The sequence below is a fragment of the Canis lupus genome, chromosome 17 (assembly GCF_048164855.1).
Source record: "Canis lupus baileyi chromosome 17, mCanLup2.hap1, whole genome shotgun sequence".
Lineage (NCBI taxonomy): Eukaryota > Metazoa > Chordata > Mammalia > Carnivora > Canidae > Canis > Canis lupus.
The window spans coordinates 23,524,443-23,596,531 of NC_132854.1; the positions used below are offsets into that span (position 1 = coordinate 23,524,443).

Sequence of the window (72,089 nt, forward strand, 5' to 3'; positions counted from 1 at the left end):
CATTAAACAAATATAACCTATAATCATTTGGTTATTAGGTGTTAGTTTTTATTAGAATTTTATTACTGTTGGTATATTATTAGTATGTATTAATTATTATACATCACAATGCTCTATGTCTTATTACAATACAAAGATTATAAATAATACTGCCCTTATTTTCTTAAACAGACAATATACATACATAGTAAGATATGGGATATGTAGATTATTGAAATATGTCACAAGGAAGCCTCAATTATTTCAGAAGAGAGATTGTAGATTAATATAGGTAAAATGTATACAGTGAAATAAAAAATATAGTTATATTAACAAAAATATCTATATCTTCATGTATGCATATAAATAAGGCATAAATGCATTTTTGTACATTGAATATAGATTCTGAGGGAATATCTCTGGGTGTCTATGTGAACTATTTATAACTCAAAAGCTCATTCTCCTCTATGTTACATTCTACTTTTTAAAATGCTATATAAATCTTTTATTTTTTTATTTTTTAAATTTTTATTTATTTATGATAGTCACAGAGAGAGAGAGAGAGAGAGAGAGAGGCAGAGACACAGGCAGAGGGAGAAGCAGGCTCCATGCACCGGGAGCCTGACGTGGGATTCGATCCCGGGTCTCCAGGATCGCGCCCTGGGCCAAAGGCAGGCGCCAAACCTCTGCGCCACCCAGGGATCCCTAAAATGCTATATATTGAAATGTAACATTGCTTAATTGTTTTGAGGTTTTCAGTAAAATTCCTGCTAACAAGAAAAGCCAACATTATTCAGTGAAATCTGACACTAATGATTTATTTACTTTCTTGTTTGATATTAATACTTCAATGATGAGACTAATAGTTCAGTAACTGTCTTTTAATATTAACTCTGTTGTTATCAAGTAAAAATAATGCAAAATAAAATAAATAATTAAGGAGTCACTTGTTGAACTATTCACTTATATTTCTCAACAAACGTGTTACATTGTCAATTAGTTTCTTTCTTTATAGACCATAGATCCAATTGTAACAAAAACAATTATTTCTTTCCAAATGACTGTAAAATTTGGTGTTTAAATTCCTGTATCAACTAATCAACCCTAGATTGGTAAAGATAACTACTTTCATCTACAATGCGTAGATCATCTCCATGTAGATGATTTCAAAGTGTAATTAAATAAATATACATATGTGCATGGTATGCATGGTCATAATATGCACAGCTTTATATTATTGGAAAAATACATTGAACTAAATAAAACTGACATGTTTTGTAAAAATGGGTATCACTAATATGAGATTGAAACAATTTGAATAAGTTTGTATCCCTCATTACACAGCAATAGATGATAGGGATAGGCTGTGATTTCCTAATTGTGACTAGCAATAGAAAGACAACCAGAAATTTTACATCTGTAGGTGAACCACCAAGCTGATCATCTTATAATGTTTATTTGATTCAGTGGTATTTACCTAGCATTATTGTTAATCATCTGTTAACAAAGTGACCAGTCACACACATTATGTAATAATAACTGCCAAACAATATTTGGAAAGGTCCAGAGGCTCATTTTCTTAAAAATTTTCAATCGTGATCTTTAGCATTAAATTTTTGTTATATGGGCAAAAAAATAAAAATTATATATATAATATAAATATATTATTTATATATAGATATATATCATATATAATAACTTTATTTTTATATACAATATATGTTTTAAAATTTTATAATATATATATTCCTAAGAATGAGTGTTCTAAGATTAAAGGATAATGAGAACATACAAAGAAAATATTCAACTTCAATAACTATTTATTTGAAAGTTTCCTATATGCAGCTCACTCTATAGTACTATAGAAAAAAAATAGGAAGTAGATAATAACCTCCCCTAGGGGAGTTTTTGCAATCAAAGTAACTCATAGTCTACCATTATTACACTGGACCCTGTTTCTTTCAGACTGCTCATTATTCACTAAAAAACATTCATCAACATGTTTTAGTTTTTTTTTTAGATAATTTTTTAAAAAGTCTTCTTAGTTTTCCATTTGAAGTAGATAATATTATGAAATCATAAATATGATTTATAGGAAGACAGAGCTTATAATCCAAGCTTCCAGGAGAAAGTTTTTGTTTTGTTTTCTTCAGGTTTGCCAAGTTAAATAATGGTATCATTATTTCAATGATACCATTTCAAATTAAAACAGGAAGTATAATTGTAAAAGCTCTCTTAGAATAAGGCAATTCCATTATTAGTTTTATACCTTTTGCTATCAGATCAGATTGAGCATGAAGGAAACTTAAGATTTAAATAACAAATTAATATTTTTATTAAAGATTCAATGCAAAAGGCAAGTTTACTAAAATCATTTATGTGTGATTTATAAAATATATCATATAAAGTCCTCTCTAATACACACAGACTTTTTACTTTAAGTTTGGTATTTAAATTTCTCTATCAACTAATTAATCTTTTTTTTTTTTTTCAACTAATTAATCTTATGTTGGTAAAATTTTTACTTTCATTTCACCATGTGGAGATCATCTCCATACAGATGACCTTAAAGCATGACCTTATGATGGTTACATGACTATGATATTTATCTTACTAAAATAATGCATTGAACTAAATAAAACTTACATATCTGGAAAACTGGTTAAATATCACAAATATAAGCCTAAACAAATTTAAAATAATTTTGCATCCCTCAGTGAAGTCATTATTCATGATGAATACATGCAAATGTCTTTCTCATGTACAGAGATGTTCTTGCTAAAAAGGTGAGTGATTTTTTATTTTTCTTTATACGAAGGTCATGTTTCTTTTGTTGAATTGCATGTTATTGTCAGAAGATAAAGTATCCATAATTATTGTATCCTGATTCTAACAGAACCAAAAAATGGTAATGGTGGTAAAGTGATGCAAGTTTCTTTCCCAGTGAAACATGAAAGAGAGTTCTAAGTTCAATATTTGAGAAGCAAATTCAAAGGTTACTGTATAGCGTAGCATCGTGGAAGATAAAAGGCTTCTTTGATTGCTATCTTCTATGAATAGAATTTATGTAAATAAGTCCAGTTATATATTTAAGTAGACGTTACCTCATTATTTTTTTTTAAGATTTTGTAAAATTTTATTATTAGAGTTATTACTTTTTTATACAATGAAGAGGACAAGAATACAAAATAACAAATATTTGAGTGGGATTTAATCTCTGGGATTGTTAGTGGATTTAAATGTTCTTATTTCTTTTGAGTTTCCTTTAGAGTTTTATAGTGAAACATACATGTTTTCAAAAGTATATACAATTTCAAAGAAGACCTTTCACTTGAAATAAGAAACAGAAAACATGTCTTTGTTAATATTTGTAAAACTAATGCCCAAACTTTCTACATTTCTGTAAATTTAGATGTTATTTGCAAATATCTGTAACATTAAATTTTAATAGCATTTTAATGAATTTCAGTGTGATTCTGTGATAGTACAGAGCCCATAGGAATGCTATTTCCCAAGAATTTTTCTTGAGTATTTTTTGAATAATTATATACATACTTTAAAAGTGACACTAATGTAGGGTTATTTTGTGTTTAAATGTTTCCTAAAAGAATGAAATCATCAATGAAGATTTAAAATCCATCTATAGTTTAATCCATAAAAAGTGACTAAGGGTTATAGTTTCTACCTTCAGAATATGTAAATATGCCTCAGTCTACACTACAAATGGTACAAAGACCTTTCTCTTCAAGCCTTCCAGATTCTTGTGTTAAGTCAATCTGACATGTTTTCATTTTACTATTTAAAGGTGGCACTGAAAAATGTGGGCAGATGCTCTGATGTAGAACTAGTCCTCTACAGCACGAATCAATCTCTTTCATTGTTATTATTTTTTCTTTCTTCTTTCCAATGCTAATGTTGGTCTTTATCCCACATGCATTATTAGTCTAGTTAATTTAATAAAACATTCTTCCATCTGGTCTTTGTCACCATTACATATATACAATATATGTAATATATTGTATTACAAGATTACAACCCCATCCCCCACCCACCATCCATGTCAGCCCAAAAGAGCGGGCATTCTCCTGAGTCCTGGTATCCTAACTGTGCACTGTGCTGCTCTAAAATGACTGACAGAGGTCAGTTTATTTCTTCTGACTGCTTGGTATTCTTCATTGTAATTAGAATACTTTCATGTTTGCCCTTGAAGATGGACATTCTAAAAAGTAGTTAAAAGTCACAATAAGACATAATATAGAGTATGTGATTCCAAATAATTACTGATTTTTTTTAACAGTTTTCAATATAGAGTCACTGGGGGGTAAATTATCTACAAACAGTATCACAACCTAATATTTATTATGATCACTTAATGATTTATTATCAAAACTTGGAGAAAGCTACGCAGGGCAAATATTTTTCCATGCCACACTCGGGAACTAAAAAATACTGTTAAATTAAGCGTTGTCTGGCAATCAATGACATGTTCTGCCATAAGTATTTTGGAAAGAATGGCAGAATTACTGACTTAGTGAAATAACTGAGGAATTACAGTTACAAAATATAGAGAACAGTGGATTGAGCTATAATCATTTTGAGTGTACCGTTACATATTTTACTATTGTGTTTAAGATAAAGCTGAGTAATTCCTTACAGTACCACTCCTTTGAACTAAAAGTTACAGAATGCTTCTTAAAACAAGCCTTTACCTAAGCCATTCTTTGTGTTCCCACTCAAAACCTAGAGAAAAAGTAAACAATAATAATTATTAAAAAGGCTCATTAGTTACTGCTCTCCCTTACCACTGAATTAACCAGTAATTTATGCATGAGAACAACATGTCATATATAGGCAAAGGATTCAGGATAAGTAACTTGATATATGTGCTAGGTGCATGTTATGGATAAAATAGACACATCCTCAAATTGGAGGAAATGAAGGAAATCTGTGTCAATCCATAGGGAATTTAGTTCTATTTGTCCATATGTCTGTTTGAACCACTTGCCCTCCACAGACTTCCAGAACATTTCTCCCGTGGCCTTGCTTTCAAAACCAAAAGGAATGCATTTGGAGAATTATGTTTACAGTACTGGAAGGGAAGTTATTCTATTTCCTTGTTTTCCCTTTGATTCTAAATCAATTTTGTCACCACTGAGCTAAATCATTAGATTGATCTAAGTTAATGTAACCTGGCTGTCAGCTAGCAGCAAATTGTGCCTGAGATTAATTCCTGGCCTTGATTTTCTCTCATTTCCTTTAGTCTCTGATTCCTTACCTTTCTAATCTTTCCCTAACCCCTTATCTGTATCATTATCTCTATGTCATCTTAAAACACACAATGTCATTAAAATAAATGAGGACCTTAGTGAATGAAAGAATATAATATAAAGGGATGTGAAAATATTAAAAACTGCTCGAAAATCCATATCTTTAAAGCAATTATTCCACACTATGGATATGAAAACTTTATGAATTTGAGCGCATAACTGGAGACAATCATTAAATAATAATCCAATTGGATATTATCCCATTCTAATGATTTAACCTACATAAAGTCTCTTTTTTAAAAGTAGCTTTTTCTTCCTGGAATGATCATATTATACAGGTAGCCTCTAGAACCTATAATCAAAGTTGTTTCTAAACAGAATATTTCAAAATGAATAAATAATAGCATCTAGTATATTCGTTTTGGATGTGAAAAAGTTTGGGTACTTATAATACAAGTAAAGAGAAATGATTTTTTTAAACACAGGCATTTTGGGAAATAAGGAATCTGACAGTTGAATGTTTTATTAGTGATGATTCAGAAACTTTTGAGAGTCGAAGAAACAAGTAGCTTTTTAAATAGAAACTTTTTGGGAAACAATGCTCTCTCCAGCTAGTACCATAAAAACTAGGATATTGTAATTTCTACATACTCATTCAACTTGTTTCATTTTACCTGAAAAGACATAATTTCAGATTTTTGAGAGTGTTTGATTAAGGACAATCATCCATAATAAATCTTGAATATGTTTTAAAGTAATCATATTGCCACTCCAAATAAATATTATCTTAACTGCAAAAGAACCTTATCTCTATCTCATTACTGAACTTTAGCTGTAGGGAAAGAAATAATGAAGTATATGACTTAGAGTCTCTGGCATGAGGCTTTTCAAAAAATATAAATGGTGAATATGAAAATGCAAACATTGCAGGAAAGTAGTTCATGTTAACATTTTAAAAATTAGTGCACCATTTCAACTACAAATACCAGTAAAAACAGAAAAAAAAAAAAAAACAACTAAACCTGAAGCAACTACTCTATAGGCAGCATGCTTGCAGTTTTTCAGCACACTTGTGCCTACAGTACAGTACTGTGCTAGCTGAGAATATAACATATTGTGTTATTTAGTTTGCTATCCAATACAAAATATTATACAACATTTAGAACAGTGCATAATTATTGACATCAAAATTTACTTGCACTCTCTTTGGTATTAAAAGGGAGTGGAAAGGCCTTTTGCAGAAAGAGGAGGAGTTGAACGGTCCCAAGGTGGAGCTGTCTCTTGTGTTAAATGACACTGGCTGAGTAAAGCTCTCTGCTAGGGAAGGGCTTAAAGGCTGAGTCAAAAGCCAAGAAGTCTCTTTATTTACGCCTACCTCCCAGCCCTTGGCAATCTGACTAATAACAAACTGAGCTAACAAGAAAGACTAGAAAGGGAGGAAAGAAAACACTGCTGCAGCTTGGATCTACAACCAAGAAAGCAAGAGTGATCAATGCAGCTCTGTGAAACATCTTGTTTATTTACTGCTTTCAGCAGCTTGCAAATGGTTAACTATATGCAAAAAAGTCAGCATAGCTGTGAAGTATGCCGTGAATTTTAATTGCGGAGAAAAGGCAACTGCTTCAGGATGATCTAGTATGCACTCTGCCTGAAATATTTTCAATGAAATGCTCAGCATTTAGTCTTTGAGCAGAGCTTTTCAACTTTATGAAGCAATGGGACCTGCCAAAAAGTGACATTTGAGAAGAAAGTACGTAGTGGTTGGTGTTTTCTTTTTTAATAAAGAATCTGAATTTACTTTGAACATCTCTTCCAGCTGTGCATTACAGATAACGTCAGGAAGAGTCTCTGCTTTACAGGTAAGATGAATGTTTCCAGGCTTTTCTAATATCTATCTTTGCATTATCTTAAAGTGATTGAATTTGTATGTTTGTCCTTTTAAAAAAAATAACTTTGCATTAAAAGCTATCCAGTTTCATTCTTACTCATTGGCACAACTAATGCTGTAGCAGATGCCTGTTTTCTCTGAGCAGGAGACAGTCCAACAGCTGGCTGTACAGAAGAATAAATAAGATGCCACTATTTCTTGCATAGCATGCAGTTTGTTATTGGAAACTAAATAATGTGTGCTTTCTGAAGGGAAGATGACTTCCAAACACCATTATCGAATTTAAAATATAGGCAGTATATTAAGATTCTTGGTATTTTGTATGCCACTTTTATTATTTCCTGACTTGAAAATATGTTTTCTGAATACATGTAAATGGAGATTTTTGACCTCTTTAATATTGGATCAGGTGTTATCAATACAGGACCGGTCTTCAAATTCTAGTCTAATTTCTAGTCTTTTCTTCTGAAAAGACTAGAAACTGTTCCCTAGAACATTTTGAGGAACAGGAAATGAATAGAAGATTAAAAAAATAACTAGAGACTGTCATCTGGAAGTTATTTACTATTTTCTGAAGATGCTGTGTCTGGTGAAGTGAATAATATTCTTTCTTGGTAATCTATGAGGAAGTACTTTAGTGTTTGTGGAAGCTAATCCACAAGTTGAGGAGTTCAACTATAAACTGTTGGATTCTAAGCATAGACTCAGCTTTTCGAAATCAATTTCCCTATGGAAACATTTAGACTGCTAACTTTCTTCTGTATAGAAAGGCTACACTGTTCTATTTCTTCCGTTGTCTTTTGCCAATCAGAAACTTTATGCTATACATGTTTTCAATGCAACAATGTATTTTCATGGGATGATTTATTTTTCATGATTAATGATTGGGTTTAGGGATATTCTATCTGAATGTGAATTTTAAGTAGATTCAAAATTATTTTCACAATCCATTAAAAAAATAAATAAAAGCAGATACCATTTGGTAAAGTTGAGGAGTTTTGAGATATGGTGTTTATTTACCCTTAAATTCAATTTATGCAAAATTAAGATACACTAAAGGAAAGAAATGCAATTAAATATAATGAAGTTATGTGTATTTATCTAGTCACTGCCGTCACCTCAGAATTAGAAAAAAAAATGCTCTTTCAGATACATGTTTTAAATTTTTAGGGATTTGGAATATTTGATATGGTTAATCTGAACTGTCATTTTTTATTTACCAAATTAGAGGTACCTTCAAATGTTTTAGTGTAGTACAGTTTGTTTTTAAGTTCATTGTTTGTGACTTTAAGACTTATAATAATAAGGGAGATCTACTGCTTAATTATGTGATGACATTTAGTGCCCTAAAGCCTGTTTCAAGTCCTTGTTAGAAAGTCATTTGCTAGAATTTTATAGGAGGCATTGTTTATTCTTTCATAATAGCCAGAAATGTGTTTTAAAGCTCAGTTTTTCTTCTTTAGGTTTATGATACTGATGTTATTCATAACAGAATTTAAAAGCATCAGGAAATATCCTACCTTTAGAAATTCAGCATAGAGTATGACAAGTGAAATTTTAACAGGTACTTTTAACCATATATATCTAATACTATCAAGCTTATACATACTTCCCTGGACAGCATAGTTAAAACTGACCTCCTTAGTAATCTGCTTTCTTACATGGTCAGAGACTTATTTTCCCAAGGTTTTTAATTAGATAATAAAATTGATAAGTATCTTGAGCCAAACTCAAAGCAGGTTAAAACACCGACACATTTATTAGATGTCATATTGTGACATCCAGTTCAAAAATATAAATAAATAAAAGAAATGCATTATGTAGGCACACATGCATAGATATATACATGCATGTAGTTTTTTATAACTTTTTCTAACATTTTTGTATCCCCTTCTGTTTTCTTGGCTTCTGGCTAAAACCATGTATTTGTCTTATACTGTAATCCTCTAGCCCTAGATTTACCAACTTTTTGGTTAAAAAAAAAAATCAAGGTCTTTGCAAATATACACCTTTCCATCAAATCAAGGTATCTATGGTCCAATTATTAAAATGCAGTTTATTTGGCAAATGTGAACACCACTGATAATACAATATTTTAAATTCTCCTTTAACTAAATTTTATCACAGTGCAAGTTAAAGATAAACCAAAACATGCTTGCCATAGTACTAGAAAATGATAAAAGAAAATATAGATGCAGCATGGTATTCATATTTTCAAAGTGATTAATATTTTTTTTCTTTTTAGAGGAAACCCTCTTATTTTATAATCACCAGGTTTATCTCTTTCCTGCTTCTGCCCACTAAAGTGCATTGCTGTTGCATTTTTGTTTTACAGAATCAAATTTCATCACATGACAACATGAAGCTGTGGATTCATCTCTTATATTCATCTCTTTTTGCCTGTATATCTTCACAGTCCCAATCTCCAATGTCCTCAGCCAGAGGTTCTTGTGATTCTCTTTGCAATTGTGAGGAAAAAGATGGCACAATGCTAATAAACTGTGAAGAGAAAGGTATCAAGAAGTTATCCCAAATAAGTGTGCCGCCATCACGACCTTTCCACCTAAGTTTATTAAATAATGGTTTGACAATGCTTCACACAAATGACTTTTCTGGGCTTACTAATGCCATCTCATTACACCTTGGATTTAACAACATTGCAGATATTGAGACTGGTGCATTTAATGGCCTTGGCCTTCTTAAGCAACTTCACATCAATCACAATTCTTTAGAAATTCTTAAAGAGGATACCTTCCATGGACTGGAAAACCTAGAATTCCTACAAGCAGACAACAACTTCATTACAGTGATTGAACCAAGTGCCTTTAGCAAGCTCAACAGACTTAAAGTGTTAATTTTAAATGACAATGCTATTGAGAGTCTTCCTCCAAACATATTTCGATTTGTTCCTTTAACCCATCTAGATCTTCGTGGAAATCAGTTGCAAACATTGCCTTACGTTGGTTTCTTAGAACACATTGGCCGGATATTGGATCTCCAGTTGGAGGACAATAAGTGGACCTGTAATTGTGACTTATTAGAGCTAAAAATTTGGTTGGAAAACATGCCTCCACAGTCCGTAATTGGTGATATCGTATGCAACAGCCCTCCGTTTTTCAAAGGAAGTATACTAAGCAGACTGAAAAAGGAATCAATTTGCCCCACTCCACCAGTGTATGAAGAACACGAGGATCCATCAGGATCATTACATCTGGCAGCAACGTCTTCAATCAGTGATAGTCGCATGTCAACCAAGTCCACATCCCTTTTGAGACCAGCCACCAAAGCACCAGTCTTGATACCCTATATTACAAAGCCATTCACTCAACTTCCAGGACCCTACTGTCCTATTCCTTGTAATTGCAAAGTACTATCCCCATCAGGACTTCTGGTACACTGTCAAGAGCGCAATATTGAAAGCTTATCAGATCTGAAACCTCCTCCACAAAATCCTAGAAAGCTTGTTCTAGCAGGGAATATTATTCATACATTAATGAAGTCTGATCTAGTGGAATACTTCACTTTGGAAATGCTTCACCTGGGAAACAATCGTATTGAGGTTCTTGAGGAAGGATCATTTATAAATCTAACAAGATTGCAAAAGCTCTATCTGAACGGTAACCATCTGACCAAGTTAAGCAGAGGCATGTTTCTTGGTCTCCACAATCTTGAGTACTTATATCTTGAATACAATGCAGTTAAGGAAATATTACCAGGAACCTTTAACCCAATGCCTAAACTTAAAGTCCTCTATTTAAATAACAACCTCCTACAAGTTTTACCACCACATATCTTTTCAGGGGTTTCTCTAACAAGGATAAACCTTAAAACGAACCAGTTTACCCATCTCCCTGTCAGTAATATCTTGGATGACCTTGATTTATTGACTCAGATCGACCTTGAGGACAATCCCTGGGATTGCTCCTGTGACTTGGTTGGATTGCAACAATGGCTACAAAAATTGAGTAAGAATACAGTAACAGATGACATCCTCTGCACTTCTCCAGAGCACCTAGACAAAAAGGAATTAAAAGCACTAACTAGTGAACTTCTTTGCCCAGGTTTAGTCAATAATCCATCCCTGCCAACTCAAGCTAGTTACATAATTGTCAGCGCTCCTACAACCACAACTACAGCTGATACTATTTTAAGATCACTTACTGATGCTGTACCACTATCTGTGCTAATACTAGGACTGCTGATTGTATTCATAACCATTGTGTTCTGTGCCGCAGGGATAGTGGTTCTTGTTCTCCACCGCAGGAGACGATACAAAAAGAAACAAACAGATGAGCAGATGAGAGACAACAGTCCAGTCCATCTTCAATACAGTATGTATGGCCATAAAACAACTCACCACACTACTGAAAGACCGACAGCATCACTGTATGAGCAGCATATGGTGAGTCCCATGGTTCATGTCTATAGAAGTCCATCCTTTGGCCCAAAGCATTTGGAAGAGGAAGAAGAAAGGAATGAGAAAGATGGAAGTGAGACAAAACATCTCCAAAGAAGTCTTTTAGAACGGGAAAATCATTCACCACTCACGGGGTCAAATATGAAATACAAAACCACAGACCAATCAACTGAATTTTTATCCTTTCAGGATGCTAGTTCATTATATAGGAACATTTTGGAGAAAGAAAGAGAACTTCAGCAACTAGGAATTACAGAATACCTAAGGAAGAACATTGCTCAACTGCAGCCTGATATGGAGGTACATTATCCTGGAGCCCATGAAGAGTTAAAATTAATGGAGACACTAATGTACTCAAGGCCAAGGAAGGTATTAGTGGAACAGACTAAAAATGAGTATTTTGAGCTTAAAGCTAACCTACATGCTGAACCTGACTACTTAGAAGTCCTGGAGCAGCAAACATAGATGGAGAGATTGAGGGCTTTTGCAGAAATGCTGTGATTCTGTCTTAAGTCCAATCTTGTAAATAAGTGCCTTACATGAGTGTGTCATCAATCAGAACTAAAGCACAGCAGTAATACTATTGGGAAAAAAAGAAGAAAAAGAAACTCAGGGATCATTGGGAGAAGCCATTGCATTGTCTTCAGGCAATTTTGCCTGCCCCCAGTAAAATAAATCCTTGCATGTAAATCATCCAAGGATTACAGTGATATTTCTTGGTATACTTAAAAGTGTTTCAGAAAAGTCCTCTTGCACATCTAAAAGGGTTGAATATTTAAGCAACCGTTATTTCCTTGAATTACTTTACCAGTGGATGAAATAGAATTGGGCTTTGTCACTTAAAAGTTATACCTGTATATGTAGTTATAATATATAAGGAGTATATTGTTTATATAATCAGTATATACCACAAAAATGTACATTGTCAGATACACCTAATTTTCTTGTGATAAAGGCAAAAGGAACTGGAACTTCAAAATTATGACTAGTAATAGTAAAGAAAAAATAGGAGGTTGAACTATGTAGGCCATGAGTGGCCCAAAACTTTGAACATTTGAGGGTTAGAAAAATGTCACTGCTATGCTTTCTGAATTTAAAAATAAGGATGATTAATAGTTCAGGTGGATGAATAAGCAAACTTTTTTGGTTTTTCTGCATATTTTGTGTGGACAATCTTATTGTCAATGCTGCTGTGAATTAAGGTATGTCATTTGTGCTCAAAGTTTGATTCTTATTCTTGGGATGTTTTAAAAATGCTACTGATACTCAACTGTAAATATGATTAGTGCATAAATTAAGTTTGGTTTCTTTCATAGCATTAATCCTTTATAAATTTGAATGACCATGATAGAAATATGTTTCTTGTGGCAAGTAATAATTCACAGGTATAAAACAAATAGGAAAAATTGTGTTTTTAAAAATTTGTATTGATGTAAACTGATAGTTGCCATAAATTAGTAGCAAAAGTCACGTCTAAGGGTAAGTGGTTAAGTTGTCTCAAGAGTGGGACAATGTAGCTTTATTTTACAAGAAAGTATAGCTAGATTTCTATGAACTATTTATTCTGTACAGTTTTGTATATTTTTGGTTCACAAAGGTAATTATTCTTGGGTGCCTTTCAAGAAAATTAAAAATACTGCTCACTACAATAAAAATAAAGTGAAAACTCTCTTTTTAAATGAACTTTCTTCAATTAGTCTGATCTCTAATTCAATCAAGTCAGAATTAACATACACACGCATGCACTCATGTACATGCCTGAGGAGATTTCTGTTTTTTTTTTTTTTTTAAGATATATTTATTTATTCATGAGAGACACAGAGAGGGGCAGAGACACAGGCAGAGGGAGAAGCAGGCTCCATGCAGGGAGCCCGACGTGGGACTCGATCCCAGGTCTCCAGGATCATGCCCAGGCCAAAGGTGGCACTAAACTGCTGAGCCACCCAGGCTGCCCTCTGTTTGCTATCCATACAGAAGCATCTTGTTAACCATCTGTAAAAAGGCCACTGAGTGTCTGGGTATGATTGACAGGGAGCCAGACTTAAGTCTGGCAAGTAGTCCTCCCTTTCCCCCAAATCATTTTCCCACGCAATACAAATGAAAGTGATTTATTTTTCTTCTTTCTAATTATACAATCAATGATACGGCAGATTTTCACAAGGCAAAATGGAATTAATCAAGGTGATCTTGTTCTGTTTTCTGAACACCATGAAGATACTTGGACAGAGTTAGGAAGGAACATAGTTTCAAGTTAGACAGGACTTTCTTTAATTTGCTTACTACTATTTTAGTGAGTCCTGAATGTTCTACTAAATGTTTTGGTTTCCACGCAACTGTGCAATACTAGCAAATCATACATGACGTTCTGGATTTTGAATAAGAAGGCTTTCTGTTTAAAAACAGTAAGGGGTCTGTGTTGCTTGATATGAGGATGAATTATGTGTCTATTATGAAGTCATATCACTAAGTTTTCTTTTAAATAATTTTATATATTAATAGAAAATAATCAATAATTATGTATTAAAAGGTTGAGAACCTTAATTTCTCCATTAATGCCCAAGATTGGAAAGAACAAAGATGAGAATTCCTTTTAAAGTTACACTTACTAAGGGGAAATCTGTGTGCACATGGGTTGCTATATATATTTCATCCACTAAAAATTAGCACGATAATAAGTAATAAATACTACAAAGCATGTTTTTAAAAGTTACATTCTAAAGAGAAGAATAAAAGAAGACCAAATTTCATGTTATTGCACTTCTGTTCACTAGGGTGTCTGCCTATATTTTCTGAATCCAATCAAGTGTATAGAGGTATTAGAAGGACTTAAGAAATCCCCATGCCTGGAGGACCCTTGGAATAGATCCATGAATGCAGACAGAGACATGTCCTCAGGAACACTCTTCTCCTTTGGGTGGAGGAATTTTTTTTTAAATCTTTATTTATTGTTAGAGACATATCCTCAGGAACGTTCTTCTCTTTTGGGTGGGGGATTAAAAAAAATCCTTATTCATTATTAATTGTCTAAAGTAATAGTATTCACTCTCCAATTTATATCAAGATGGAAGAGAGTTGTTTATGAAGTCATGTAAATATATTCTCCAAATTAAATATAACTGCAAAACTAAAAACCCTATGGGAATCTGGATATAACTTATAATGATGTAGACATCATTATGGTTTTCTAAAGTGTAGCAAATTTTAAAGGCTGAAATATTTCATTCATGATGGGACCTTCCGGAGCAATTTGCTTCCCTATTGGAAGGAGTTGAGAGTTGAAAAAGCTGTTGATAAAAAAAAAAAAAAAAAAAAAAAAAAAAAAAGCTGTTGATGGTCTTTAATTCTTAATAGGTCTTGTGACCTGTGATAATCACTCAGAACTTTGATGATTTTACCTTCATTTTCTATTTCTTCTCACTCCCACTAACAATAAATTTTATTATAGTCTTTGATTATTTACTTAAGTGGACAATATGGTTTCTTTCTTCCACTAATTATTAGATTCAAAGTCCCAAGTCTGAATTCAGTACCCCCAACCTTATTCTGATGTACCTCACGAGGCACTCTAACAAGTAAACAAACTTACAGTTATTCTAATTTTTCTTGATTTATATAGAAGTTGTATTTTGCTCATTGCATATCAGGGCAAGTTCTGATTCATGTCTGAGTCTTGAATTTTTGTAGTATAGTGATACTATGTATAATCATACCAGGTCAGTCTTTGTTATTTATTCATTTTTTTAAAGATTTATTTATTTATTTATTTGTTTTAGAGAGAAACAGCACGAGTGGGAGGGTAAGAGGGAGAAAAAGAGAGAATCTGCAGACTCCAAGGTGAGCCTGGAGCCCAATGTAGGGCTTGATCTCATGACTCTGAGATCATGCCCCTCAGATCATGACCTGAGCCAAAACCAAAAGCCAGATGCTCAACGGACTGTGCCACTCAGGCACCCCCAGATCAAGAGTTTTTAGTTCTGTCATCAGTTAAACATAGATTGTATTAATCTGTATTTGACAAATCAATTGTCATTAAATTATCATGAAAAGGCTTACTGTAAATATATCAAAGTGTTCTTCAGATAATCTTCCATTGATCTCCATACTATGATGGACATTTTACAATACATATAAGAAAGGATTGTATGAATGATGCTGGTTTTCCTTCTTGAATCAACCTCTCATATCATGAAAGAAGAAAACTTATTCTTGCTGCTCAAATAGTAAGTAAATTGAAGTACCAACTAAACAGCCTTTAAGCTGCCTTGATGCTTTCACCCAATTAATTTAAAGGGCTTAGGCTTTGATCTGAAATTGGAAAATGTGATATATGAGTATCCCCTTGTCATTAGAATGCAACTTTTAAAAATATAAGTAATAAAATGAGAGAGAGTCTTTGTATACATGTAATTTATTTTGAATTTTCCCTTTTTTAAGTGATTTTGTATTTTTATTTTTCCATGATAACTTATATATAACCAAAGTATTTTAAAAGAAAATGTATGCTAGTAACCTGTAGAACTGTTTGACAATAAGCACTTTTTAAAATATAAACAGAGGGATCCCTGGATGGAGCAGCAGTTTGGCACCTGCCTTTGGCCCAGGGCGCGATCCTGGAGACCCAGGATCGAATCCCACGTCAGGCTCCGGGTGCATGGAGCCTGCTTCTCCCTCTGCCTATGTCTCTGCCTCTCTTTCTCTCTCTCTCTCTCTCTCTGTATGACTATCATAAACAAAATTAAAAAAAATTTAAAATATAAACAGACACAAACAAATAAATATCTAAAGAAAGCTCACCAAATTCCCCATATATAAAACTTTCTACATAATTATCATTGGAGACTATACTCTATATGAAAAGAAAATTATCCATGTGCATAAAGTGCTATTTGGGAAGAGAAGTTTAGATCTTCCAGTAATTTAGAAATGTTTTTATGATGAATTTAAGGATTCCTCTCTATTCTTTTCCCTGAACATTTTTATGATACAGTCATGAATGGCTGCAGTTTTCTTCTTGAGAAGATGTGGTATTATAAAAGCTTGTTCTTGATAGGGAAGGAGACAATTACAAGTCTGTCTCAGGAGGAATGATCCTATGTATCTGGGCACACATGCCAGAATGACCTCATTGATAAGGGATGGATAAGTGATTAAAATATAATATTCCTTTCTGCATTTTCAATTCCATACATCCTGAAACATATATTTTCCCAAATATTCCCTGAGGTTTATTACCATGACAATGTCTCAGATTAAAAGTTGTATACACTGGTATATTCTTGAATTATAATAAGAGTTCTATTATTAAAACTATGTTGTTTAACAAATTTCTGTATTATATGGAAATAAGTGCCAGTATCTGTTTTACAGAACACAATCAGATTTTAAAGATGAATTTATGGTTGATTATATACACATTTATTCTTATGTATATATAACGTAGAAGAGATGGCCAGATGTAGAATTCTCTTCTAGCTGCTTTGAAAGCATAATAAAATAGACAAGTACTCTTCTGTTAGTAAACGTCTTTCAGCAGATTAGTGAATGAAGAATAGAAACAACTCAAAATAACAAATCGCCCACACACAAAACACATTCATGTATTTCCAATAAAATAATTTAAAATTATACACTTTTTAAATAAAGTACTTTTGTCCCATTATTTTATTTTTTATATTTTTAAAGAGTTTATTTATTTATTCATAAGAGACACACACATACACACAGAGGCAGAGACACGGGCAGAGGGAGAAGCAGGCTCCATGCAGGGAGCCCGATGCGGGACTCGATCCCAGGTCTCCAGGATCAGGCCCTGATGCTCAACTGCTGAGCCACCGAGGTGTCCCTGTCCCATAATTTTAAACATAGAAAGCAGAAGACCTGACCTTCCATAAAAAAAAAAAAAATATTGCCTCCTACTTGTCTTAGTTTCCAACAGTTAGAAAATTGGTTATCTGCAAATAAGTAATATATTTTGACTTACTCATTTAGTATAAAATCTCTGGTCCTTTAATTGTCATGTCATCATAGTTGGTGTTTTAGTTGGAATTGAACAGATGCACCAGACAAAATAAACCATTTTTTTTGCCCAAATTAATGGACTCAGAAATTCAGTGTTACCAGTTTGAAATCACCATTAATGAATGGTTATTAAATACATTTTCATTTCATTAATTGGTGGTATGAGCAATCCCCTGTTACTCTATTTTATGATTCATATCTGTCATAAGTTAATATAGCAATACATGGTAGAATAAGAAAGTTAATAATAGAGTTCAGAGAAGTCATGATTCTAGAAGAATAAGATCAGTTTAAATGGTACCTATGACTCATCAATTTTCATAGATACACTTTGTATGTATATAAGTTCATAGATACATAGATTTTCATAGATACACTTTGGGCCTATTCTTAGCATTCTGAAGTACTTTGCCTTAGAAAATACATATTTGAGGAACACATTGTATTATGATACAGCAAACACAATTATCAGTTATTAGCACATTATAAACTAGAGTTTATCTATTCTAATTTTTAAAATTTTTATAAATAAAGAAGTTAAAAGATTTTTCTTGCATTATATAACTAGTAAGATTAACAACATCAGAATTATAATCCTGTTTTGTTGTTATTGTTATTTTATTGTGTTTTGTTTTATTATCAGGGCAATGGTCTTCACCAAACTGCCTTTCATAACTATGAATATTTATAGGCCATATGGAGATCCAAAAAATGTATCTTTGCTTCTATATTTAGGTAGGACACTCTTTTTCTTTTTTTTTTTAAGATTTTATTTATTTATTCATGAAAGACACAGAGAGAGAGAGAGAAAGAGAGAGAGAGAGAGGCAGAGACATAGGCAGAGGGAGAAGCAGGCTCCATGCAGGAAGCCCGATGTGGGACTCGATCCCAGGACTCCAGGATCACACCCTGGGCAGAAGGCAGGCGTTAAACCACTGAGCCACCCAGGCATCCCAGGAAACCCTTCCCTTTTTCTAAACCTTTTATTGAAAGAAAAATCAGATATTTCAGTAACTTTAGACATATTGCATAACTGTAGATTGTTGAAGATGATATATAAGCACATTATAGGTACAGCTAGAAAAATGCTAAATGACTTAGTATATTGAACAACAAATACACATGGCAGCTGAAACTCGTAGTTTTTTTTCAAATTCAGAATAATTAATTACTATTTATCAATAATCTATATTTTAAAAAAAGTTAAGAATTTAATTTCTATTTCATAGTATCAAACATTGACTAAGACATAATTCTTGTGATATATTGTATTAACTAAAAGCTTCATATATAAACACATAATTTAAATGTTGTTACAATTATCTTACACATAGAAATTATGGTATTAGATAGTTTTATTACTCCACTTTTAAGACCTCTTCCTGAAATGACTTCATCCCTTTGGTAAGCTTTATAATGTGAGGATTTTCTTATTATTTATTTATGTATTTATTTATGTATTTATGTATGTATGTATGTATTTATTTATCTTTTCTTTTTAAATAAACTCTACTCTTAGTGTATTTTTTAGGTTCACTGCAAAATTGATCAGAATATAGAGTTTTGGGAATCCCCGGGTGGCTCAGAGGTTTAGCGCCTGGCTTCGGCCCAGGGCATGATCCTGGAGTCCTGGGATCGAGTCCCACATCAGGCTCCCTGCATGGAGTCTGCATTTCCCTCTGCCTGTGTCTCTGCCTCTCTCTCTCTCTCTCTCTCTCTCTCTTTCTCTCTCTGTATCTCTCATGAATAAATAAATAAAATCTCAAAAAAAAAAGGAATATAGAGTTTCCACATATCTCCTGGCCCTATAGAAGCCCAGCCTCACCCCTCCACTATCAACATTCCCTACTAGAGTGGCACAGTTTTTGCAATTGATGAATCTGTATTATTTCATAATTATTATCCAAACTCCATAGTTAACATTAGAATTCACTGTGGATGCTTGCATTCTATAAGTTTTGATAAATGCATAATGAAATGTATCCACCGTTATTGTAACATGATAGTTATATCATAGTGCATATTTTCACTCCTCTATAAATCTTCTGCTTTGTTTACTTCTTTCCCCCCTGAACAATCACTGATCTTTTTACTTTTGCCTCTTTTAGAAAGTCATAGAATTGAAATCATGCAGTATGCAGCCTTTCCAGATTAGCTTCTTTCATTTAGTAATATGCATTTACGTTTTCTCCATGGCTTTTCATAGCTTGATACCTTATTTCTTTTGAGTGCTGAATTATATTCCACTGTCTGGATGTACCACAGTTTATTTATCCATTTGCCTGTTTATTTATCCATTTGGACAATTATGAATAAAGCTGCTATAAACATATGCATGATTGGTTTTTATATGGATATAAGTTTTTTCCTTATTTGGGTAACTACCAAATAGCACAGTTGCTGGATCATATAATAAGACCTGTTTAGTTTTGTAACAAATTGCTAAATTGTCTTCCAAAGTGACTGTACCATTTTGCATTCTCATTAGAAGAGTTTTATTTCCCAGGCCTCCACTCCCCCACCCTAGGATTTGGTGTGGTGAATGCTCAGGTTTTGGCCATTCCAGGAGGTGTGTATTGGTATCTCATTGTTGTTTTAATTTGCATTTCCCTGATGACATATGATGTAAAGCATGTTTTCAAATATAATAATTTTTGTCATCTTTGTATCTTCTTTGGTGGAGAGTCTGTGAAGCTCATTGGTCTGTTTTTAATCAGGTTGTTTCTTCATTGTTGACTTTTAAGAGTTTGCTGTATATTTCAGATAGCAGACCTTCATCAGATATGGTTTTGTTGCAAATATTTCTCGTACTCTGTGGCTTGTCTTTTCATTCTATTGATAGTATATTTTACAGAACAAAAATTTTTAATTTTAATGAAATCCAGCTAACCAATTTTTTAATAGATCATGCCTTTGATGGTGTCTATAAAGTCATCATCATATTTCAGGTCCCCTGATTTTGTCTTATGTTATCTTCCAGCAGTTTTACATTTTTTGAGTTTTATATTTAGGCCAAAATACATCTTGAGTTAATTTTTATGAAAGGTATAATGTCTGAATCTAGATTCTTTTTTTTTTTGGCATATGGATGTCCATTTGTTGAAAAGATAATATGATGGATTTTAAAGCCACGTACAATTTAAAAAGTTTATTTACAATATAATTCATGTGGGTCTTTATATTTAATATCTGAATAGCATTAATGCTATGCATTATTGCACATCTGAGAGAGCATAACGTTTAAGAAAGAAAAATGTCAAGTTATAAAGATTATTATCATTAGGTCTGAATTACCCAAAGCTATGGGAGTGTTGACTATGAATGTAAAACTAAGCTTAACTGGGCTTTTCTTTTTCAAAAGGTGATAGCATGTCATTTGAATGAGTTAAATATAACATTGTTCACTTTTGTAAACATCATACTCTTTCATCATGTTTATCATATTGTTTTAATTTTGAAGAGGTTTAACTTCTACTCATGTCTTAAACTTATCAATACAAACAGGAATCTTTGATCTTTGAGAGGGCTGAAGTCTCCATATCTTTGTTTACACTTTATTTAATTTAATTTCAAAAAGAAGTATTGGGAAACATGTATTTCAGAAACTGGTGAATCACTTCAATAAAGATTCTTCACATTCACATTTTCAGCATTATATTAATGAAATATATGGGAACACAGGAATAAATTTGCCTAATTTTAAAAAATTTGGCTAATGTAAGTAATTAAGAATAAATAGTAACGGTTGCTTTGTTATGAAAAGCTTGGTTTTAATTTATAAAATCTATTTCCTAATTCTTTTGGATTTTTAACTCAACTACCTGTTTTCTTTTTCTGCAAGAACACAACCATAAGCCTACTTACTCTAGGCAATGCTCATACACTCTCATTAACATGTAGGTCATGTTTTCTCAACCTACCCCATATCATGCTGTCACAGCTTTATTCTCTTTTCCATGTTGTGTATTGGTAGCCAAAGGCATGCAAATCATGCATAACATACTTGCTGGTTATAAGAGTATGTAGGTCAAACTCCACCTCCACAGCCCTCCCACATACACTGTGAAAATAGGTTCTCTGCCAGTTTTAAAGTCTTTCATTCATCATCTTCCTTTCAAGATGTCGGAACACAAAAATTTACCTATACAATCTCCCATGGCAGTTTCAGGAATCCTCATGAAACAATTCTTAAGTGGTATTAAAATTTAAAAAATGGAATACAGTTTATAAAGATCAATTTGTAAAAGGTTATAACTAAAAGATGAAAAGAAGGAGGTTGAAAGATTGAGTAAAGATGGCCATTTGCTTCCTGCCTTCTTGTATTCCTGGTCCTTTTCCATGCCTGATGCTTCTTTTCCCTTGACCATCATGTAATCATTAACCTCCTGTAGCCAAATGGTTGTGAGAGCTCCACAAGGAATCATGTTCTGCCATCCCTTGGACCATGCATTTTACGCTTTTATTTTTCTCTCTAAATGTAATGACATTCCTCTTTGAATTATTGCTGTCATCCCCAAACTGAACCAAATCAAATCAAAACAAAACAAGTTCTCTCATTTATACTCACACCAAGATGTGAGCATTTTAGGAGACTTAGCAATTGACAATCATATGAAGCTTTAATACAGGGAACTTCAGATACAACAATAGAGCAGTCATTTCAAGAGTGTAAAGAAGATACTTTGGAAAGAGCAAGCCATAGGCTATTTATAGTCATATCATAAATTGAATCCCCAGATCTTACTTGACACAATTATTTAAAAGATAAGTTTGTTTAGGATAACTCAATTAAGAAACATATGCTTTATACAGCCACAATGATAATAAAGAATTATGGGTTACTGAATTTTGAAAACTTTCTGAAGCCCACTCTTGTATTTTAGTGTTTTATCCAATTTTTAACTCTGGTACTATTTCTTGCTCACATCAATAATGCCGAAGTTCCTCTCTATAAAATGTGCCTGGATCATTGATAATACATTTAATCCAATTCAATATTCCTAAACTGGTAAATAATTATAAAATGATATATCTAGCAATTTAAGCGAATGGCTACTCCAAGGACATCAAGTCTAGTACCCATTCAAGTCAATAATTTCTCTCCACAAAACTATGATAATGTGATAATAGAACATCAGCTTCAGGGTCAGAATGATATGAGTTCCAATATGATCTCCATGATCTATTATGTGACGTTGAGACACTTATTTAACCTATGTGAGTCAAAGATTTCCTTAAAGGGAATAATAACTTACTTTTCAGAGTTGATTTTATGGTTTATTACTATATTTAAAATAAATCCTCTGCTTGTACATTTTCAGGAAAGTTAGAAAACCGTTGTACTTGTTAAAAACTGTTAACTTGTTAAAAACCGTTGTACTTTTTTTAAAAAAGAAATAAATAAAAAGAATAATAGTGTTCCATTAATTTTAAAATTTTTGAAGACTCATTGAGGCACTCTATGTAAATGGGATTTGAAATAATTCAGTGACATGTAAATATTCAACTCCCATTGAGAATTTACTAGCTCTAATTGTTAGGAAGTCCTATTTATTTTCAACTCCAATATTCTTCCCTGACACATCTCTTAACTTTATTTTCCACATAAAAGAAGATAATTTTTTCTTTTTTTATCTGTTCCCATAGTACTCTTAACCTAGGATCATTTGCATAATGTCCTTTGTCATAATACCCTTTATAGTCTTTATAGTAAAAGTGACAGGTTTTTGTTATTGTTATTTGTTTTTACCACATCCACAAACTGGCTTCAATATTGAAAATACATTTCTTTATAAAGCACATAGTTATTTTTTCTTAAAAATTTATGTGGAATTAAAATTTAAAAATAAAGTTGGGAAGGCAAGTTGAAAGAAAAAATATAAAAAACTGTAATTGTTATATCTTTTCTATCCATAAGGATAAGGCAACATAATTTCTTAGCTTATCATCTTTAAATTAGTGTGTATGATTTTTCTTTTAAGTAAAATTTTGTATCTTTTTGTTTCAGCTGGATTCAAATGATAAATATATTTCTTTGTGATGCATCTCTTTTGTATATATATTCAGATGGAAACCAGACAAAACACTCACAGTGTGGAAGGAATATGAGAAATATATGATAGTAAGATGAGAATAATATGAGAAAAAAGTCTTTCTTCAGTAATGCTACACTCAATGAATTAGGAAGGTGTTTGCTCTATAATAGAAAGAATACCTGCACTGTAGATGCTAAAGTGCTATGTGCCATTGCTGCAATTAAAAAAAGAAAAATAACCCTGGAAATAACTGATTTCTAAAGAAAAGAATATGATTCTCTTGCTAGCTCACATATTGTGTTACATAATCATGGAATACAGAATCCAACAAAATAGGGAAAGTAAAATCTTACTCTTAGTACTTCTTGGAATGACATTAAAAAATGAAGCATCTAGCAATAAAGTGCATGCATATATGTGTTAATGTATAAAATATGTAAAATAATCTCAGAATAAAGTTTCAAAATTATATTTATGCAGCTCACAGGTCCAAAACACATTACTACTGATGCCTAGAGGATTCATGATGAGGTAATGTCCAAATCCATATCTTATAACATATCCGGATGTGATTAGACTTCAGTTTTACTACAGGATCATAGTTCACCAAACAATTTCCTATTGCTTTTGTTAAACTTAACACTGCCTTTTCTGTATTCCTACTACCCTTCTCTGTAGAATTCAGATTAAAGGACACTCTATATTTGAGTTTCCTTAACTGATTTTTTTCCTTCTACTTTTTTTTTTTTTTTTTAACCCTGGAGGAATTGAAATCCACAGGAAACTAATTACAAATGAACTTGACCTTTTCACTTAAAAAATTAACTTCTCTGATAATCAGTCTTTTGGCTTTGAAATTTAGTAAAATAATAATGCAATGACACATAATTGTGTAATTAGTATTAAGTTCAAAGGAAACATGAATTGATCTAGGGCTAGCTAGTGTTTCATCTCAGGGTAGTTAATTCTCTCAAAAGAATTTTTTTGTTATCATTCTGTCTAGTGCATGAGTCACGCATGCAGCAATAAAACATCAAATAGAATAAAAATAAAAGCATTTAATTTTTGGAGCTCTCAAATTTTTTTGAAGACTCAACCTTCTGTGACTTGATGATAAGAAGTATGAAGTTATTGCTGATATATGAAAATGTGTGAGGATCTTATTTGTAGATCTCCTTCAAAGAACAATTATTGGTTAGAAAGATTAAATGAATAAATCAGTGTCTTGGCTGGGAAGAATGATATATACGTAATTCACAGAAGTGGCAGGTTCTTAAGGATACTTAATTTTGAAGTCTTTATGACCATGCTGATTAGAGACAGGAAATTTAAACATCTGAGACAAAAATCAGAAAAATGATAGAGTATATTGCTTAAATTACACAGAAGGTCTCAAGAAAGATTAAGATGAGTGTCAGGACTTCTTCCACTTGATTCCATGAAATTTTTCTATTATTTTTTTTAAATCATCATTTATTGCCAAAATTTTAAATTTAACTGTGGTTTAAATAGTGTAACATATGGAGTTCCACAAATTGATTGTAAGTGATCTTCAGTATAACGGAACTTCCAATCTTTCATTATTTTGACAAATAACATTGTTGGATTAAGTGAATCTATTCCCTCCAATTTAATTTTAGTTCATAGCATCAGTTTTATAAAAAAGGACACAATCAAAAAAAAAATAAAAATAAAAAAGGACACAATCTTAGCTGCTAATAAAATGGCCATTGACTGTTTTATGTTTTATCTTCTTAGTTTTCCTCTTATCTGGAGTTGAATATGCTATAAAGATTAAAAACAAAGCAAACTTTGGCAAGATAATAGGAATAGGTATTTGTTATTATTACCATGTATATTCTACATGAAAAAAATAATTTTTGAACAAGGGAATTATGTGTATCCTCAGGGAATGTTTGATTACCTCATTATCTACAAATTTTATCTCAGAAAATGTATTGTGGTAAGAACATTTAACATGACATCTACCCTTACAAAGAGATTTTTAAATGTATAATACGATATTGTCAACCATAAGCAAAATGTTGCACAGCAGATTCCTAAATTTTTTTTCTTTCTTGAATAATTGAAACTTTATGCTTATTGATCAGCAACTCCCCAATTGCTCTGGTGACCACAGTTCTACTCTCTGCTTTGTTGAGTTTGACAATTTTACATACTTCTCTTAAATGGAATCATACAACATTTTTCCTTCTGTGACTGGCTTTTTGTGCTATCCTCAAGTTTCTACTATGTTCTAGAATATTGCAGAATTCCTTATTTTTTAAGGCTGAATAATTTTATTGTGTGTCTATAGCACATTTTCTTTATCCATTCATCTTTCATCAATAATTAAATTGTTTCTAGATCTTGATCATTATGGATAGTACTGAAATGAACATGGGAGTGCTAATATCTCTTTAAGTTCTTAATATTAATTATTTTGGATAAGTACTCAGAAGTTGGATTGCTGAATCATATGGTAGTTTTATTTATTTATTTATTTATCTATTTATTTATTTATTTATTTATTTATTTATTTATTTATTTATTTTTGAGGAGCCTGAATACCAGTGGTGGGAAAACTGGATATTCACATGCAAAGGAATAACATTGAACCTTATCCCATACAAGAAAATCAACTCTCATGGATTAAAGACATTAATATAAAGTTCGAAAACTGTAAAATCTCCTAAAAGAACACATAAGAGAAAAGCTATATGACATTGGTCTTGGAAATGATTTTATAGATAAATGACACCAAAAACACAGGCAACTAAATAAAAAATAGACAAGTGGGTATCCAACAAACTAAAAAAGCTTTTTACAAAGCAAAGGGCAAAAAATCAACAGAATGAAAGGCAATCTATAAAATGTGAGAAAATATTTGCAAATCATACACTTGAAAAGTGGTTAATTTAAAAAATATAAGAAACTCCTATAACTCAATTGCAAATACTTTATCATCCAATTAAAAATGGGCTAAATACTAGAGTAGACATTTCACCAAAGAGACATACAATGGCCAACATCCATAAAAAGGTGCTCACTAATTGTCAGGGAAATGCAAATCATGAACCACAATGAAGTATTACCTCAAACATCTTAAGACACTTATTATATTTATAAAAAAATTAGAAATGTAATGAAGATGTTGAGAAACTGGAACACTTTTACACTATTAGTGAAAAGGCAAAATAGTGCAACCATTTCAGAAAACAAAACTACATTTTACTAAGTAATTTCAGTACCATGGTGGTGATGATTTAATACAATAGCAGAAGATATAGTTGCCTATAAATGAATTCTTTTTTCCCTAAATTAATATTGTATGCAGATGGTGACTTACTGTCTTGCAACTTAAAACAAAATTATCTATATTGGGTCAATTTATTAGGGATGGGGTGTCACAATAGATTGAATTTAAAGAAAATAAATTAGATTCTGATCACATATTACAGCATCATTTTCCCATGTTTATGACATTAAAGATTCTGATTTATTAGTATATTATCTTCAGATCATTATAGATTGCTAAAGATCATAGAAGAAAGTGAATATGCACTCATTCTATTCTTCTTGAAGGTGCTAGCTATATCCATGATGTGCTTTGTTTACAAACTATTTTGGAGAGATTACAAAATGACCTAAGCATATAGTAAAAAAACTTGTAAGAGAGCGACTGGATGGTTCAGTTGTTAAATCTCTGCCTTTGGCTCAGGTCATGATCCCAGGGTCCCAGGATCCTGGTAGAGAGCTCCACATTGGGCTCCCTGCTCAGCAGAGAGCTTGCTTCTTCCTCTCCCTCTGCCACTCCCCTTACTTGTTCTCTCTCTCTCTCATTCTGTCAAATAAATAAATAAAATCTTTAAAAAAAAAAAAGAGAGAGAGAGACTAGTATAATTGAAGCTCTTTTTAAATGTTTGATTCAGATTGGACAAAGTAAACAAAGATGTCAATGGACAAAGGCATTGTCCATAAAACTAAATTTTATGCTGGGACCCCTGGGTGGCTCAGTGGTTGGGCGCCTGCCTTCAACTCAGGTCCTGATCCCGGCATCCAGGATCAAGTCCCCCATCGGGCTCCCTGTGAGGAGCCTGCTTCTCCCTCTGCCTGTGTCTCTACCTCTCTCTCTCAGTCTGTGTCTCTCAAGAATAAATAAATAAATAAAATCTTAAAAAAAAAAGAGTTTTATGCTGTAATTCAGTTTTCTGTAATTGCTGTTGGCACACCTGCCCTCTGTGGAAAGATGTGAAACCTAAGAAACACGAAAAATAATTTCAGACATTGTTAAAGCCACTATTCACTAACATATTGATATTGGTTGTAGTGACATGTCATAAGATTATTGATAAGATATTTTGGAGACAAAAGCTGAGCAATAGCAATGAGTTGGGGAAAAAAAACAGAAAAAAGGAAAAAAGGGGACTTTTTTCCAATTATCTACAAGAAGTCAATAGTAAATTTGATAAATAATTTCAGCCACAAATAGTTAAGCTTTACATGTAAAATAGAATTAATTTACTGTATTCTAATAAATTATAAAAATATTAATACAATACATAATTGCCTTGCTATTGAATTATGAAAAATAATTATATTTTTTCTTGGTTTGTTACGTAATTATTCTGTACTGGAAGGATATTAAAGTCCTAAAATCAACAATATAATGACATTTTCATGTATCTTTGCTAAATTTGTCTTCTTAGTGTATAAACTTCTAACTTTAAATTATCTGTTTTATGATGAATTTGCTTTGAGAATACTTTAGAATATTTTCATTTTCTATGTGGGTCCAAATACTAAGTGATAAATTATAGCAGACATTTAAAACATATACTTAGTCAACAAATTTTCCTTTGAAGAATAAAATTGGGTTTAGTTTTGTTTTTTTCAATCAAGTTTTTAAATAATCATCTGGTTATTTAGAGAAACATCCTAAGTAAATGTCATATGTTCTCAGGAAGAAAACAAACAAACAAACACAAAGCAAAACAAAACAAAACAACCTTGATAAAGTCATCTGGATTAAAATAGATATTTGAAAGACTGTTTTTCAAATGTTCCAGTTAGTGAATGCAGAAAGAAACTAAGAAGTGTTGTATATAATAAATATTATTATTATTTTGTCCTCACTGAGCATAATGATTTTTTCTGCAATTGATTAGTTTCCTACTGAAGTTATTTCAATTCTTTATTTAAATATCCCATAATAAAAGCATTACATTCACTGAAAATTCTTGATATTATAAATTGTAAGGTTACATTCATATTGTTATAAATTAATAGTGCTGACATGGATCTCAGGTTATCATTATCACTCTTGAAGGGTGATAATGGCTATACAAAGAAGCAGAGATACCTTCTGGTTTTTAAATTAAATTTTTGTAGCAGCAGCTTCTTGTCTGTGAATCGTGTTCTTCTCATAGGAGGTCTATTTTCAAGATTTATTTGACTTAACTCTAAGTTGATTTAAGTTTCATGTACTTGGGTGTTAATGGTTTCTAGTTTTCTTGCTAACTAAACTGACAATTCATATCTAGCCCCAGCAGCACAATTAAGAGTCTTTAAATATAAGTGGTCCCTTATGTTTCAAATAGATCAAATATACCTGTGATGCTGGCAGCTGTTAACAAGACTATTAAATAAAATTTAATGACATTTCTAAATTACTTGTAATTTCATCAGTGATATAGATTAGTATAATTTTTAATTTCTCAATTTAAAAACTCTAAAATCTATGCCTTTAAAATAATGGTAAAGAATGAGGTGGAAGTAAAGAAAAGAGGCAAACCAGAAAACAGACTCTTAACTATAGAGAATAAACTGAAGGTTGCTGGAGGTAGGTAGGTAGTGTATGGGTTAAATGGGTGGTGGTTATTAAGGAGGACACTTCTTGTGATGAGCCCCGAGTGTTGTATGTAAGTGATGAATCACTAAATTCTGCACCTGAAACTAATATTACACTGTGTTAACAAACTGAATTTAATTGAAAACTTGAAACCAAAATAAAATGAAATAACATATTTAAAATTCAAAAATAATTTTAAAAATAATTGCAAAAAGTTTCTTTAAACTTTTAAAACATTATATACATTTATATTAAACATTTCAATAATTAAATAAATATATTGCCTTTTGATTTGGACACTGTAAGTCTATATAAACAAATCCTTCAATAGTCTGCTACAATCTCTTAAATAACCCCAACAAGAAATTTCTGGAGTTAGACTTTTTTTTCAAAAAATGTTATTTCTGGTGTTCTCTAAGCTCTTTTGTGTAATATGACATTGGCCTTCTGATTGCTTAATTTATATCACTCTTGTTTCTACACAACATTTACAATGACCTTTTCAAAAATTTCCTTTGACAACTGTGGTTCCAAAGGTTAATTATTTTACATTTTTTTTCAAGATGCAATGAATCAAACTGAACAAAACCCCTCCTCCTTCTCCAGTCTGACCAAATGTCTTGATCTATAACCCTCAGACATTCTACACATGATGATCTCTCTGCCAGGAATGACTCTTCTCTTTGAGTGGACAATATGAACTCATTTGTTAGTTCTAAGCTCAGCCTTGCCTGCTGTTACATCCTGGAAAAACTATTGGGTGTTTATACTCAACATTATATATCCTTTTCAAATACTTACCACACTTAACAAATTTATACTTATTCATGCATTTACTGAGTGAAGCCTTTCTCCCCCAGATTATGAGCTCCACAGAATCAGATCATTTCTTTCACTGTTCACCATTTTATTTCCAAAGCCAGAACATATTATGGCACATACTAGACACTGGATGGATGTGTTTAGAATGAATGAACAAATAAAATTTTTAATTTTCATGAAGCAGTTTTCATTAGGCGTAGAAACCTGGCAAAAATGGTGTCCAAATTCCAAAATAAAAAAAAAAAACAAAATCTTTATTTTCATATTTATGGAAAGCCAACTTTGGAACATAACTATGACCAAGATGAACTCATGTCTCTTATATACTGGATGGATAACTCTGGGCAATGGGTTATTAGTTAAAATCTTCAGCTACCTTATCTCTAAAACTGGAATAATAAACATGCTCACTGTTGGGTAGGAGGCTATGAGTGTTTAATGAGTAATGTATGTAAGTACTTAGCATCATGTCTGCTGTCTAGAGCTTAATAGACAAAATCTACTATTATTATTATTATCAGTGCTCATTGAGGGTCAATCATATGCTAGCTACCATGACATGTGGATAATAGTGATCTCTTGCCATGATATTCTTTAATGAGTAGTTGAATAGGAATGGATTTTAAAGAAAAATAGTATAAGAACATTTCTTTGGGAAAAGAAAAAAGTATCTATTAATTTATTATGAAAAGCCAGCAAAAAATTCAATGAATAAGCAACACATATGGTTTCCTCTAAGAGAGTAAAAAGATATTTTATCACATGGTAAGAAAGTCAGGATATCTTAGATAGAAAATTGTGCGCAACAGGGATCCCTGGGTGGCGCAGCGGTTTGGCGCCTGCCTTTGGCCCAGGGCGTGATCCTGGAGACCCGGGATCGAATCCCACGTCGGGCTCCCGGTGCATGGAGCCTGCTTCTCCCTCTGCCTGTGTCTCTGCCTCTCTCTCTCTCTCTCTGTGACTATCATAAATAAATAAAAGTTAAAAAAAAATTGTGCGCAACAAAAAGCAGTGTTAAGCGATCTGAGTCCGAATGTCACTATGCCGTTCTAAGTAATGTAGATTTTATGATTAAGCACTTAGCATGTTCTAAATCCTCTTCCTATTATCCTAGAAATGTGGTCAGTACAAATGTCAACACAATTTTATAAAGCAATAATTAGCTGGGTTCCATGAAATAGAGAGTGAGTAAACCTAAGTCCCAGTTCACTATCATTTTCACACAACCTAAAGATATTACTTTGTTAAAGGTATTAGTTTTGCTAAAGGTGTTGGTTTTCCACTGTTGCTCAACAAGTTATCTAAAAACTTAGAAGCTTAAAACATTAATTAGGTATTACTCATTTTTTCTGTGAATCAGGAATTCAAAAGCAGCTCTGGCTCATGGTCTCTCATTAGGTTGCCCTCAAAGTATGGACTTTGAAGGTCTGCCTGTGACTGGATGATTTGCTTCCTACATAGCTCACCCTGTGAGTGTTGGCAGGAAGCCTCAGTTCTTTGCAGTATGTCTCTCTCCATGGCAATAGCAGAGGGTCCTCATGCCACAGTGGCTGGCTTCCCCAGAAAAAATGGCCCTAGACAGAAAGGTGTAAACCACAATGTCTTTTATAATGTAGCCTTGGAAACCACAGATTGTTACTTCCTCAATACACTACTGGTTACACAAGCCAGCGCCATGGAGTGGAATGTGGGAATAAAACACAGAAGGGTATCAAAATTAGGAAGCAATGATCAAGGTGAGTCACCACAGTCTTGGGTCATTTAGTAGTTACAGTCAAATGCAATTACTAATATAATTCTGTGCACTTTGAATTGTATTCTACTAAAATTAACTTATGAAATTGATACTATGAATTATTTTTTTTAAGATTTTATTTATTTATTCATGAGAGACACACAGAGAGAGAGAGAGAGAGAGAGAGAGAGAGAGGCAGAGACTCAGGTAGAGAGAGAAGCAGGCTCCATGCAGGGACCCTGATGTGGGACTCAATCCTGGGACCCCAGTACAATGCCCTGGGCCAAAGGCAGGCACTAAACCACTGAGCCATCCAGGGATCCCCATCTCTGAATTATTTTAACATAAGGACAATTATTTTGACATAAACACTTAAACATCTTTATTTGTATTCATATTTGATTAGTTTGTACTCATATTTGTACTCATATTGCACTCATACTGTCTTACATTCTCAGTAACTCATTCTACTCTACACAATCCACCTAGAATTATATTCAACATTATAAGTCAAACATTTTCACCTTATCTTTGCAAAAAAGAAAATACCCTTGATAGCTTTCCACTATCAAAAACCTACTCATGTATTATTAACTGTTATCCATATAACTGAACTTGATAATACAAACTGGTACAGAGGGTCCAAACTTTGTATTACACAAATCTCAATGCCTTCACATAATACACTATTAGAATATGCCTGTTGAAAGTCATATGATCCTTCATAACTCACTCAGAATAGCGATCAATTGAATCTGAGGGTAGATTAATATTTCCCACTAAAAACATTCTAACTGGTTTAGAAATAATTATCTGGCAAGTACAGTATAAGTATAATAGTGAATGAGATTGCCAGCTTTCCCACTCAGCCTAGCTGGCTAGATTCTTTTTTATTTTTTCTTCTCACTCAATATTTCAGGAAGCCAAAATTCAAACTGACTTCATTTCTTCCCAAAAAGTAGTCTGAATATAACCACAACAAAGACAACAAAATTATGGCTGATCATCGAACCTCAAAAAAAAAAAAAATCCCACTTAGTTGCTCATCACCTTGTCTACAGGGTGTTTATTTCCATGTTGATCTGAGATATTCTGCTGCTGTATACCAACTGCTTGAATTAAGGGTTTCACACTTCCAGGGGAAAAAAAGTGTAGGTTACACTTGTTCTTACTGACGTTTTCTATGCAATTTTCTTCAAAAAGCATTTCATCAATACAAAGCTATTGCAAAGTAACAATATATATCTCAGATTTAGGCACCTCTTTAGGATTCATAAATATTATAATGCATGCTTCTGGCTGCAGGCATATGTGTTTAATGGGCCAGTTTCTTTGAGCTAGTGGTCCGCTCTAATATTCTGATGCCACAAGATGTGAAGCATCTGTTACTATTCATCAGTGGCTAAGAGGATTTATGGCTTTTCATTAATCACCTGGAAGAGAGACTATTTATTCACTTAAATGGCAGCTCTTCTGTTATTACAAGCACTGCAGAGAGAAAGCACAATTTCAAGAGAGTGAAGCATAAAGGCCAATAAATGACTGACAAATAAGAAACATAAATGAAAGCATGTACTATCACATCCCAGGAGGCCTCCCAGATTTTTGCTTTTTGTAATCACTTCTTAACATAATGAAATAGGATATTCTCATAAGACAGTGATATATTCACTGTTTTACCTTCAACTTTCATTTTCAAAGAACCACTACATATGTAACTCTTTAAAGTGTTTTCAGCTTTAAAAAAAAATAAATTTTCGGTTAAAAAAAAAAAGAGATATCATGGAAGCTCTGCCCTTGAACTTAACAGCATGGCAGATGAACTTCTAACTACTTCCTTTTCATTTAGCAGTGTGATCAATTTTTTGAGAGGATGTAGACACCCATCCACATAGTTTAAATGGTAGCTTAATTTTAACACATTTTAAATATCCAAAAATAATGAACTAACAATGAAATGGAGAAATAATGATAATAACATTTGTTATCTTATAAAAAATTCTCCCAAGTGGGATTTTTTTCAGGAATGTACAGCTTGTTAAACACTCAGAAATTAATTAAGATAACCCATCACATCAAGAGGCTAAAGAAGAAAAAATGATATGATCTTATCAATAGGTACAAAAAAATCTTTTGACAAAATATATATCCATTAACTATAAATACTCTTAAAAGACTAGGAATGGGGGAATATATTTATCTTGATAAAAAAAAACAACAACTAAAAAACCTATAGCTCACCATCACCCTTTATTCCCTAAAGGAAATAAATAAAACTATATTTGTTCACAGTCAATATGAATTATTTAGAAAATCCCAAATAAGAGAAAACAAAAACAAAAATAAAACAAACAAAAAACCCTTCTGGAACTAAGTAGCAATTATAGCAAGTTTGCAGGTTATAAGTATAAGATATGAAAACTAATATCCATGTGTAAGGATATATACAAGCAATGAAGAATAAGAATTTGAAATTATAGACACAAAATTATTTACATTAGCACAAAAAAAACAGAAGAAAAAAGGAGGAAAGAAAGAAGAAAGAAAGAAAGAAAGAAAGAAAGAAGAAAGAAAGAAAGAAGGAAAGAAAGAAAGAAAGAAAGAAAGAAAAGAAAAAAGAAAGAGACCTAAGCATAAAAGTAATAAAATATATGCAATGTCTATATTAGAAAAATGAAAAATTCTGATGAAAGAAATCAATGGGGCAGCCCTGGTGGCTCAGCGGTTTAGTGCTGCCTTCAGCCCAGGGTGTGATCCTGGAGACCCAGGATGGAGTCCCACATCAGGCTCCCTGCATGGAGCCTGCTTCTTTCTCTCTGCCTATATCTGTGCCTCTCTCTCTCTCTCTCTCTCTCTCTCTCTCTCTCTGTGCCCCTCATTAATAAATAAATAAAATCTTGAAAAAAAAAAGAAATCGTGATCTAAATAAATGTAGAGCTGGCTCAAGTTCATGGATAAGAAAATCCAATATTAAAATATCACTTATTCTATACTTGATCTATAGATCCAATGCAACCCTTGTAAAAATTCCAATATGCTATTTTTGGATAATTAAATGATTCTAAGGTATAGGGAATATCAAAGATACAAAATAGCTACCAAAATATTAAAGAAAAAATACTAAAATTAAAGTAGCAAGAATTGGATACTACTTCAGGAATTAATATAAACCTACAATAATCAAAACAGTGTGTTATTGGTGAAAGAATTAGCAAATAGATAAATAGAGGAGAATAAAGAACCCATAAATAGACTCACCTAAATACAGTCAACTGATTTTTGACAGAGAAGCAAAGGCAACTCCTTGAAGAAATGATAATCCTTTCACAAATGGCCTTGGAATAGTAGACATCCAAATGTGAAACAATATCTAGATACAGACTTTACACTTTTCAGAGAAACTATCTATAAATGTATTATAGGCATAAATGTGAAATACAAAACTATAAAACTTCCAGAAGAAAATGTAGAAGAAAACTTCAATGATCTTCGATGTATTGATGACTTTTCAGATGAAACACAGAGAAAGCAAACCATGAAAGAAAAAAATTAAGCTGAACTTCATTAAAATTTAAAATCTGCTCTACAGAAGGTTCTTGTTCAGAGAATGAAAAGAGGAGTCACAGACTGGGAGAAAATTTTTGCAAAACATGCATCAGATGAAAGACAGGTGTTCAAAATATGCAAGCAAATCTTAAAGCTGCACAATAAAAAATAAACAATGAAAAAGGAGTAAAGTCCTCAATAAACAACTCACCAAAATAGATATATAGATGACAGTAAACATATGAAAAAAAATATTCAACGTCTGATGTCATTAGGAAATTGTAAATTAAAACAACATTGAAATACCACTATAAATCTATTAGAATGGCTGAAATATCAAACACCCCAAATGCCGGTGAATACGTAGAACAATAGAAACTCTTGTTCATTGCAAATGGGAAGGAAAAATGGTAGAGCCAGTTTGGCAGTTTCATATGAAGCTAAACATAGGTTTGTTATTTCATCCAGCAATCATGCTCCTTGATATTTATTCAAATAAAGTGACAATTTATGTCCATATAAAAACCTGCTCATCATGTGTAGCAGCTCTATTCACAATAAACAGACATAAAGCTTCTGAAAAAAAAAGTAAATACCTTTTCCATCTAAAAGAGCATAACCAAAATGACAGATAAAGAACTTAAAATATAAACAATATAATGCTAAGCATATATTTGCATTCTTTGTTGAAAGAGGTATAAAGTAGGAGGGATCAACTGTCTCCATTTCTGAACTGACAAAAGTTAGAAACTATCAAATGTTCTTAAATAGATGAATGGATAAACAAAGTAATTATTCAACAATAAAGAAAAAAATGATCAAGTCACAAAAGACATGGAAGAAGCTTAAATGCGTATTACTGAGTGAAAGAAGTGTGTCTGAAAAGTCTACGTACTGTATATTCCAACTGTATGACATTCCCGAAAAGGCAAGAGTATGACAGTAGTCACCAGTAGTTCAGGGGAAGTAATCAATAATACCGTGAAAGCTTTCTGTATTTCATTGTAATGATGGATACATGACAATGCATTGTCCAAACCAAAAAGTTGTACAATACAAAAAAGTGAATCCTAATATAAACTAGACTTTAATTAAAATTATGTATCACTATTAGTTTGTCAGTTGTAACAAATATACCACACTATTGCAAAATGTTAATGGTAGGAGAAATTATGTGGGGAAAGAGAGGAGGGATTTGAGACCTCCCTGTTTATTCTACCCAATTTTTCTGTAAACATGAAATTTCTCCAAAAATACTATATTTTTGTTGATCCCTGAGTGGCTCAGCGGTTTAACACCTGCCTTCGGCCCAGGGTGTGATCATGGAGTCCTGGGATCGAGCCCTGCATCGGGCTCCCTGCATAGAGCCTGCTTCTCCCTCTGCCTGTGTCTCTGCCTCTTTCTGTGTGTCTCTCATGAATAGATAAATAAAATCTTTAAAAAATATTCTGTATTTTAAAAAAAACACATTTTTATTACTCTCAATTCTAAAGCTGTATATTCCAGGATTTTATTATAAAAATAAAAGTTTAGTAGTGAGAAAGTATTTTTCCTTAGAATTATAATTGAGTCTGAGCTCAGTTTATGCACATTAACTTCCAGAGGAAAAGACTTTGTCCTTTGTTAGAGATTTTATTTAAAAGATTCAATGTGATTTTAAACTCTTACCTTGGATCCTACTTTTATTGGCATCATTTCCATTATTTTAACTGTCTATAAAATAAGAAAGCTTTCAACCACACTGCATCCGACACATACGTAACTTCTGAAAAAAGATGTCATTTCCATTTGAGAGAGCACAAATGAAATCTAGATATACAACCTAAAAGATAAACTATAATTTTGGGGGTATATATTTACATTTTTTCAGTGCAAGGAAAAAGAGGTATAAAGCTGGAGAAACTCACCGTTTCAATTATTAAATAATGTAATTGGGCCTGAAGTAGAATCTTCTCAAAATTATATTTAGCTATAATATATATTTCCTGTAAAGTTTGTGTTCAATAACATTGTTCATCCATTCACTCCTATATAGCTAGCCCCAGGGCTTGACATAGAGTAAGGAACTTTCTAAATATTTAATAATGGTTGGATGTTTAAGTTGGTTCTAACAGTCTCCTGATCTGCTGAGGTTACACTCGTTTTAGCCTTCACTCAAGGTCATGAAATTGGTAATTCATTTTGAAACTGTATTTCAGGATCATTACTGAATAAGCATTTCTTCCATTTTCTGATTCAACTTTTCAAACCCTTGGTAATGAAGAACATGAGGATGGGGTAATGATATCTTCCAACAATATTTTGGTCTCCTAACAATTCCTACTCCCCACCATTAAGCTCCAAAATAATAATTACAAAGCAGGATAGCCTTCAAAATTTATCTTCATACTTTTTTAAAAGTGTCATCCACAAAATATCATCAATTATAAGAAAATTGTGATCTATAGAGCTAGGACAAATATTAAATGTGTTAACACCTCCTACGTAACCTTAGAAATTCTAAGGATACAGACATTTTTATAGATGATAGATATATTTATCACTTAAAATTATTAATCATCAAACTTAAATCATGTTAATTAAAGGTAAAATATTGTGGGAATTCATTTAGAAAGTTTTTAAATATTTTATTTATTTATTTGAGAGCATGAGTAGAGGCAGGGGCAAGAAGAAAGAAGCAGATACCCTGCTGAGTAGTAAACCTGCTAGCTCAGGCTTGATTCCAGGGTTCTGGGATCATGTCCTGAGGAAAAGGCAGGAGCTTAACCAACTGAGCTACCCAGGTGTCCCTAAAAATGGTTTTAATGCTATATAAAATCCTTAGTTTTCTTTTAAAGTCTATTGTTTTCATAAAACATGAAGAAAAAAAAAACACTGAGTTGAAAATGAACATCACTTAACTCTGGTTTAATAACATTATTGGGAGGGTGTGTTGACAGGAGAATGTCTGTTTGTTCTAACCCGAACATATAAAAGTTACTGGATTAATGTATTTTATTCCACCTATCTTTAAGAGGAAGGTAAGATGACACCTGTATAGGGGAGTACAAAGATAAAAGAACATTCAGAGGAAGAATCAGAGCAAAAGCCATATTGCAAATGAAAACTCTAGGAAAATCATGTTGGTTTAGATAATAAGACATGCAAACTTTAATAAACACAATTAAATCTTTAGAATATCACCTGGGAAATAACAACGATGTAGATCCAACAGGGGAGGATAAACATTACTAAAAAGCAAAAAGAAAGACATGAAAAGATTTCTCTTTGTTTATAGGACCCAAAGGTACAAATACCACATCAAAGAGATGAATGGCAATTTGGCAAAATTAAATAGAAATCACGAAAAAGCAAATGTTTCAAAAGTTTCCATTGTTTATTAATGGTTCTATTTGATCAAACATCTAAAGAAAAAGTACTTAAAGTCACTCTAAAATCTATATCTACATAACACGAAAAGCAGCTCCTTCCCCATGGCCCAGGAACAAAGTCTGTGCTGGGCTTGATCAGGAAAACCACTGTGCTCTGAAGAAAAGGTTCCAGTTAAGCTGTTACAGCTGTGGATAGTTCAGAGGAAGACTTAAATCACAAAGCCAACAGATTATCAGTAAAAATGTTCCAAAGTAGCATGGGAGACCATTTAACTTTGCTCTCCTTTTAGAATTTTTACCACTTGGGGGAAATGGAAGGAAAGAATACGAGAATGCAGATGGCATGATATATTTTTGCAATGAAAATAGTCTAACAAGAGTCCAGTGAAAGGTACAGAGAGATCAGGCAAAGCATAACACTGCAAACAGTACCTGAGAAGACTACGGCATTATTTGGAGCATGAATACAATACTATTTTGGGTTTTGTCTTTGTTTTATGAACAGTGTAAGACCCATGAAAAAAGTGAGGTTTGTTAGTAGAGTCTCCTCTTGCATTTTTACATTTGTCCTCTTTTCAACCTTCCTTCTCACTCCAGCTCTGGGGAATAATTCCTTCTTTCTTTCTTTTGTTCCTAAGTTGTTTTCTTTCTTTCAATTCAACAGCATTCTCATAATACTCAAAATTTTAAAAAACATTTTAATTATTTAGTCCATTCAATCAGCAACCAATGTGCTAAAATTCCTTCATCACAAATAAGCAATATTCCACTTTGAAAATTATGGAATTGAAACTAAGAAAAGTTAAGTAGCTCAATTATAGATAGCAGTCAAAAAATGAAAAGACAAGTGTTCAAATTCAAGCCTGCCTGAGCCTGGATCATATTCAGTCCTGCTCCCAAATAATCTCATTTCATCCTATGTTATGTCATCTTTCTTTTCTTCTCTAGCCCTGAGAGATAATATATTAATTAAATTCATTCCTATATCATATTAATTAATAATATATAATATCCTACCTGTTTTTGGAAAATAATGTAAATTAAGGAATATCTGAAGAAATAGGAATATTCTGAATAAAATATAAACAAATAGGCATGCAATATGTTGAAGGTGGAGATTTTGAATATTTTAATTTTTTACAATAATAAGATGAAGCAGACTAAATTCCTTGTTTGGGAAATTGCACATGTATGTTACAGTTCTCTTACTAACTCTTGGTAAAGAATAATCTTGGTAAAGAATAATGAAAGCCGCAGGGTCATTCTCTTTTAGAAATCAGAGTAAATAAAAAATGTAACATATATGCTTGAAACCAGAACTGAGTCTTGTCCTCTAGAGTCCTTTACACATATATCTAAAAGAAGTCTCAGGACATAGTTAATTAGTTACAACTTATTGAATTTATTAAACAAATTTCTTAAGTTACTATGCAGACTTTCTTCTATTTTAAGGACATTCTTTTATCACATTTCTAAATCCTTATCTAACCTTATATAAACCCTATACATATCCCAGGAATTATATTACTATCCTATGTACTATATGTGTTCAAAGGATTGGTATTAGTCCTAATTTCTAATTTCTCTTTTGCTTCTGAGTCTATAATAGAAAAGTTCCTCAACCATTTCATTCCATTCACCTTAATTTATAAAATAAAGCACTTATGACACAAATTAAGATTTTCCCATTTTTCCCTACTTAAACCCATTGAATATAATACCTGTGAAATGAAGACAGGGCCTTAAAATGATAACATCTCTTGTCAAAGTTTGTATAACATCTCAAATTACTTAAATTTTACCTAGTATACTTTCCTTTTAGTAACATTCCATTATTATGAGTTTCATTATAAGGTAGGTGAAGATAAATAATAGGCTAGAGAATTGCAAACAAACATAAGAATAAGGATAGGATAAATCATTCATCAAATAAAAGTCAAACAAACCTCACCTGTTCTATTGTAGATTTTACTAGCAATGGACACTCAAAATATTTCTTAATATATAGCCATGTTTTCAATCTAAGGTTTTGAAATAAAACCTTTTGCATTTTTTAAAGGTTTGTAATAGCTATTTCCTTATTAAGGAAAATAAATATATTATAGTACCAAATACAATTTTAATATCTTTATCTGGCTATGCTAACATCAGGAAATGTCTAAACACTAAAATGTTACATTATCATATAAATGTAAAGCTAAATTGGTTTCATAAAATGATCACCAAGTTGTGCCAATTGTTAAGAAGACTAAATACAAGCCATGCTAATAAAGTTCACAGTAAATTGTAAATGGCATAAAATCAAGTCTGTCACTGTTAGTAATGAATCATTGAAATAACAGCTTTTCTTCCCTAGCAGCAGAATATATAAAAACATCTTGATTAACATCTATTAATTAAGTTCAAATATTAAAAGAAATGAAACATGGTACTAATTTTTATTATCATAAAATGGAAGTGATGGATAAGGATTCTGAATAGTGATGATTATATTACCATTGAAAATTTCAAAGAAATTATTTAAAAACTTTTAAAAATTCTCATTATTAAAACATTTAATACCATTTTGCAGAACTAGTAACTCAAAGCTTCCAATAGGAACTATGTGCATACTTCTTGAAAACATTAAAAAGTAGAGTCTGTAGAGTCAATTTATTATCCAACAAAGAAATAACACAGAAGTATTCCATTTTATTGAAGAATAAGTTCTAAAACCTCAGTTTGACTCAAAGGTATTCTGAAAATTGATATAGTAATGGTGGAGATTGAATCTTCTCTACACAAATAAATCTGTACCATAAACTCCACCTTCATTTTACTTCTGTAATTATGAATTCTTCAACCTGTGAAGTATATTTCTAACTTTAAATTTATTTCTAAAGTACAAACTAATAATGTTCAGTGTCTTCTTTCTCATGACTTCTATGCCATGTGAGAGCATTTCTTCTAGATTTGCTTAATAGAAGTACCTTCTTCAGGATAGTATTAGAGCAGATACTTGATTTACAGACCAGTGTTTTTTTTTTTTTTTTTTTTTTTATTCAGAGAGAGAGAGAGAGAGACAGAGAGACAGAGAGAGAGAGAGAGAGACAGAGAAACAAGCAAGCTCCATGCAGGGAGCCCGACGCAGGACTCGATCCCCGGTCTCCAGGATCACACCCTGGGCTGCAGGCGGCGCTAAACCGCTGCGCCACCGGAGCTGCCCGACCAGTGTGCATTTTTAATTTTGAATCATTGTAGTTGGAAATTTTAAGACATTAAAAAACAGAGAGTAATGTTTTAGATCCCTCTCAAATGTAACTAGTAAACGATATTTGATACTAAATACAGTACCTCCAACCTTCTGCAATTGATGCAACCCACGAAAATCTGAAAGGCTGAGCTCTCAGGCTGATGTTGCTAACGGGCCCCTAAGCACAGCTGGTAAAGAGAACTTGGCCTCCCACCTGCCCTACAATTTCAGGGGCAAGTATCCGACAGCTGTTTTGGTAAGGGGAGAGGCAGCTCCAGGGCAGAAGTTTTTGGACTATGGTTAAATCCATGCACTACTTTGTTACCCCACTTGTCAAGTAAATAGAGACTCCACTAACATATCTATGAAGATACACGTATAAAGCAGAATAAGCGTATGGATTCTTTTATTTTTAAAAAGACTTTATTTATCTGACAGAGAGCACAAGCACGGGGAGCACAAGAGGGAGAGGGAGAAGCAGGCTCTCCACTAAGCAAGGAGCCAGGACCTTGGGATCAAGGGACTGAGTGCCCCAAGTACCCGGCGTATGAAATTCTTAAAGAACGACTCTGAGTCTTTATATTGGAAAACAGACATTATCCAGTCGCTCTGGTGTGATACTATCATTCGGGGGTGGGGGAGCCTGACGACATTGGGTGAACAGCTTCGGGAAAATGGTCATAAATGATAATTGTCATGTTTCAATGTAAGAAATAAAACAGTCCTTACGTTGTGCTGTAGATATCTCAGCAAAAACTTCAGAGTTTTTGCCAAATAATCTTTGAAATAATCTCATAAAGTCTTTCTGTTCAATTTATAAAGCTAACAAATCCATGCATTCTATTGTCTCATGGTTAGGGCTCACGGACTTCCCTCAGTGTACATCTGTGTTTGACAATTTTACTTCTTTGTCATATATTAAAAATTTTTACTAGTGAGAGTATGGCTGGAGTATCCATTTCCATTCAGAATAGAGACCCCTGTTGAATAGCTTAATTTATTACACTAACTTCTAGCATGTAGAGAGTGAACTGCCCTTAGACGAACCTAATGACAGATTCATTTTACTGTGAAAAAAGCCACATCATGATACAAAACATAATCATAAAAATACCTAAGATATTTTTCAGAAGAGATCTATAGACATGGTAAGCACTTACAAGATCAGTTATAGTACATGAGGCCAAAAAATGTTATTTAAATATCAATAATTATTATAATTTTTAAAAATTAATGGCTATCAGGAAAGAGAATAAGTGATTTAATAATTTAAATCTCATAAATTAAATTAATAAATTTACAAATGATATATAAAATTATAAATATAATAGAAGCATGAAAATAGATTAAAATTTTAAATAAGGCAAGTTCATTACACAAAGGAGAGTGATTAACAATCTTTAATGACTCAATATACATAAGAAATAGACCCTATCACTTGATGGGATGAGCACTGGGTGTTATTCTATATGTTGGCAAATTGAACACCAATAAAAAATAAATTTACAAAAAAAATAAATTAAATTAAATTTAAAAAAAGAAATAGACCCCATTTATTTTAGTGGTAGTGATTTCTCAGATAAATGTAGGAAAATCAGAATCTTGTTGGAGAGAGAAAGGACATGAGAATGTAAAAGAACTCAAGTGATTCTTAGATTTTATGTAAGGTAGCTTGTTACTCTTGGTTTAGAATCACTGATTTAGAATGGAAAGTTTTTTTTTTTCTGTATTCATAAGTGCTTTTATCACTGTTACAATATTTTATGACAATACATGTAGATATATGTGCACAAACAAAATGAGCTAGGGAGCCTCTAATATTTGGAGACCTATGTTTAAATGATGACTAGCCCATGAACAGGAAAAATAAAATATTTGAGGTATACCTGGGTGGGTAAGCAGTTGAGTGTCTGTCTTCAGCTCAAGGCATGATTTTGGGGTCCTGGGATCAAGTCCCACTTTGGGCTCCCTTTCAGGAGCTTGCATCTCCCTCTGCCTATATCTTTGCCTCTCTGTGTGTGTCTCTCATGAATAAATAAATAAAAACTGAAAAAAATTTTGAGAAAATACCTATAATGGTCAAAAAAGGTTTATGCAAATAGACAACAGTCATGTATTTCCAATATGTTTTTTTTTTTTATTAGTACGTTATTCATTGGCCCTATAACTGGTCAAAAATATGTGGGTGTAAAAGAACATAAAAATTGTTGCCTGGAAAATAACCAGTAATATAAAAACTAAGTAGGGTGCATCTTAAGGTGCAAATAGATGGGAAATGAATTTCTTTAAGCACAAAATAGAAATTCCTTATAACCATGGAATTTATGTAGGCTTCAAGATATTGACACCGTCCGGGAAATCTGAAGTACAGTAGAATATCAACTGTGGAAATGAAGGGAAAGAGCATTTCGAATAAGGAAAAGAAAGCACCATAAACAAAAGGAGGGTTTATGAAAGGAAAAAGAACTGTCATACCGAGGTGTGGAAAGCAATAGTAAGATACGGCTACAAAAGTGATTGTGTTGGGAAGGTTTGATTTTTTCATTCATTTAGCAAATGGTAATTATTTGCATGTATTACAGATGAACATATGCTAAGTAAAGTTAGTAGTTGTGAACAAAGCATATTGTCGGTGTTGTAAACAAATATTAAACAAATTATTAAGATAATTAATTAATGGGATGACTGGGTGGCTCAGTGGTTGAGTGTCTGCCTTCGGCTCATGGGATCCCGGATCAAGTCCCACATTGGTTTTCCTGTGGGAAGCCTGCTTCTCCCTCTGCCTGTGTCTCTGCCTCTCTCTCTGAATAAATATATAAATATTTATGAATATTTAAATATGAATAAATATATAAATGAATAAATATATAAATATATAAATCTTAAAAAATCTTTAAAAAAAGAAAATTCATTTTAACTGTAATCAGACTATAAAGAAAAAGTACAGGGTGTTATGTGCTGACAAAGAAGAGAGCTTCTGAAATTTTGATAAAGTGGCCTTACGTCCATCTCTAGTTTATTTGACCTCCCACTCTTCAAGATTCACATTTTGTTCTCTCCTTTCTTTTCTCACTTTCATCAACTTCTAAGCTAAGAAAAAAGCCTGATGCTCTTCAGGGTCATAAAAACCAGAGGGTGGAAAGAAAGAGAAAGTAACATATGATGATGTCAGAGCAAGACACGGGGTCCAGACTGTGCAGGTACCTTTATTCATTTATTATTCAAAATATATTTACTAAACATCTATAGGAGATTGTATACCAATGCTAGGGACATAATGGGGAGCATGATGGGGGCAATTTTTGATAATATGGGTCTTAAATTCTAGTTGAGCAGAGTAAGGCAGTAAATGAATAACTTCTTACTCATGTCAGTCATACCTCAATAACGAAGTTAAAAATGTAATAAAAATGAATAAAGATAATTTTATAGTGCTCTAGTCTCTGGAGGAAATGAAGGAGGCAATGTGCTAGCAAGTAGGGTTAGCAAATTAGGGAAGGGAACAGAAGATAGCTATTTAACTGGTGTGATTAGGGAAAGCTTCTCTGGAGTTTTATCAATTGTGATTTAAATGATGAGAAAAAGTCACTTTATGAGAAATAAGAAAAATTGGAATAAGCATCAAAACTAAATCCCTTTATGAAATAACACTGGCACATTTAAAGGTGAGAAGGAAGGCAGATATGCCTGGGTTACTGTGAACTTGAATAGAAAAGTGCCCGTATGGTGGAGAGCATGACTGATTACAGAAAATATTTGGACTTTTTTTTTTTCAAAGTGAAGACTGAAAGTGTCACTGTGACTTTGCAATCTCCTCGAGAGCTTCCAGATGAAATATAATATCTAGCCACCTTAGAGGGAGGGGAGGAAGAGACCAAAGAAAGAAGCAGCCAGTCTAGATTGGTAGGTGGCAGATTTAATAAGCAAGGAGACTTACTTAAGAGATGGCTGAAAGACTAGTTGATCCCTACACCTGCAACAAGAATCTTTAGTGTTCAAAGAGAGGCTTTAACTGGGGTTCAGTCACTTACCCAGTCCATTACATTATATTGCTATTTTAAGGCCATGTCCTTGGAGCAGCTTCCTGGAACAGAGAAAGCAAGGAGAACACACATTCCAAGGAGAGACAGTGGGAAATCTCCAATTGCCCCAGTCTAGTTTGGGGGTCAACTGGTTGTCATGTCTTCTCAATGATCTCCTCCAACAGTCATGTCCTGAATTATAGCTTAAAAAAACCACTCTGGCTGGTAAGTAGAAAATGAAATGCAAGAGACAGAAATTATAAACACATCATAAAGGGACCTTTTGCAGTAGCCCAGGCAAGAAGATATAGGTTATATTTCAGAGGTAGGGATGGTGATAGATTATTTGGAATGTATTTGGAATACAGATAAGCAGAGTTGATGACAAAACAAGTAGAAATTGAGATAAAGGGAAAAATCAAGGATAGGAGGCTGCTTTGCTGAGAAAGATCAGGATGATCTTATTTTAGATAGGCTTACAATCCATTTTAAACATGCAGATGAGAAACTCAATTGGTATTCAGATTTTGAAACTAGAGTTTGGGGTTTTGGTCAAAATAGGAAGTGATGTGAATTTATTGGTGATGTGAAATTATTGTGGTATATAAACTCATGGAACTTAAGAAAACTAAACGTGAATTATGGACAAAATAATTGGGCTTAACTTTCCACCATCATTTATTTCTTTTCAAATATTAAGCTCCTATTACGAACTAAACAGATTATTGTAGAAATAAAATATATCATTCTAAAAACATAACATTTTCACTTCTTATTGATTTATGGGTAAGAAGCCAATACAAATTAAATGTAATAACTAAAACATATAGTCAATGAAAAAAGTGGCAAGTAGTATTGCTGAATACAGTAGGATAAGAGGAATCAGAAGAGGTGCCATTTTATATTGTGTGATTATGATTGACCCTTTGACGTGACATTAACCATAGATCTGAAGGAGAAAACAGAGTAAATCAACCCCAGAACTGGCAGGAGATCAGTGTGTGTAAAGAGAAGGGCCGAAGAATAAGCCCTAAAGTGGGAGGAGACATAAGTGTCTGAGGAACAATGGAAAGTCCAGTGTGCAGAGTACAAAATGATCTGAGAGAGTACTAGGACAAGAGAATAGAATTAACACGGGAAGACGATAAATCAAGTAGACATTGTGGGGCATTTGAACTTCTACTTTAATATTGAGTGACATGCGTAATCAATGGATGATGGTTAAGTGGAGGTTTGACATGATTTTTTCAGTTTTAAATCAATCTTTTATTAGCCATATATAATGGCTCTGGATAGATGCAGAGAAACTAGTATTCTGGGAAGTAAACAAATGTGACTCAGGCTGGGATGATAAATGAACTGGCAAGAAAGAGATTCTAGATAAGTTTTGTAGGTAATGTCTTAAGCATGATCCCAAGACAATTAAACTAAAAATTGAAAGCATGCAGTTGCCAGCAACTGAGATGGAGAATACTACACATACAAAGAAGATATTAAACTTGAGATGCCTACTAAGTACTCAAGAATAGATGCCAAGTAGCTGGTTGGTAATAAAGTCAATTCTATAGTATAGGGAAAAGATATAAAGAAACATAAAATGTACACTGTCACTTTAAGTCATGAGATCCAAATGAGATAACCAAGAGAGTACGGAACTGATTAGGGAAATTGGTTCAGTACAGAAAGGAGTTAGTAGTTAGATTAGAATTTTGAAGTTGGGATTTTTGGAGACCATGGCACACTTATTGGTGAGAAAATACAAATATTCCAAGTAATTAATATTGACGGGAAGAAAAATTGTTGGACATCAGGAAGCTAAAAAATAAGTCCATAGTGTTGGACAGATCACACTTGTGGTGTTCTCATTTTCAGTATGATACTCAGAATAATTATGGAGAAAATGATGGTAAAATAAGCACCAGAATCTATGAATAAAAGTATTTAGAAAACTGATCAATAGCCCACAAAGAAAGGAAAAGTAATAGTATGTGTGGGGGGGAGGAGGCATGAGTTTAAAATATTATGTTTTTGTTTTTTTTTTTTAATTAAGAGTAAAGAGAAATATAAAAGAAGCAACAATGGAGTACAAGTAGGATACTGATACCACCTTCAGGTTCTGAAATAAGTGCAAAAGGAAAATACTCTTTACTTAAGAGGGCTATGGGAGACAAAACTATCTTCAAGGCATAACCAAGTCTCAACTAGAACAATGAGAAAAGAACTGAAGCTATGACTAAGGGAGTTGCAGGCTGGAGCCAGCAAGAAGGACGTTAGATTTACAGAATAAAATGGAGAGAATTGTTAGGATGAGTGAGGAACTTGTTAAGATTTCAGTAACCAGGCGTGCACAGTCCTGCACTGGGAGGCTTAAGACTGGTCCAGATTGTTTCCTAATAGTTAAAACAAAATGATCAGTATATTTAAGTGAAATCTCACCCTTTTAACACTAGATGCCTCAAAATTTGAAAACATTGGCCAGTTTTCAACTCTATTGTGCAGCCTGCTGAGGAAAATGGAACAAAGAGGTATGAAGGCATTAAAAGTTTAAAGGAAATCAGTTTCCAGACACTCAGTGTCTTTGGCAAATGGATATCCCTGAGGAAATGGCTTTGGTTGAAGCATTATGATGGTTCTCCTTCCCATCCCCTATTACAATCATATTTCTCCCACTTTAAAAAGCAAATATATCTCTCCCACCATCCAAATGTTATTATGATGAATTCCCATTCCTCATCCTTGGCTATAAAAACACTCTGGTGCTCCAGACAAAATGTAATCCAGAATCTTGGTAAAACTAAACTCTGTTTTAATCAAGGGGTCATTAGTCTGTGATACAGTTTATGTCTTTCTCTGAAGTATAAATTAAGAATGAAGAATCATGTTATAAATGGGCATGTCAACAGGGTTGAAATGTTATGAATTTAAGTATATCGACAATTTGGGCAGTGTAAATGCTGATAATTTTTATTTAAGCAACTCACGTTTCCATTTTCAACTATTGCCAAAGAATTTATTGTTCTTGAGAGTAAAGCAAATGTATTGTTAGACAGAAATATCAAAAACCCCAACGTGTTTTTTCTTCTAATTTACAAACTCTTGTCAAGGCTTCATGTTTTTATATATCTTTTTTTCTCTCTCTCATTTTTATGTTGGTCTCTCTCTTTATCTCCATCTAAAATAACATTTGAGTATTCAATCTTTATAAAATCATGCTGGGAAGTACTAATGGAATATGAGGAATGTGCTCTTTGTATTTTTATCTTTGTCAATTTTTAAAGGGTTAGTCATATACCTCACACTTGGCTGTATATTTTCTATAATTTCAAAATAAAAGAGGGTGAAAGTATCATTTTACTTCTGAAAAATCAAGATTATATTTTTAACATAACAGCATATATAGAAGATAATTGTTTTATACCTTCTTAGGCAATAATTTAGACCCATAGGAAAAATACTACTATTAACTTTTTGTTTCAGGAAATATTTCCATATTGGTTATCAATACATACTTTTTCTTTGCTGCAGGTCTAGTGATTATTATTGGTAGCAAACCATACTTCTACTGGTTTATTCATTCTTTCAATTTAGTTCCTATATAGTGGAGGATATAACTATCTTATAAATGGAGGATGTAAATTTTGGCAACAAAATGCTTTAATGCTTTAATATAAATTATAAGTATTATATTTTCCAGTGTCCCTTGAATGCTTCTTTTCTGTTGATATCGTGGCTATTTTCCATAAAAGTTTTTGTACTGCCATCTCAGGGGGTGGTTTGGGGAAGTATTTATGAAGCCGTGAAGGGCAAAATGCAATCTTGGGTTTAATGTCTTGAAATTCAAAAAGCCAGCTGCAATTAATTAGGATTAATTGTCTTGTCCCCAATGTTTCTGTTTTATTAATCCACTAAATGTATAATTAAACTGTCAATTATTTTCAAGTATTAAATTATTATACGTATCTATAAAATATATATACATATCTTTGTTCATAGCCAACTGATAAAATCTTAAAATACAAAATGTCCAAATTTATGAGGTTTTATTTTTATTCAATGTTCATCTAACTCTGGTTCCATAAATAAAAAATATTTAAGAAACAGAACAGAGTAAAAGCCTGGTATAGGTCAATAAATCCTTCTTGACATACCTCTGATAAATCAAGAAAGTGTGCTATTCTAATGACTAAGTAATAAATCCTTTGCAATTTTATTTCCAAACTGAAGGAAATCATAACTGAGGTCTAAGATAATAGTTCATTAAAAATATTTTTGTTATAGGAAATGGTAAAGCACAATTTTCAAAACATCAGCAAATATAATAAAGACTTGTATTAAAGACTTTATTTAACTCATTAATTAAGAAGAATCCTGATAAGATTCTATGATCAGCTCAAAGAAGAACAGAATAGCCAGTAGTAGATTTATAGGGCATTTAACAAAGAAATGTTAGGATAATAATTCCATGTTAGATATAAAACTGATAAATGCCCCATAGGCTCATTAACTGTGTGGGTTGTCTGTACCATTCCGCAGAAATTATTTGCATCGCTAGTGAAAAATTCTTAAAATTAACAAAGTAACTCCATTAAATCTGAGTCCTTTAATTAACAGTAAACAGTCAGAGGAACTATGTACCATCCTCTGGTAATCTTTGTGAAGATTTTGGCCTCAATGACACTTAAAAGGATACCACTCACCTTCTCACCTTATGTCCAAAGTTGGGATATTTTCTATTTGATTATTGCATCCGACTCAGAAGGAATGCAAAGACTGAAGAACAAAATGAATGAAGTTTTGAAGAACTTTTTAAATTTTATTTAAAAAACTCAAGGGCACCTGGGTGGCTTAGTGGTTGAGTATCTGCCTTTGGCTCAGGTCTTGATCCTGGAGTCCCAGATTTGGGGTCTGCATCAGGCTCCCTGTGATAAGTCTGCCTCTGCCTGTGTCTCTGCCTCTCTCTCTGTGTTCTCTTTGTGTCTCTCATGAATAAATAAATAAAATCTTTTTTAAAAATTTAATATAAAGAATAACTATCTTGAACTTAATCATATCAAATATTTTATTTTCTAAAAATACTCTATTCATTTATTCATGAGAGACACAGGCAGAGGGAGAAGCAGGCTCCCTACCGGGAGCCCCATGTGGGACTGGATCCCGGGTCTCCAAGATGACGCCCTGGGCTGAAGGCGGAGCCAAACCACTGAGCCACCCGGGCTGCACACATGAAATATTTTAAATGTCAGTTTGAACTATCTCTAGAAGTAGTTACATATTTGGTGAAGTAGTTTCTAAAAGACAAAAAACAAAACAAAACAAAATTTTATTGAACAAAATCAATTCAGCTCCTCAAGTAAAACTCTATAAAGAGATTGGAAAAAAAAAAAAAACTGGCGAATCAATATTGGGAAAAGGGAACATGATGTAATCTTGTGGATTTATTTCTTTGCTAACATATTTAATCTAAAAAGGTAACAATTTTTATAGGGTTGTTTTCTATGGAACCTCTGATTGAAGACCAATGGCAGAACCTAATTTTGTTAAAGCAATTCTAAAAGTGGCCAAAACAGGATAGTTACATACTACCTGATGAACATAGGCCATTGTGTAACTAACCCAGAGTAGTAGTAGTAGTAGTACATTGTACATGTCTCAGAAGACTTCAAAATGACTGTTCCCTGCAATAAAGCTTTAGGTAAGAATTAGCCCAGAGTTTAGGGTTATATTAACTGACAAAAGTCTGGATCTATATCAAATGTGATATAGATCTCAGTCAGGTTCTAAAGCTTTTCCAATTAATGAAGGAAAGTACACAAAACCGTTGGTGTATAAACAAGAATGATGTGAACCAAGCAAGGATTTGTGGTTGAGACTAAAATTTCCCAAAGAATGCAGTGTTTGGAGTTCTATGCCAATAAACAAATCATAGGTAAGCAGTTGTTCAAAGTCTGCAAAGAAAATGTAGCTAATTGTTTGCCATAACAATAACCAGTCTCATTAAAGTTTTATTCATAACATATATATTTGAAACAAATGAATACCCTTTGGATTCCTATAGTATAATCAATTGTCAAATATATAGCTAGGATGTAGATGAGTTATTTTCCTATGAAAAATATTAGTTATAAAGTTATTAATTGTTGGGAAATGCTTGGCAAATTTTGATGATTTTTTGAAAATAACAATTCTGAAGGCATTCTCTTACAGTCACTTACTGGTGGGAACACTTGATTCTTGAAATCACTCTAAATTCAAAACATTAAAGGCATGCTATTAAAATATTGCCCATTCTCTAGTGCTATAGAGAAAAAACCAGCTTAGTCAAGATATTATGAAATAATTAATGTACCGATGGCCAAAAGAGAACCAAATTAAGTACAATTTTATATCTGAAGAAACTGTCCACAACATTTTTCTTGACAAGACTGTAGTCATGCATTTGGGTTTGTTTCTTTTCTTTCCCTTTTTGGACAATTAAACAGATGATACATAAGGAACATGTGCAAGCTATTTTATTTACAATTCTTCATTATAAAAGCAAAGTCCAAGAAAATTTGATGAGGCCTTAAATTATATAATTATATATGAATACCCCATTATTTTTCTACATATGGAGTGTCAGTAGAATATGAATGGTATTTAGAACCCAGAATCTATCAGTTCTTATGCAGAACAACTACCTTACCACCACTAATTATTATAATTTAATTTAATATAAATTTAGTATAATTTAATGTAAATTTAATATGATAATAAATTATACCTTTATGGATAAAAATGGTATCTGTTCAATATTGTGACTAATAAGACGTATGATAGTTTGTTACTTTAAAAATGCAGTATCATCTATTCTGAACAAGGGACTTAAACCATGAATCTTGTATTAATAAAGACTTTTAGAAACACTGTTTTGCTCAGATTTGGATAGGACAGGCTGAACACATTCAAAAAGTTTCTTTCTTTGAACTTTGTCAACCAAAATAACATAAGTGAAACGTTTTCTAATCCTACACAAATTGAATCTTACAATTTAAAATGTTTAGAGCTGTTGACTTTTGTATATAGAGCAGAGGATAATAATTCTCCCGGGTGTCAATTTTTATTTTGGTTTCAATAAGCTCCACAAAATCCAAGCCATAGGAAATATCCCTATCTTTCTTCATGAATTATTAACACCTGCTGATATTACAAGGACTCATCCCTAAATTTTTCATGGAAATGACAATTTTCTAATAAAAATGAATTTGATTTTGAAAATCCAGATATTTTTTATCTAAATGTCATGTTTGCATTCTGAATATTTTATCCTTGACATAAAGATGGTGAGTGTATATGTGTGTGTTATTAAAATTACCTTAAAATTCTTGTTGATACAGGTACAAGAAAAATGAACCCCAAGTTTTCACAAACGCAAATGTGATGAAATTAGCTCCTCCATCAACAATGTTTTAATAGAAGCAGTAATGCAGATATTGCTCCCAAGGCATCCAAAATGTTTTAAGACATACTTAGCTGTGCATTCATTAGAATTTGTGGTATAAGGATATTTATGTCATTAAAAAGATGCTATAATGGTGAGTTGAAAAGAGCAGCTCATACATCAGAATATTCACTAGGATTATAATATTTAAGTACATCTGGAAAATTAAAACTGAAATTACAAAAATGATTATTTCTGTGTGGTGAAATCATTTCCTTTTTGTTTTATTTAATTTTCCTGTTTTCTAAACTACTCCCAATAAGAATTTATTAATTATTAATGGAAGAGGAAATAAACGTCAGAGATTTAAGATTTTATCTACAGTTAAAACTTTTACTTCATACCTACTGCACTTCATGTACAATCAATCATGAGTTTAAATGCCCACTGATTTTTTTAAAGAGTTCAAAAAAGAAAGAAATAGCAACCCCAAATGGATAAGATAGAAATAAGAATATTATTTCTTCCCATCCTGTACCATATGATGCAATTCTTTATTGACAGATTTTGCCTATAAAATGGTAAATTTGCACTTGGATTGATAATGTAGTACTTTTTATGACAGTGAAGTGAGCCTGACCTCAGTTGAATCCTGATTCTGTCTTTACTGCTTTTGTCACCTTAACAAATTGATTTCTATTCCTACTTCCATTTCTCGTTCATGAAATGAGAATGACAAGGTGGTTGTCTGGATTACAGAAATGAATAAGACAAATATATCCTTTAGCACAGTGGCTAGCTAATTATGAGCACATAATCACATTAACTAATAGGATGTTTTTTATTTTATTTTATTTTATTTTATTTTATTTTATTTTATTTTATTATTTTATTTTATTTTCTTATTTTATTTTATTTATTTTATTTTACTTTATTTTTTGCTGCTTTTAGTGAAATGAACCAAAATTAAAGTATTTCCTTACCTCCAGTATTCAAGTATTTTTGGTAACATATTATTTCAATTTTGGCATTCAAATACCCAAAATAATAAATTCCCTTCTGTGGGTAACAAGAAAAATTAAATGCAAAAATATTGAAAACACTAAATATAATCATTCATCCCATAAGATAGTATAGCTCTATATTCAAAGGGAATATCAAATATGAATATATTTATTTGTAATTCATTTATCTGAGAATTAGATCAGGATTTGAAAAAAAATAATTTCATTAAAATTAGAGAACTCAGTGAATGGTACCCTGAAAAAAATGTTTGCAATGCTTAGAAAACACTCATATCTAGCAAAGACCCTACAATACAAATTTAGAAGTTAAAAATCTAAAATCCTAAATATATGTCTTTCTGAAAATGTAGATACTGTGTGAGTAGATTTAAGTTAATATATAACACAAAAGAGACCTTTATGATCCTTTCCTTAAAGATAAGTTTATATTACATGAAAATCATATCAGTCATTGCTACACTAATTGTCCTGCCAGTTTGTGGGATACATAAACACATTACAGGACACTGCACATTGAATCATTTGTTGTGCATTAGGTTCACCATAACTTCCTAAAAATAAAAATCCTTTGTGGAAAGATAGCACCAACTCAGAAATCGTTGAATTACCTTTTCTCATCAGTTAGATTTTAGACCCCTTATTAAGTCATGTGGATACTGATTGCATCAGTGAAATTCAAGTCCAATTTGATTTTTGTCAGCACTCTCCTTAGAGATACATTTTATTTTCCTACTTTATACAGAGAAACACTCAAGACTAATAAAGCAACACAAGAATTTGAGTGGTTAAATGACTTAATTTATGTAAACAAGCCAACATGTCTCCATTATGTGGATGTGCAACTAAAGCTGTCTGCTTAATTTACCATGCTTTTATCAATACATTTTAATGTTAATAATTTGAAACAAATGACATAGAAAGTGGGCTGTGTCATTGAAGTTAACTTATAAATAATCCATATAGAGAAGAGCAAACAAGTCAACAATAAAGAACAAATAAATCCAAATGCATAATTAACATGAAAATATTTTCAGCTTTACTCAAAGTCTGAAAAAATGATGTAATAATGACATTTATGTATAGCTTTAATACTTTATGATATTATCACATTAGATCTTCACTATAATCCTCTTTGGGGAAAATGATATTATTTTACAGATAGATAATTTGTGGCAATGACAGATTAAGATTTTTCTGATGTCAAATAGATTATAATTGGCAGAGTCAGGATTTGTTTTCTTAAATACTATTTCTGCACACACACATACATGCACACACATAGACACCAAGAAAATGAACAAAATAACAAAATTCACTATGCTGTTGCAGATCCTTATGTGCTTGCAAACAACTGAAGTCAAACTAAGTATCCATCATTAGAGGATAACATAAATCAACAGACATGTTTACTATGGAATTACTCTGTAGTCAGTAATGAATAAAAATCCATGTGGATCTATATTTAACTGTATGATATATCATTGGCTAATATAGCATATTGCTAAATAATATTGTACAGTATGTACAGTGTACATGCATACATATGCATATATGCAAAAGAATTATTTAGAAGAATACAAGTTATTAAACTTGGAAATAAGTTTAGGGTTTTTTTTCTTATGTGAGGCAGGACAGGAAAACATACAAAGAATGTGCGTTATTATCAGTTTAAAATAATGACTTTTTACGTGAGCTCGAACCCTGGGGTAGGCTCTGCACTGGGCATGGAGCCTGCTTGGGATTCTTTTTCCCTCTTCCTCTGCTCCTGCCTCTTACTCCACCCTCATGTGTATGCATACTCTTTCTCTAATAAAAAATGCAAAGTATTCACTTGTATACGTGAAGAGTCATTTCTGAGACTTTTACTTTATATTTATACAATATTTATTCTTATAGTGGTAAAGTACATACATCAATGTGGCTTTGCTCATGGAAATCTTGAGAATCTTGATTGAAAAGAACCAACTGTAAGTCAACTCTACTCCATTCATTCTTTCAAGTTCCTAAGTAACTGCATAAAAATAAACAAGAAATGTTATAAAGTATGTCAGATTGGTTACTAAGATGCAAAGTCTCACTTCCTCACATGAAAAGTCGTTTGTGAAAGTAAAATCAAGATTGTGTCTTAGATTAGCAATGATATGACAGTAGGAGAGAAAATACAATAATGTCTGGGTGTTTATTTATGAGAATATAATGTTTGTAAGGATTTAATTGTGTTTATCTACCACGTGCATTAGTTTTCTTCTGTTGGCATTCGTTGGGAGATAGAGTGATACCTGATATTACTAATCTACTTGTAGGAAAACCTTTTTGTGTCATTGCTTCAAATTCAGGAGATGGGTAATCCTAGGAATTGTAATGTTAATTCTTTCAATAATTTACTTTTTTTTTTTTTACCTCAGATAAATTTCTTTGCTGTTTTCATTCAGAGCACTAAAATTAAGGTTAGAGTTTTAACTTGAAAGTATTTTTTTTTTTCTGGATAATGTATAAAGTGATTATGAAGCACTTTTACTGCACAATAAGGTTGAAGAACTATTTTGGATAAAACCATTTTCCTCAGGTTGTCTAACACATCAAGGAGCAAATCAATATCCTCATTTAGTTTCAGTTTTTACTTCCACACAAGTCAAGTATAATTATTCTTCTGGTAAGATTGAAAAAATATTTTCAGTGTTGTTTATTCTTCCAAAGTTGCTAAACTCAAAATTATCATTATATGTCCTTCAGCAACAAATAAGGAAAAATACTACATATAAAGTATACAAGCATAGAATATCAAATTATCTTAATCAATTTTATGCGTATTGAATATGCACAATTATCTCTTATTTTTCAACACAAATCTAAAGTAACTAAACATTCTGTCATTTAAATCACGAAACTAGGGACACCTGGGTGGCTCAGATGTTGAGCGTCTGCCTTTGGCTCAGAGCGTGATCCCGGGATCTGGAATCAAGTTCCACATCAGGCTCCTTGGAGGGAGCCTGCTTCTCCCTCTGCCCGTGTTTCTACCTTTCTCTCTCTGTGTATGTGTCTCTCAGGAATAAAAAAATAAAATATTAAAAATTAAAATAAATAAAAATAAATCACCAAACAAGTTCCTAATTATATCTAAAATTCAGGATTCTCATATAATTACAGGTAATTTATATGTTGGACATACTAACCAAGAGATTACTAAACTTATCTAAACCTGACATAGACTATCAATATCATAACTTGAAATATTTCATCATCTTTTCATTTATATGCACACATACCATCTGCCTATTCAAAATCCCCCTTAGGATGTCTTATGGACAACTGAATGCCTTAACAGATCCCACTGTTGAACCTCCTGCCCCCACCCTCATCTCCAAGTCTGCTCTTATAGCAATCTCATCCATCTCAGTAAATGGACAAGCGTATTATTTTTCTACTTTCTTCAAAACTTAGAGCATTCCACAATTTTTGCCCTTTTGCACCAGTCTATACTCAGACCACAAGCTTCTCATAGTACTACATTTTTAAAATACAAGCAGTCTCACCACCTCCATTTTTGTCTTACTTTTGCCTGCAGCATTACAACACTCACTTAATTTGTCCTTTTCCCTCCTTATAGACTATGCTCACATTACCTAGAGTGGAGATGCCATTTTCTTGCTCAATGTATCCTGATGGCTTCCCTTCTCAGAATAAAAGCTTAACTATATCTATTGGGGATTACCAAGACTACATGATCTCCCGTTTAACCTTCTGCCTTCATGTCTTATTCATTTCCCCATAACGTGTTATAGTCATGCTAGCCTCCAGGCATACCAATATCCTTGCTATGTGCACTTGCTTTCTTCTACCTGGGATATTATTCCCTGGATTGCTACATAGTTCACTCCCTGAATCCCTTCATATTTTTGTTCAAAAGTCCATTGTTCCGTGAGATAACTCACTCCCTTGGTGTCCTTATATCCTAATTCTTGCAATTCCTCTCCACATTACTTCCCTCCCTGATATTTATATATTTCTCCTTTCAGTGTCTGCATCTCCTGCATAGATTGAAAGCTTAATAAGGACAAGAAGGTTTTTTCTTGCTCCTATTTATTCACTGATATGTATTCAGTTCATATCGAAGTACCTGACATATACTGAGTTCCCAGTATTTGCAATTTATATGGAATGGAACATTTTGAAGTTCATCCAAATATATATCTAACAATATACCTGCATATATGAATAAAGTGAAGTACAAATCTTGTACTAGATGATTATTTGCACCTTGGTAATATTCAAAAATAGAGATGAGCTTTCTAGAGATCAGTAAAGCCTAAAGAAAAAGATAATTACATTAAGAGTGATTTAAAGCTTTTTCCTTATAATTTCTAATGTAGCAATTCTGACTGAAAATAAGGGTATATGACCATACACTCATTTTATGTAATAAATATGAAAAATATAATATCATTGAGGATACATACAGTGAGACACTTATTTCTTTTCTATTTTATAGAAATATTCATAGCAGCTTTTTCATAGTTGTAACAAGCTATAAACAACTCAAATGCCCACTGAATTGATAAAAGAAGTGAATTGATAAATGAATAGTGTTCTATTCATGTAGTAGAATGCTAGTCAGGAATACAGAGGAGAAAAGTACTTATAGATGCAACAACATATCTCAGAAACATTGTGCTGAATAAAAAGTCAGACAAAAAGGATTACTTGCTGTGTGATTCCATTTATATAAAATTCTACAACAGGCAAAACTAATCTTTAGTGACAGAAAGCAGATTACTCATTTTTCTGGGGCTGACTTGGGTCCGCTGACTACAAGGAGGTAGAAGAAATCTCTTTGGGATCATTAAAATAGTCTTAGTTATAGTGACAGTTACACAAGTGCACAGATTTGTCCATAGGTACATTTAATCATGTGTAAATTATACTACAAAAAAGTAATTTAAACATAAATTAAAATAACATGGTTCACCAGGATACTGGATTACTGGAAACCAAAATAGCAGTCACTAATTTCTAAATGTTTGCTGGGGGCCACTAATTATGAAACATCTCTCTCATGACTAAATTGGCTGTATCCTCCAGCATCTGTGAGTAACTGAACATAGCTGATCCTACATCCTCTTCGTCTTCTTGTTTGCCTTGTCCTTGTGACACTACTATGTCTTACTTACATATGTCCTGTAAGGAAAAAAAAATGTGTTATAGGAAGACTCATCTTGATCCCTAACTTCAAATCAACTCTGGCAAAAAATGTAGTCACCAATATGGCAGTTTTCCAGGTGTCTGGTACTTTTTCCTACTGGCAGGATGTTAAATCTCCCCATTTTCATTAAATTACCAGTCTCCTCTTATTCTTCTTGATAGAACCTTCAGGAAACCAGTGAGTACTGGAATCAGGGGAAGCTACTAGTTCTGAATTCAGATGCCTGCAGCAACAAAACAGATTGTTTTACAGGAGGACACCTGGATTCTGGCCAATCTTCTCTTCTGCTCTAAGCTCATCTGTGGCCAGCTTCTCATTGGGAACAATGTTGGTTTCTTGAGAGGCTTATCAAAAACATAAGTATTGTAAAGCTTATTTTCACAATATCTTTTAACTTATGGCAAATGAGGTAATAGTAAGAATTACATGCATACTTAGAAAGCTATGTGTATTTATTAGGTATGAGCACATAAAGTTATTTATTCTGAACAGTAAAATGAGCATAATTCTTGGAAAATCCACAATTTATTTATTTTTAAGATTTATTTATTTATTTATTCATGAAAGGCACACACAGAGGCAGAGACATAGGCAGGGGGAGAAGCAGGCTCCATGCAGGGCTCCCGATGTGGGACTCAATCCTGGCACTCCGGGATCACACCCTAGCCAAAGCCAGACACTCAACCGCTGAGCCACCCAGGCATCCCTACATTCATTAATTAATTAAAATAAAAATTGCATGCTTGGGGCACTGGGGTGGCTCAATCAGTTATGTATCTACCTTCAGCTCAGGTCATGATCTCAGGTTCTGGAATATCAAGCCCTGCCTCGAGCTCCTTGCTCAGTGGGGAGCCTGCTTTTCCCTCTCCCTCTGCCTGCCTCTCTGCCTGCTTGTGCGCTCTCTCTCTCTGTCAAATAAATAATAAATAATAAACAAATAAACAAACAAACAAACAAATAAATAAATAAAATCTTTTAGAAATAAAAAAATAAATTTTAAAAAATCACATGCTTAAACAGATGTTCATTGTGATTGTCAATTTTATGTGTGAACTGGGCTAGACTATGATGTCCAGTTGTTTGGTAAAACATTTGTCTAGATGTTGCTCTAAATGTATTTTGTAGATATTATTAACTTTTAAATTAGTATATTTGCCCTTCATAATGTATGTGGGTTTCAACTCATCAGTTGAAAACCTTGAGAACAAAGACTGACACTTCCTTGAAGAAGCAGCAATTTTGTCTCAAGACTGCATCATAAAAATGCTGCATGTGTTTCCAGTCTGCAGAATTCAGACTCACAACTGCAACATCAATTCTTTCAATTTCCAGCCCGTGGGACTATTCTACAGATTACATACTTTTCGTCCCTTATAATCAAGTGAGAAAATTATTTAAATCTCTGTCTATATGTACACACGTCCTAGTGATTTTCCTTCTCTGGAAAACTCTAATGATTGATTGGTATGTACCTGGCAAAGAGGATGCTGATGAACATGACAGAAGAGTATCTATTCTCATAAGTCTAGTTGAGTAGAATGACAATAAGTATATCAGGTCATGATAAATAACATAAAATAAATTTTAAGAAAGTAAAAGGTGAAAAAATCAAGTGAATTGGAGACAAGGCCAAGCTTACATGATGGTTAGAGAAACCCTCTCTTGGGTGATAATAAAACTATTAATAAATAGAAAAATATAATGTGTGGATTTGGGAGACGGGCTATATGGGTAGAAGCAAGAGTGGATGTACAGTGAAGCTTGGAATATTTGAAGAATAATAAGAAGGCTAAGGTGGTTGAAGGTAGTAAAGAGGAAAATTGAAGGATGCAGGTTTGAAGAGATGTGCAGAGGTCACTTAAATTGGCTTATAGCCATAATTTGAAGTTTTTATTTTATTCCAAGTTTGTGGAGTCTCTTTAACAGGTGGATGATTTAATCTGAAAAACACCAATTAATGAATCATTTCTGTGTGGAAAAATGTCAATATGACAAGCAAGCACAAATCCAGTTGTAATTAATGAGACCTCTACATGATGAAACTGAGCATATGATGAGTTGTGTTTAGTAAAAAAAAAAAAAAAGGATGAAGTAATAGCTGTACAATAATGACTAGTGTAGAAAGGGAATCTCCATGTTGGTACCTTTCTCAGAACTTCAAGCCAATATACGCTGCCTGACCTGCTGAATCTATTTAGCAGAAGTCCAATATCAAATTCTGTATCTCAGAGTTACATAAAAATATTCATACATTATTTCATGTGAACAATCATTTCTTTTTTTTAAGATTCTATTTATTTATTCATGAGAGAGACAGAGAGTGGCAGAGATATGGAGGGAGAAGCAGGCTCCTCACAGGGAGCCTGATATGGGATTCAATTCCTGGACCCAGGATCACGCCCTGAGCTGAAGGTAGATGCTCAACCACTGAGTCACCCAGGCATCCCGTGAACAATCATTTCTTAATAAACACTAACATAAAATGATGCCCTCTAAGCTTGTCAGTTTGTTTTTTGATGGATGGTATAATGTTGCCAATCTTGCAGATAAAAATGCAGACTGCTCTGATCTTTTCCAAATGATACATGTCTTAATGTACTTATTTCCTTCATTGCCTCCTTTAGGCAAATGACCATGGGAATTGCATTTAATCTTCTAACAGCTATCCCTCTGCCTAAAAGCTCTGTCTCTTCTATACCTCATCTTCAAATCTCCAACTCATTGATGGAAAATCTACTTCCAACTTTTTGTGAGACTGACCTGAGGAATAACTCAGAAGTAATGTCAAGGACCATAAAGAGGAAATACAAATGAGAAGAAAAGACAATTAAATTCTCATTACTGCCCTGTGTCCTGTCAATGCTGGACATCATTCACAGCTTTCTTCTCACCCATATTTCCCGCCCTCTGCCTCTTCCTCCTCTGAGGATCCTCCTCAGGATTCCCACCACCTCAGGATCTTCATTCAACATCTGTTGTAAAATGCCTGGCTCAGCCATTATTTTAAGGAGGAGGAAAAGAAGAGAAATTGGATAGTTTTTCTTTTTAATACAGATGGCTCTAATTTAGTTCTTATATTTGAAAATACCAGTCATGATTACTATACAATCCTTATCTATGACATACTAGGTCTGTGTTGCAGTCACAGATTGGGTTCTGCTGGTAACCAACTAAAAGATAAAGATTACTAGGAAGTGCTCCTGCAGATTAATTAGTGAATATGCTTGGAATCACCACCTGTGGGAGGGATCGAAGAGAAGCATCTCTGGTACAGGGAGAAGTTGAGTTATAATGCAATCCCAGCTATGACCTTGGGCAATGTTTCAGGATATTCTGGAAATGAAACACCCAGAATTGTCATGAGTTTGATCTAGATGGCTTGGCCTTATGACTCCCCACAGACCAATCATTGAATATGGTGCGGGCAGACTTGAGAGGGATCTTATTAGCTGAGGCATCTTAGAAGAGAACCAAAACCAAAATGTAGCATTCTGACAAAAGTGACAACATTCTCACCAGCTGAGACAACAAGATCTTCATTCCTGAAAAGAGATATGAGATCATGGCATGCACCACAAAGTGAGAGACAGAGGCCTACTTGTCAGGTAACTTCTGGTCATGATCCTGAAAAGGAAAGATAGTTGAAGGGACGATGATATGAATAAAGAAGTGACAGATCCTGGTATCTACAGAATTCAAGTGAAACCAAAAACAGTTTTATTATAAGACCTTAAAAAAAACTTTTATTTTTTCTTCCTTCTTGTCTCTTAAATAATTGGCTGTAATACATGAGTCAGAAAACCACAAAAAAGCTGTCTGCTTGCCTTGGTATGAGGCAAGAAGGATGGCAAGTATAGGATGTTATTTTATTTTTGTCTTTGGTCCTAGGGAGGAGAATGACTGCTGGCTGGAGAGATCATGAAGACTGATACCCCAGGATTGCTATGAAGACTCTCTGAACTCACACAATATCCTTGGGAGGTTTGCACTGTCAGAAATACCATGTTTTTTACATGCACAATCCTTGAGCTTCTGTCTCTAAGCTTATAATTGATTGAAAATTACAATAGATGTGTTTTATAACTAAAGTATCACCTACCAGATTAATGGTTTAGGACAGCATCCACTGTCCCTTTCGGGTATTTCTCACATCCTAAGTTCAAACTATGGGAACAATAACAAGGGCTTTTATAATAAAAATTATTAGCATTTCTTAATTATAGCATACAAAGAAAGGAACCAAAGATCCTGAAAAATCAATACAGGGAAGACTCATACTGTTGAAAGGTGTTAACATATAATTAACAAAATTGTCAAGAAGATCAAAGCATAAGACTCACATAAATATAAATTGAATATATGTCAACTATTTTAATACATTAATTAATTGTTGGTTCAAAGAGCATTTGAAAGGCTAAAATTCTTATAAATGGCAAAATTGTTGGGTTAGATATAAAGCAGCTGCTTAATGTCCAAAAAGCCTGTAAATTACTAACACCACGGCTATTTACTCCACTAGACACCAATTATTTGCATCTCTACTGGACTAAAATCTACAAACTAATCTGTAGTTTTTATTTATTAAGGCTAAGGTTTTATTTATTTATTCATGAGAGAGACACAGAGAGAGAGAGAGAGAGAGAGAGGCAGAGACATAAGTCGAGAGAGAATCAGGCTCCATGTAGGGAGCCTGATGTGAGACTCGACCCTGGGACTCCAGGATTACGCCCTGGGCCGAAGGCACGTGCTCAACCACTGGGCCACCCAGAAGTCCCTGAAGCTTTTAATTAATAGTACATAAAGAATAGAACTAAATACATTCTTCTACAATCTAGCTAATCCTTGAGAGATATTAACCCTCATAAACACCAAAAATATGTGCTCCAAATTTTTGTCTATGTTCAAGTTTCAGAAAAATTTTCACAAAGTTTTAATGTAAAAGTATAGAGAAATAATTTATTTCCGATTTCAAGAACAAATAATTAAATAAGAAGTTAGGAAGACAACCATGTTATAAACAAAAACACCAGCAAAAATTGTGAGTCAGTGACAAAATGAATATTTTTTAAAATGAGTATTAAGAGAAAAATCCTAAAGAGAAAAATTCTATGTTTTATATAAATTCTCTCATTGAGCCTCTGAAAAACTCTAATTAACTATATATTTTGGCCCACAATTATTTTCACTGTTATCCTACATGCTTCCTTGCTTGTATCCAGTAATATTTTAAGATACTGCCATCACTCTAAAAAGTATTTACAGAAGAGAACAAGATACTATTTAGTATTAAATTAGGGGATAAAGGAAACTGGGCTTGTTAAAAAAAAAAGAAAAAAAAGAAAAAAGCATGGTGTAGAGTGGAACATGGTAGGGAAATACAGAGCAAAGGCATCTGCATCTACAAAAATAATAAAGAGCCAGAAATGGAAAAATTTAAAAATTAACTCATATTTTACTTTGTTTTCACCCATTCAATACTGTTGTTTTTTCAGATATTATCTCACATCTTGTCTTCAGCAAAAATCCTTCACAGACTATGTTAACTCAGAATGAATTTTAGTTTTCATATAACCAATGATTTCATCTTCCTTATTCATTCAATTAGATCAAGTTTGATATATTTAATTCTTCTTTTAAATTGATGCTTACCATCCCAAAGTATATTTTTAGCTCCTTGATTTGGAGAACCATGGAATTTTACATGTATATCAAAAAATTAACAAAGTACACTTTACATAAACAAACAGCTACTGGTGGCTCTAGAAAAAAGCATAAAGGACTTATTTAATCATTTGTTTCCTTTTTTATTTGTTTAATTATTTATGCAAAGAGTGTAGCTCCACAGAGTTACAGTGCCCAGGTGTAAGTTATGGAGAAGAAATGAGTTAAATAAGAAAATAAGAATATGAATGTTCATGTAGACACAGAATTCTAAAAACTGAAATTACCTCAAAATTAATCAACGACAATGATCTTTAAATAGCATTGTTTATTTTTTCTCATGTTTTATTTTCTGAATCTGACTCTTCGTATATTTTTTCAATAAAATAATAACACAATATACTTGTGAATTAGATTCAATGTTTTTCTTTAATGCCTTTATCTGATTTTGTTTGAAACATTTGAGTGGATTCCTTGGCTATCTATAGAATGATATGTGTTTGTTTAAGAAATGTTCAAGCAAGGCAGAACTAACTAAAAGAAAATATTGCCAAGTAGTTTATCAAAAAAATCATGTACACTCTTGTCAATGCACATACACATGCACAGAAACAGATACATCCACACAAGTATGCATGTACTTCTTAACATAGAAAAACAAACTCAATTGTGTAAAGAGTGACAGTTTCTGTGATAAGCAGAAAAAGGCATAGTCACTTGTACAAATATTACCGTTTCTTTTTTTCCTGCTAAGTGACAAAATGTTCAGTGTTATATCAAAAATTTTTCAAATGAGCTGGCAAGACAAATTAAACATACAAATTTTGTAAACACTTGCATTATGTAAAAAAAAGATAAAGAATCTAATTTTAAAATGACAAGTACCAATAGCAGCAAATTAAAACATTCCATTCAACAGTACTCTAGATATCTAACCACACAACAATCATTTTACAAACTTTTACGGACTTCATATCAAAATAAATATCACTATTTTTAAAAGGATATTTTAAATCAGTTTCTCTAGGTTTCCAGCTATCTTTGTCTTTAGAGCAAGCTTTCCATGCATAGTTGGGTTTTAAACATTTCATTCCTATTAATAATAATCATTACAATGTACTTAATAAAATTTACAGCTTTTTGAGTTTGTTATCACATCTGATCTTCACAATAGTCATGAGAAATGTTCCCTGAATTCTCAACTTACAGATAGTTGAGCCCCTTAGAATTGTTCAGTAATTTGGCTAAGGCCACAAAAGTGAAAAAGTAAATTCTGGGCAGCCTGGGGGGCTCAGCGGTTTAGTGCCGCTTTCGGCCCAGGACGTGATCCTGGAAACCCCGGATTGAGTCCCACGTCCAGCTCCCTTTATGGAGCCTGCTTCTCTCTCTGCCTGTGTCTCTGCCTCTCTTTGTGTCTATCACGAATAAATAAATAAAATCTTTTTAAAAAAGTAAATTCCTACACCTATTATTACCACAGTTGCACCACTTCAGATGTCTGAAATTTAAATACTCCACATAGTTTTTTTTTTTTTTTTTCACATCAATAACTAGTGCCCTACTATATTCATTATTCTATCCCTTTGGGAAATGCCAGCACATTGACTACAACACTTTTTGTTCATTCATTCCAAAATTGTCATCCTGTCCTTAATTATTTATTTATCACAGATATCCTCTTATTTGCGTACGTGCTCAACTGCTGTGGTGATTAGGACTTATAAATACCTGGTTTTCCTCTTTGTGAGCACTTCAAATACTGCACTTCCCAGCAGTCTTGGGATTGGGCTGACAAATGAATTGTTCTGATCAATGAGCTGTAAACTAAAGCAATATGTATAATTTCCCTGCTGGAGGATTTCACTGCAAGTGTGGGACTCCCTAGTGGTTCTTTTCCCCTTCTGTGGAGATAGACAAGGCTATACCTCAAATAGTGCAGCCAAAGGAAGATGACGTACAGTTATCTTGGGCATCTAAATTACTGTTGAGAGCGGCCCCTTGTTGTAATGTACTACACATATAACATAATTGAGAAATAAATATTTTCTGTTAAACCTGACATTTTGGAATTGTTTGCTTCTGCAGCATAATCTGGTCAATCCTAGCATAACATCCTTGCAGATCTTTACCTTTTTGGAACTCACCTGGAAAAACCTCCTTATCTACTCTGCTCACATGCACCCCAACATTGGACAAGGCTTAAAGAAATATACACAGTCTTTCTGTCTGATCCCACGTTATGATCTTAAGTTTCAAATAAGTCCTAAGAATTAACCATCCAATTTATTACATTTATCAATTTTATCTTCCATCCTCTGATAAAGCTAGGACACATTTTCTCCTCTCTTTGTCAACTCTTCCTGCCTTCCTTTGTTCCACATTCTTATATGATGACTAATTTACTTCATTCCCTGAAATATTATAGCAATTTGAAGTGAAGTACCTCAAATTCCTACCATCAAATTTAGGGACCTCTCAGCTTCTTTATCCAATTTCTCTACCTTAACTCTTTTGAGCAATTGTTTTTATTCCTACCTCAAAACCAGTCACTCTGGGGCACCTGGGTTGCTCAGTCATTGAGCGTCTGCCTTTGGCTCAGGTCGTGATCCTGGGATCCTGGGATCGAGTCCCTCATTAGGTTCCCTGTCGGGAGCCTGCTTCTCCCTCTACCTGTGTCTCTGCCTCTGTGTCTCTAGGAATAAATAAAATCTTAGAAACAAACAAACAAACAAACAAAAAAAGCCAGCCATTCACTTTTGCATAATAACTTACATTGTTTTGCTAACTGAATCCTCTTGTTTCTTCTTCCTATTGAAGCATTGATTTAATAGTTCTCTAGGGTCATTCCAACTACTAGGAAACAGACTACCATAAAAAACAAACAGCTACAACGAAAACTCCAAAATCTCTAATTTGGCCCCTGATGCCTTCTAATCACTGTCTACTTGTTCTTCACCCTTTGTAATAAAAGATCTTGATATAGTTTTCTTTGATTACTGTTTCTATGTTCTAGATTGTCATTCTCTTTCAACTCACTCAGAAAATTCAGGTTTTGTTCCCATCACTTCTTGAAAATATATTTGTCAAATTTGGCAATGACTTCCATTTTACCAACTAAATAGTTAATGCCCCCTCTTCATTTTTCTTGGTTTTCTTGAAATATAAAAACTCATCTTTCAGGAAATCCCAGTCCTCATGATTGCTTTCTACTCACTCTACTGGGTGTTTACTTTTTATCTCTTTGCTTCTTCTTTCTCTGCTTTCTCATCCTTAAGTGTTTGAAGACCATATGATGAGTTGGTGTCTGTTCTCTATATTCACTCAATAGGTGATTTCATTTATTCCTTCACTTTACCTATCATCTTTTCAAACGCATATATCCAGAGCTGAACTTTGTGTATATGTGTATGCATCTGTGTGTGTGACATATTTAATTTATAACCAAATTCTGCTAGACTTCTCCATTTTGAAGTATAATTAATCACAGATTATTGACAATCCTATTCCTGCTAAGTAACTTCATAATATAAATAGCACCATCACCGGTCTAGTTACTCAGGACTAAAATTATTGTTGAATTTTCTCTTTTTTTTTTTAAACCTCATTTGCTTTTCAACTTAATCCACTATCTTGATGACCAAATTATACCCCAATTCATACCATTATTGCCTCTTCTTCTTACCTATTCATTCTTTACATGGGAGTGTGAGCCTCCATTACCTTTGGTTCCGAGACCATGGCAGTGAACTTGTAAATTCTCCATACCTACATTGTGGTCTCTCCTCTGTAGAGTCTATCCTTGTAGTATCTAGGGAACTCTGGTGATATAAATCATGTCATAACATTCGATTGAGCATAATCCTACAATAGTTTTCTTTACAACTAAAATAAAGCCCACACTCCTTACCATGGGCTACAAAAATATATATGATCTGGCTCCTGCTGGACTGTTCAACTAAATTTTCTCTCATGGTTATCCTTGACCACTCAGTTTCTAGAGTACATTAAATTAATTTTTACCTCCAAGTTATTGAACATACTATTTATCTTGACTAGAATATTCTCCTCTAGATTTCTTATAGCTTACTCCTCAGCATTTTCAAGTCTTTGCTCAGATATTTTTCTGAAAAAGTATTTCCTTAGCACCCCATTTATTTATTTATTTATTTATTTATTTATTTATTTATTTATTTATTTTTAAAGATTTTATTTATTTGTTCATGAGAGACACAGAAAGAAAGGCAGAGACATAGGCAGAGGGAGAAGCAGGCTCCTCATGGGAGCCTGATGCAGGACACCTACCCAGGACCCCAGGATCACGACCTGAGCCAAAGGCAGATGCTCAACCACTGAGCCACTGAGGTACCCCGTGAGCACCACATTTAAAACAGCCCTCCAAAAGCACACCTCAAATCCAAATACCTCATCTATATTTTGGTGCTCCTTCACTTTTTTTTTTTTTTCAGAAAACATACTATTTCCAGAAATTACACACACACACACACACACACACACTCACCAAAAAAAAAAAAAAAAAAAAATGCCCCAAATCCCTAACCCAAAACTTTTCCACTGAAGTTCTCTCTTGGTGGGCTTCTGTAAATTCCAGGACCATTAAATCAAAGATATTTTATGTATATGTGTGATTCTGGAGAGGTGAAGGAAGGGAAAAGGGACAAATCTTTGCAGAGCTGAGGGCAATAAAGCAAAGCTTGTTAACTTTTGTGAAACATGCAATAATTTTCCTAGCAGGGCCTCAAGGTGCTATGAAAATTTCATGGTGTATGACATCTGATGATACTTAAGAATATTATCAGCCCACTGAGGACTCTACTCACCAATAACAATTCCTCTGGTCCTTTAGTTGTTTGTAATACAGAATTTCTGGAATAAAACCTTCAAGTAAATTTCCCTTATTCATCTATATGAAAAATTCTGATTTGCTTTTATGTTGAACTTCTAGCATTTCTCTCTATACATTTTTTAAAGATTTTATTTATTTATTCATGAGAGACACAGAGAGAGAGAGACAGAGGCAGAGACACATAGAGGGAGAAGCAGGCTCCATGCAGGGAGCCTGATGTGGGACTCGATCCCGGGTCTCCAGGATCATGCCCTGGGCCGAAGGCAAGTGCTAAACCACTGAGCCACCCAGGGATCCCCATCTATATATTTTGTCTTAATTATGAGTACCAAATAAGTTACTGGGTTTGGCAAACAGAATACTACTAATTATATTTAACATACTTAAAATAATCCTACATAAAGTGGTTCAGATACTACATTTAAAAATGTTATTTGCTGGGCAGCCTTTAACTTTGAATAAAGTTAAACATATCATGAATTGTTCTTTTCTTTCCTTTGTTGTGTTTTATCGATATCTACATCTATATCCTCTTATTTTTCCTGAACAACTTTTAGTTCTAAACAAGCATAAGATGGAAAGATAGTTAAATTATAATAGCAAAGAAATTGATTAAGTTTATAGAAAAGAGGGATGCCTGGGTGGCTCAGTGATAAAGCATCTTCGGCCCAGGACATGATCCTGGAGTCCTGGAATCGAGTCCCACATTGGACTCCCTGCATGGAACCTGCTTCTCCCTCTGCCTGTGTCTCTGCCTCTGTGTGTGTGTTTCTCTCATGAATGAATGAATAAAATCTTTAAAAACAAAAAAGTTTAGAGAAAACAAATCAAGGGTATCTTTTTTTTTTCCTTTGAGGGTATTATCATTTTTAAAAATTATTTTAACTGCTTTGCATAGTTTATTGCTAGTGTCTCTATTCAGAAAAGAAATGCTCTCTCAATAGTATAAACATAAGTGTTGCATGTTACATTTGGGTGCACAATATGTGAAAATATCTGAATGGAAAAAAAAGAACCGGAAAAAATATATATCAAAGTGTAGCAAGATTAATATGTGGCAATAAAGTCTATTCTTCTCTCTCCCATTTATTTATTTATTTGTTTGTTTATTTGTTTGTTTATTTATTTACTGGATTAAGAGTGGTTATAGAAGTCATGTGCTGATTAAATTGCCCCCACATGTGAAACAAGATACTTCATTCTATTGGTAATGTATTGCATAAGTTTAAACAAAACTCTGAATCTTTTGTAAAAATTCAAGTTCTTCACTGTAGCTAATGCCGCTTAAACGGAATTTACTTTTATATGCTCTACATTAAAAAGAAGAGATTATAGGGATCCCTGGGTGGCGCAGCGGTTTGGCGCCTGCCTTTGGCCCAGGGCGCGATCCTGGAGACCCGGGATCGAATCCCATGTCGGGCTCCCTGTGCATGGAGCCTGCTTCTCCCTCTGCCTGTGTCTCTGCCTCTCTCTCTCTCTGTGACTATCACAAATAAATAAAAAAAATTTAAAAAAAAGAATCTTTAAAAAAAAAAAAGAAAGAAAGAAAGAAATGGAAAGAAGGGATCTCTGGGTGGCGCAGCGGTTTAGCGCCTGCCTTCGGCCCAGTGCATGAACCTGGAGACCCGGAATCAAGTCCCACGTCGGGCTCCCTGCATGGAGCCTGCTTCTCCCTCTGCCTGTGTCTCTGCCTCTCTCTCTCTCTGTGACTATCATAAATAAATAAATTAAAAAAAAAA

The 72,089-nt window shown here is 33.0% G+C and overlaps 1 protein-coding gene across 1 annotated transcript; it reads left to right on the plus strand.

Moving 5' to 3' along the window:
• The first annotated feature begins 6,508 nt into the window (after nucleotides 1–6,508).
• On the plus strand, nucleotides 6,509–13,234 carry SLITRK6 (SLIT and NTRK like family member 6). The gene is made up of 2 exons (XM_072782637.1): nucleotides 6,509–7,105; nucleotides 9,470–13,234. Exon 2 carries the CDS (start codon nucleotides 9,494–9,496, stop codon nucleotides 12,014–12,016), a length of 2,523 nt encoding a protein of 840 aa, XP_072638738.1. The 5' UTR covers nucleotides 6,509–7,105; nucleotides 9,470–9,493; the 3' UTR covers nucleotides 12,017–13,234.
• The last annotated feature ends 58,855 nt before the right edge of the window (nucleotides 13,235–72,089 follow it).

Excerpts from the sequence above, each read along its gene's own strand:
- SLITRK6 (XM_072782637.1), top strand. The coding sequence starts at position 9,494 with ATGAAGCTGTGGATTCATCTCTTATATTCATCTCTTTTTGCCTGTATA.